General features: G+C 36.4%; 12 protein-coding genes and 1 long non-coding RNA gene across 16 annotated transcripts; 7 read left to right on the plus strand and 6 right to left on the minus strand.

The window, feature by feature from the left end:
- Positions 1-3,548: 3,548 nt before the first annotated feature.
- LOC106452816 (protein WVD2-like 1) lies at positions 3,549-5,512 on the plus strand. Of its 2 annotated transcripts, none has more exons than XM_013894992.3 (5): positions 3,549-3,766; positions 4,180-4,382; positions 4,493-4,666; positions 4,745-4,927; positions 5,002-5,512. In XM_013894992.3, exons 2-5 carry the CDS (start codon positions 4,197-4,199, stop codon positions 5,245-5,247), a joined length of 789 nt encoding a protein of 262 aa, XP_013750446.1. In that variant the 5' UTR covers positions 3,549-3,766; positions 4,180-4,196; the 3' UTR covers positions 5,248-5,512. The 2 variants fall into 2 exon arrangements, with proteins under 2 accessions (XP_013750446.1, XP_048606051.1); XM_048750094.1 differs by lacking the exon at positions 3,549-3,766 and adding an exon at positions 3,784-3,814.
- Positions 5,513-6,362: 850 nt separating this feature from the next.
- LOC106452814 (renalase) lies at positions 6,363-9,010 on the plus strand. Its single transcript, XM_013894990.3, has 8 exons — positions 6,363-6,843; positions 7,159-7,431; positions 7,516-7,642; positions 7,714-7,775; positions 7,853-8,059; positions 8,133-8,254; positions 8,327-8,465; positions 8,538-9,010. Exons 1-8 carry the CDS (start codon positions 6,469-6,471, stop codon positions 8,694-8,696), a joined length of 1,464 nt encoding a protein of 487 aa, XP_013750444.1. The 5' UTR covers positions 6,363-6,468; the 3' UTR covers positions 8,697-9,010.
- Positions 8,949-10,559, minus strand: LOC106452815 (probable WRKY transcription factor 39). Its single transcript, XM_013894991.3, has 3 exons — positions 9,582-10,559; positions 9,388-9,513; positions 8,949-9,314 (listed from the first exon to the last, which is right to left on the minus strand). Exons 1-3 carry the CDS (start codon positions 10,262-10,264, stop codon positions 9,167-9,169), a joined length of 957 nt encoding a protein of 318 aa, XP_013750445.1. The 5' UTR covers positions 10,265-10,559; the 3' UTR covers positions 8,949-9,166.
- Positions 10,560-14,358: 3,799 nt separating this feature from the next.
- LOC106452813 (protein CLP1 homolog) lies at positions 14,359-17,042 on the minus strand. Its single transcript, XM_013894989.3, has 7 exons — positions 16,669-17,042; positions 15,969-16,037; positions 15,792-15,887; positions 15,483-15,724; positions 15,255-15,393; positions 14,751-15,181; positions 14,359-14,655 (listed from the first exon to the last, which is right to left on the minus strand). The coding sequence occupies exons 1-7, from the start codon at positions 16,894-16,896 to the stop codon at positions 14,520-14,522; spliced, it is 1,341 nt and encodes a 446-aa protein (XP_013750443.1). The 5' UTR covers positions 16,897-17,042; the 3' UTR covers positions 14,359-14,519.
- A 1,282-nt stretch (positions 17,043-18,324) lies between these two features.
- LOC111206474 lies at positions 18,325-19,977 on the plus strand. Its single transcript, XM_022703432.2, has 2 exons — positions 18,325-19,124; positions 19,640-19,977. The coding sequence occupies exons 1-2, from the start codon at positions 18,626-18,628 to the stop codon at positions 19,717-19,719; spliced, it is 579 nt and encodes a 192-aa protein (XP_022559153.1). The 5' UTR covers positions 18,325-18,625; the 3' UTR covers positions 19,720-19,977.
- Positions 19,978-20,117: 140 nt separating this feature from the next.
- On the plus strand, positions 20,118-23,088 carry LOC106452812 (ankyrin repeat, PH and SEC7 domain containing protein secG-like). The gene is made up of 11 exons (XM_022703431.2): positions 20,118-20,290; positions 20,543-20,605; positions 20,672-20,842; positions 20,929-21,060; positions 21,404-21,543; positions 21,632-21,718; positions 21,812-21,937; positions 22,013-22,312; positions 22,406-22,576; positions 22,661-22,740; positions 22,821-23,088. Exons 1-11 carry the CDS (start codon positions 20,260-20,262, stop codon positions 22,879-22,881), a joined length of 1,362 nt encoding a protein of 453 aa, XP_022559152.1. The 5' UTR covers positions 20,118-20,259; the 3' UTR covers positions 22,882-23,088.
- Positions 23,089-23,363: 275 nt separating this feature from the next.
- LOC106345598 (pathogenesis-related protein PR-4) lies at positions 23,364-24,425 on the minus strand. The gene is made up of 2 exons (XM_013784774.3): positions 24,057-24,425; positions 23,364-23,720 (listed from the first exon to the last, which is right to left on the minus strand). The coding sequence occupies exons 1-2, from the start codon at positions 24,315-24,317 to the stop codon at positions 23,556-23,558; spliced, it is 426 nt and encodes a 141-aa protein (XP_013640228.1). The 5' UTR covers positions 24,318-24,425; the 3' UTR covers positions 23,364-23,555.
- A 1,077-nt stretch (positions 24,426-25,502) lies between these two features.
- LOC106452811 (pathogenesis-related protein PR-4B) lies at positions 25,503-26,577 on the minus strand. Its single transcript, XM_013894987.3, has 2 exons — positions 26,267-26,577; positions 25,503-25,813 (listed from the first exon to the last, which is right to left on the minus strand). The coding sequence occupies exons 1-2, from the start codon at positions 26,525-26,527 to the stop codon at positions 25,649-25,651; spliced, it is 426 nt and encodes a 141-aa protein (XP_013750441.1). The 5' UTR covers positions 26,528-26,577; the 3' UTR covers positions 25,503-25,648.
- Positions 26,578-28,605: 2,028 nt separating this feature from the next.
- Positions 28,606-39,305, minus strand: LOC106452809 (hevein-like preproprotein). Of its 2 annotated transcripts, none has more exons than XM_048750098.1 (3): positions 39,284-39,305; positions 29,628-30,054; positions 28,606-28,964 (listed from the first exon to the last, which is right to left on the minus strand). In XM_048750098.1, exons 2-3 carry the CDS (start codon positions 30,039-30,041, stop codon positions 28,734-28,736), a joined length of 645 nt encoding a protein of 214 aa, XP_048606055.1. In that variant the 5' UTR covers positions 30,042-30,054; positions 39,284-39,305; the 3' UTR covers positions 28,606-28,733. The 2 variants fall into 2 exon arrangements, with proteins under 2 accessions (XP_048606055.1, XP_013750438.1); XM_013894984.3 differs by having other exon boundaries at positions 29,628-30,058; positions 39,283-39,304.
- On the plus strand, positions 29,931-41,472 carry LOC106438998 (serine/threonine-protein kinase Nek2). 2 transcript variants are annotated; one of them, XM_013880331.3, is made up of 15 exons: positions 37,537-37,788; positions 38,210-38,347; positions 38,431-38,497; positions 38,714-38,779; positions 38,866-38,912; positions 39,012-39,057; positions 39,143-39,223; positions 39,297-39,339; positions 39,419-39,468; positions 39,549-39,630; positions 39,704-39,753; positions 39,840-39,913; positions 39,990-40,041; positions 40,119-40,505; positions 40,597-41,472. In XM_013880331.3, exons 2-15 carry the CDS (start codon positions 38,262-38,264, stop codon positions 41,272-41,274), a joined length of 1,809 nt encoding a protein of 602 aa, XP_013735785.2. In that variant the 5' UTR covers positions 37,537-37,788; positions 38,210-38,261; the 3' UTR covers positions 41,275-41,472. The 2 variants fall into 2 exon arrangements, with proteins under 2 accessions (XP_048606054.1, XP_013735785.2); XM_048750097.1 differs by lacking the exons at positions 37,537-37,788; positions 38,210-38,347; positions 38,431-38,497; ... (2 more) ...; positions 39,012-39,057; positions 39,143-39,223 and adding an exon at positions 29,931-30,058 and having other exon boundaries at positions 39,283-39,339.
- On the plus strand, positions 32,984-34,760 carry LOC125583352. The gene is made up of 2 exons (XR_007320372.1): positions 32,984-33,587; positions 34,443-34,760. It is a non-coding gene; the product is annotated as an uncharacterized LOC125583352 (long non-coding RNA).
- Positions 41,455-45,706, minus strand: LOC106438997 (pseudouridylate synthase 7 homolog). The gene is made up of 20 exons (XM_048750095.1): positions 45,487-45,706; positions 45,229-45,310; positions 44,932-45,132; positions 44,645-44,853; positions 44,486-44,558; positions 44,333-44,389; positions 44,169-44,248; positions 44,026-44,088; positions 43,823-43,910; positions 43,632-43,734; positions 43,416-43,519; positions 43,255-43,328; positions 43,080-43,144; positions 42,806-42,981; positions 42,560-42,627; positions 42,403-42,463; positions 42,278-42,315; positions 42,118-42,186; positions 41,788-42,040; positions 41,455-41,662 (listed from the first exon to the last, which is right to left on the minus strand). Exons 1-20 carry the CDS (start codon positions 45,687-45,689, stop codon positions 41,636-41,638), a joined length of 2,094 nt encoding a protein of 697 aa, XP_048606052.1. The 5' UTR covers positions 45,690-45,706; the 3' UTR covers positions 41,455-41,635.
- Positions 45,707-46,535: 829 nt separating this feature from the next.
- LOC106452805 (ER membrane protein complex subunit 2) lies at positions 46,536-49,526 on the plus strand. The gene is made up of 9 exons (XM_013894980.3): positions 46,536-46,794; positions 47,225-47,289; positions 47,651-47,699; positions 48,055-48,149; positions 48,226-48,311; positions 48,415-48,474; positions 48,582-48,663; positions 48,978-49,091; positions 49,175-49,526. Exons 1-9 carry the CDS (start codon positions 46,608-46,610, stop codon positions 49,343-49,345), a joined length of 909 nt encoding a protein of 302 aa, XP_013750434.1. The 5' UTR covers positions 46,536-46,607; the 3' UTR covers positions 49,346-49,526.
- Positions 49,527-57,323: the final 7,797 nt, after the last annotated feature.

The raw sequence follows: 57,323 nt of genomic DNA on the forward strand, positions 1-57,323 counted from the left end.
ATTTGAAACGCCTTGTAAAGAACATTACTTTACACCTGAGTAGCTTATGCACCTCTCAAAAAGACTTGTATGCTTCGAGCCTTGAAAATTCTTCCTGAAACTTGTTGATTGCTGAAACTCAACCTTTGAAGCCAAATACAACTTTGTTTGAACTGAACGAACTTAATGCTTCTTGCTTATGGTCCCTTGTGTACTGAGTCATGGATATACACACTCGATTTGTCACATCCTTTATGCCAATCTTTTTTGACAAACTCTAGTGGTCCACCATTCCTAAAACCCTTCCCTCCTTTTGAGCTTTCATTATTTGATGAGTGAGGTCTTTTTCGGAAAGCTTTACATGTGCATAATGTTGAGAGTATCGGGAACGACAATGCTTGGTCTTCATTCTTGCTAGATCAGGCACTCTATTGTCTAGCTATAGGTGGGGGTGAGTGTGGTGACTATGGTTTGGAAGCATGAAAAGTTCGAAGGAAAAGAATAGACTCTTTATGTTTAAATAGATAATCTTATTGGAATTAATAGATAAACGTCTAGCTCGAGTCTATGAAAATTCTTGGCCCCAAAAAAAAAATATATATATAAAAAAAAAAACAAATGAGAAAAAGAAAGAAAAGGGGGCTAGCAAAGTTGTTCAGAGCTAAGATTTGTTTAGAAGTTGAGAAAATCCTTTATAGATTTCAAGGAAAAAGAGTTTTATGTGCAAAGTATTCTTGAGATCTTTTGGTGAGAGATGAGAGTTGGGTTTGACATTAGGAAGTGATTGTGTAACCTGTATGTTTGGGAAAAGGGTAGATTAATGGAGATTGAACATTGTATGCATGAGTTGGTCCCTTTCTTAGATATATTATGTGCAATGTCAAGGCTACTTGTTTTGAGAGTAAACCACTTTAAAAGATCATGGATTTTGAACCTCTTGACCCACTTGAATAAAAGCCTTCCCTTACTCAACCAAATGATTTGGACCAATTGACCATTTGCAAGAATTCACTTGATACTATGCTTAATGAACTTGAAAGTTGGCTGATTTGCATGTGTGAATGCATGATGATGAGTGTAGGGATGAAAAGAGTTGAGATAGGCCTAGAGAAGCTAGAGTATAATAAGAGAGGGTGTACTAATGCTGAATTTAGATGTTGATTTCAGTGCTTTGTGTGTTTCTTTTGGATTTGAGCTCCCACCTTCAAACCTCTCTCCCTATGAGTTCTAGAAAGTTCACTTGAGGACAAGTAAAAGAATAAGTTTGGGGGAGTTGATATCTTGCATATTTACATTGTTTTATCCATTTATTCATGTGCATTTTCATCATATAGATTAGGATTTAGCCATGTCTAGGTTGCATTTTGCATACATATGTCTCTATTAGGTATTGGAGTACCAGATGGAGTTCCTGGAGACATTTGGGGTGCATTTAGAGCTCAAAGGAGGTGATTAGAGTGATTTTTGGACGAGCACTGCCTGGAGCGACCAGCCCAGAGCGACTATCTCAAGTCGCTCCAGCCAGAGCGACCTACCGGAGCGACGCCATGAACTCGCTCGCCCTATACGCTTTGGAGCGACCTCCTAGAGCGACAAGGCGAAGTCGCTCCAGCTCCTAGAGCGACCTCACCACAGCGACGTCTTCAGAGCGACACAGCCAGGTCGCTCACGAGGAACGACCCGGGAGCGACGTCTTCGGAGAGACACAGCCAGGTCGCTCGCGAGGAGACGACCCGGGAGTGACGTCTTCAGAGCGACACGGCCAGGTCGCTCGCGAAGAAACGACCCGGGAACGACCTCTCGCAGCGACGTGCTGAGGTCGCTCCACGTCTATTTGTTTGGCCGAATTCATGTTTTCTCAAGGGCCTTTTGGTCATTTCATTATGCACGTTTTTACTTTTCAAAACCTATGTTTTAAGTACTCTTGGCCGCCACCAAGAGAAGAATCTCTCTTTTTTAGAGAAGAACTAGTGAAAACTTCTTTTGATTCAGATTTGATTGCTCTCGTCTTGTGTTCTTGTTGATTTCTTATCTATTTCTCTACATGATTAATCTGAAATCCACCATGGGTTTAAGAGGAATCATGGAGATTAGTGAGTAATCACCTTTTGAATTCATGGGTTAGGGAGATCAAGGGTGATTAGGTTAGTTCTAGGATGTTTTAGTGTAGATCATTCTTGTTCCTTGCTAGTAGAGTATTCATAATGCATCTTTTGAGTTGGCCACTCAAAAGTTGATCTTTAGGCATTTTCCACCCACAAGGTGTTTGATGAAATGCCTGAGACAACTCTCCTAAGCTTTTAACATACTTTACCAAAGACATTTGTTGTTAAAGGTGTTAAGATAGCCAATAGACTTGTTAGTAATGATTGCTTTCATATTATTCAACCAAAGACATTTGATGTTTGAGATATGTTAGCAAATGAGCATTCATCTAGATATAGAGCTTGTTTAATATTGTGTCTAGGCTTAAGGTTGATAGTTTGATTGATCGTTTGCCATCCTTAGTTCGAAACTTGATCACCCAAGGTCTAATCCCTATGCCCATGAGTTCTCTTTTCCCTTAGTCAAGAAAGTATCATTCTGTAATTGCTTTCTAGTATTATTAGTAGTTAAAACCCCTTTAAATCATCGGTTACACTTAGATTAAGTGAGTACTTGCATTCTCAGTGCTTGAAATCCCTCAGAACTGGTTCGACATTCACTATACTACAACATTTGTCTTAGGAGCTTGAAAACTCCTAACATCACCACTCTACCCTTGGATCCTTTGGATCTTATGTAACAATAGAAACAAACTTGTGTTTGAGAACAAATTCTTTTCGGAAGAAATGTGAGTTCTTAAAGCCACCCAAGATGCTCGAGCTTGGAAGACAGCTCAGGATTGCATTGAAAGCTCCATTACCACATCATGTGGCCCCGATCATTCAGGTTTCTCCTCCTAACATTTACACTTGGTCTGTTTTTTTGGATGCAGCATGGAATTCAACATCTGGAGATTGCGGACTTGGATGGTATCTCCGGGATGCTACTGGAAATGTCGCTGAAAAATCATCATCTCACCGTCGCTTTGTTCCCTCGGCTCTGGTAGCAGAGACATTGGCGGTCAAGGCTGTTGTGAAGGCAGCCATCTCTTCTCATGTCAGCAACTTAAATGTCTTCTCTGACTCAAATGCTCTCATTTTGCTCTTGAAATCTCAGGCCCAAGATATTGTTTTGAAAGGTGTTCTTCATGATATCAGTATCTTGGCTACATCTTTGAATCTATCTCGTTTAATTTCCTACCGCGTTTAGCAAATGTTGTAGCTGATTCCTTAGCGAAATTAGCATTGTACTCTCTTCAATCCCATGCATCTGCAACTGCATGAACACATATGTTCCTTTGGTAATTTAAGTTTGTGTTTGATAAAAAAAAAGTGATAAACTAATTTTAACCCTTCTACGTTAACCAGGAAACAATGCAGTAGATTTTCAATATTTAGAAGATAGAATTTTTTTTTAAAGTTATGCAAAGCGCCAAGAAATTCCAAATTGCATTTTTTTTTAATTAAAAATAATTAAATTTTGAAAACTCCCAATGAATAACCAAACAGCTTAACAAATCAGACCCAGCTCTCCAAAATAGTCACCAATTATTTTTCTTTAGAGAGAGAGAAAGTGGGGGACAAGTTTGGTCTGTATAAAGACATTCATTTCAAATTTGTCTGCAAAATCCTCACGGGCAATTGGAGAGAGGAGACAGAGGTGGTGCACAAGAATCCTTCCCTCGTCCCCCTACACAAGTCTTGTAAGAACAATCTCTCTCCCATTATCAATTTATCATCCTTTGTTTTAGGTATATGTTCTTCATCGAAAGTCTGTTTCTTCTTCTATATAATTATTCAAAAAATCTCAAGAATCTCCTCTGTTTTTCCATATAGATTTCAAAAGTTTACATTTTTATTGTAAAAATTGACTCTTTCTCGATCTGGGGCGGTTAATGCGTGTTGGGTTTCACTTTTTGAATTGTTCTTTTGTGACTCAAGAATGTTCTAACTTGTTCCTTACATACTAATTTTGAAAAAACTGTAAATTCAATCAAAGATGAGATTTTTCTTTTGTCGGAGATTTTGGTGTATATAATCTGAGATTTTACAAAATTTGAATCTGTGTAATAAAAAAGACTATTTTGTGTTTTTGTTTTCCTGGATGATACAAAAGGCTATAAAGCAGTGAGAATGGGAAGAGAAGTTGTTGATGTGCCTATGAACCGAAACGCCACCGTTTCAAGCGGTAGAGTACACGTTGCTCCTAAGATAGCTGCAGCAGCTGGATCCGAGACCGAGGAAGAGTTCGAAGTCAAGGAATGCACTGAAGACGATTCTCATTCCGAGAATGCACCTAAAACCCCTAACGTTTCTAGGGTAAAACTTAACTTTTCAGACAAACTTTTTTTTTTTTTTTTTTTTTTTTTTTTCAGACAAACTTTAATGATTTGTAAGCAGTTTGAGAGGTCTAAATGATTGTTCTGCAGCGTGATGTTCCTCTTGTGGCGGTGAGGAAGCCATTGCAACCTGATAACAAGAAGCATATGGATGATGAGGACGATAGTTTCTCCATCGCTTCCTTGAGGAGGGCTAAGTCAGGAGTGACTCATGGAAGCGCTCCAACGTTCAAGAGCGCTCAACGTGCTGAGAAGCGCAAAGAGGTAGTAAAGACACTCTCTCTCATATTTATAAAGTCTACTTTCTTCTTCTGTTTTATTAATTGATCTTTTTTTTTTTAGTATTACCAAAAGCTTGAGGAGAAGAACCAAGCGCTTGAAGCCGAGAGGAACGAGCTTGAACAAAGGCAAAAGGAAGAGCAAGAAGCGGCCTTGAAACAGCTCAGAAAGAATCTCAAGTTTAAGGCTAAACCTGTTCCTAACTTCTACTACGAGGCGCCTCCTGCTAAACCTGAGCTCAAGAAGGTAATACTTAGAACCGAAACTCTCTTTTTGTTCTTGTGATAAAGTTAGCTTATGATGTTATTGTATCTTTCTAGCTTCCTTTGACCCGTCCCAAGTCGCCAAAACTCATCCTTTCTCGGAGAAAAAGCTTCAGCGACGCGGTCACCTCGTCGTCCCGTGAAGAGGTTCTGAAGACAGCTTCTAACAGGAACCGACACAGCACCGGAACAGTGAACAAGAACGCCAATGCTGTTCATGACAGCCCTCGTTCCAGATCTGGTAAGGGTAAAGGTTGTCTGAAACCGGTTAACGAGTCCTTGGAAGAAGCTTGTGAGGCTTGAAAACGGTGATGAAAACGGTGTGTTTACTACTCTCAGAGTCTAACTTTGATCTTGTTGGAGAAAATTTAAAATGTTTTCGGTTATTTCCGGTATATGGTTGGTTCACAATGTAACCGTCTCTCACGGTTTTACTTTGTAAGGTGAAACTTTTTTACGTTATTGTTGAAGAAAACTCCTAATGTTTAAATTTGTATATTTTGAGTGTTTTTGGATCTTCCACCTATATGTTATTGACTACTACATGTATATATTATTTGTGTTAATATTGTCAGAGGAAGATTCATATAGAATGAATCTTACTATAAATTTTATAGCAATCATAATTGATTTTGTTTCTTCATAATAATAAAATAAATATGTATATACATGATCAATTGTATTATATAATTTACATATAACAATATTACTATATTTCAATTAATCAGTTTTAAATTTGATTGATTTATATATCAAACCATAATTATATAATGCAGTTTCTAAATCAACATTCATATTATTAAATTTAAAATTATGTTTTTCTATTTCGATTTTAATTGGTTTTAGTTTTACCGGATTAATCACTTCTACTTTTTGTTTGTATAATAAGCTTCATCAATAAAGATTTGTAGATGAGAAAAAAAAATTCTCATTGTCATATTGTAATTTAAAATTTGAATTTATTTTTTTTTGCGCAAAAATTTTGAAATATTTTAAATGTGGTAAAAAAGATATACGAAAAGAAAAACAGAACAAGGGTGAAATGGTCATTTTAAGTGCTTAAAATTTTGAGATAGAAGGACTCATATGGGCGATGACATGTTTGCGAGATCTACCTTGCACTTTGATTCATATAGAGACGGACTGTTCCGACTTGGTAGACATAATTGCAAATCCTACCGACTGGCCAGCGTTTGCCTCCGAGCTAGTCTCCTTTAAACGACTACAGGTAGAATTCTCAGTTTTTTAGCATTAACCACATACACAGACCTACTAACTTGCGTGCAGATTCTCTTGCGAAAGAGGCGAGAAATAGTGGTGTACTCTTTTACCATATAGATCAGACTCAGCCGGACAGAGCGTCTCTTCAGAACGAGTCATGCCTGACTACCACTTGATCTAATTGATCTAAGAAGATGAGCGTCGTCGAAACAAAAAAAAAAGTGCTTAAAATTTTGAAGATAACAGATAGACCTGAAACTCAACATTTATGTTAGCCTCCCTCCAAAAATATTAAAGCAAACCATGGCCACTTCTTTAATCCCACTGTCTTCTTCATTCCTCCAACCTCTCAAATTCAAAACCCTAGCTAAACCCAGAACCCCTAATCTGACCACCACCAGAAAAATCACAACAACCTGCGATTCCCAGAATAAGAACACAGGGGCGTCGTCGAACCCCAGCAGCAGAAACCCTAATTTCCAGAAACGTCGCAAATCCTCAAAGTATGGAACTTCCAGGAGATCAATCCTCAAGAAGTCCTTCTTGCAAGAGCAGGTCACGTTCACCGCGCGTGTCTCCGAGGATCCACAGGTGGCGATTATCGGCGGCGGAATGGCGGGTCTCGTCTGCGCGCTGAACCTTGAAGCTCGCGGCGTAAAGTCCACGGTTTTCGATACGGTTCGTCTCTTGGGAACTCCCCTTGATTGTTTTTCAATTCTCAATTCTCAATTCTCAATTAGGGTTTTGGGTATCGAGAAAGTTTCGGTCTTTATGTGTTTTTGATGTTGTAAATTCACTTCAAATCCGTGCATTTTTTGGTTAATTAAGTCACCTTTTTCGATAAGATTCGTCTCTTCAAATACTGGGGAAACTCTCTGTGACTGTCCTTTATTATCAGTTAGGATTTGGGTATAGAGAAAGTTTCGGTTTTGAAGTGTTTTTTGCTGAAACAAATTAAGTAAGACTCTCTTTTGTTGTTTGTGTTGATGTTAGGGGATACATGGGTTAGGAGGAAGACTTGGGACAAGGTTTGTTGAACCACAAGGACTGGTTTTCGACCACGCTGCTCAGTTCTTCACTGCGGATGATTCTCGGTTTATCCAGTACGTCGATGGGTGGTTAGAGAAAGGACTTGTTCGAGAGTGGAAAGGTGCTGTGGGAGATCTTGAAGTTGGGGGCAGTTTCTCGCAGTTTCCTCCTTCATCACCTCCAAGATACATTGCTGTTAATGGCATGAGATCTCTCGCTGATTCATTGCTACTAGAGGTTGTTGTTGCAACAAAAAAAAAGAGTTTTTTTTTTGTTACTTTTTGTGAGGTGAAGTAAATAATATATTTTGATTCTTTGCAGAGTCGATTGGCGAATGTGGTGAGACCTTGTTGGATTAGTAAGCTGGAGCCACTTAATGGAATGTGGCATTTGAGTGAGAACGGAACACCTCGTGGTCAGTTTGATGTCATTGTCATTGCTCACAATGGTATGAAACCGTATTGATTCCTCTCCCTGTCTCGCTCTGTAGCTCAAAATGGTTCACCTTGTTGTGTTCAGGTAAATGCGCGAATCGTTTGCTTTCTTCATCAGGCTTACCACTCGTTGCTAAACAGATGAAGGTAGACAATATCTTCTAGTGCAACAATCAAACACACCTGTGACTTCTTCTGATGCAATACTATCTTTTGTGTTTTAGAAACTTGATCTTAGTTCCATATGGGCGCTATTAGCAGCGTTCGATGATCCTCTTCCTACAGTGAACTTCGAAGGAGCGTTTGTGAAAGGAGTTGAATCATTGTCTTGGATGGGAAACAACTCCGCAAAGCTTGGTAACGGTGGAACTCCACACTGCTGGACTTTCTTTAGTACTGCAACATATGGGAAACAGAACAAAGTTCCTCAGGTTAGTTTCTTAAAAGCTTTACTACATAAATGTTAAAGAAACTGTAGAAACCAAATATTTTTATCCCTCACAGGAGAACATTCCAACGGTGACATCAGAGAAAGTTAGAGCTGGGATGCTTCAAGGTGTGGAAATTGCATTGGGCTTGCCTGAAGGCTCGCTTCCTAAACCGGTTTATACACGTCTCCAGCTATGGTAAAGTATTGTATTAACGGTAGCCAAAATGTTTTGAAGTCTTGATGGAGTGATTCAGTTTTGCTTGTACAGGGGAGCAGCTCTTCCAAAGAACACTCCTGCAGTTCCATGTATATTTGATCCACAAGGCCGTGCTGGTATATGCGGTGACTGGCTTCTCGGTTCTAACTTAGAATCCGCAGCCTTAAGCGGTGAAGCTCTAGGAAACCATGTAAGAAGCTTCCTATGATTACTCTTCTTAACAAGGCTGTGTCCTAATTGATCCTCTTGTTTTCCTCTGCAGATTGCGGATTACCTGCAGAATAGTGAAGCTAATCCGGAAGAGTTTGCAATCGGTTTACATGATAGGCCAAGTCCTCTTGCTGGCCATGATATTGGGCAGTTCCCCGGTTTAACATCGGTGGGAGAGAAGCAAGAAGCTGAGGCATATCAACTTCTGTGAGTACGTCAAGCTACTATGATCAAAAGATTCAAGAAGCAAGAACACATCGATGCATTTTAGGTTTGTAAAGCTTACGCTGCCCACTTACAGGACCTTATAGTTTCAGCCTTCTTCGTCATGGTTAGCGGCTTAGCCATTACTAGTTTCATATTCTGAATCTGTCTCTGGCTATGCATGAAAGTTTTGTTTAGGCTCAAAAGTTCATTGTACAACAGCCAGCAGTGTTTTGGGGGTAACATTAAAAACAAATTCTGATCCAAAATGTAAAAGATTAGCTTTAGAAGCCAAATTGTTGATGCTTGTTGGTACTGCCACAGAATCTGAGTTCACAAAATGCTCTTATAACTCATGTTAAGTAGAATATACAATTGCAAACACAGCTACAAAGACCAGTTTCTTGAATCTAATTCATTGTTCTTCAAATCCAAGCGTAGACGCAAAAAGCACAGACAGTGACTGACTCTATTTCATCAGGTGTGAGCTGATTGTGAAGACAACAGTCTTGAATGGTTATGCTCGCCTTCGTAAGTCACAATCAACATGGAAGTTTCATCTACACATCGCTCGACATGCTTCCTTGCTGGACAACCTCTCACACTGCTGCACTTGTAGTATCCCCTGCAAATAAAGGAAACTTATATCAAATGAACACAACCTTCCACCAAAACAACATGAATATGAATATATATACCGTGGATGTGGTGAGCCTTTGATAGGTTTCTGCCCATACTTCCTCCATGAATACTCATCTGGAGGTATATCTGCAATCTTGTTGCTTATTGCAGGCACCTTGATTGATCGTTTCACCCTAAGTTTCCTGCAAATAAACTCAAAACCTTTACAAAGCATTCAACAGATCACATTGGCACAAAGAAAGTTACAAACCTCTTCTTGGAGCAATGACATTTGCTTCTACTTCCACACTTCAAACCACCAGAACACATCTTCTTGGACATCTGGTCAGATCCACGTGACAATCCACTTAAATGAAACGAGCTCCTATCGTAATCCACTGCACTAGTATCCATACTAAGAGATGATACAAACGATCTTGACCCGTTGGACACACTCGGAGTATAGCAGCTACTACCAGCTCCATCAAACGTCAGGTTCACACCGCTACTGCTCCTAGAGTAAGCTATCTGCTGGTGGTTGTGGATTAACTGATAAGGACCTCGAAAAGGCGGCGGCGGCTTTAGCTCCAGGAACGACTTCTCAACACACATTCTGTGGCTAAGTATCGATGGAGCTGGAACCATCTGAAGAGGCTCTGGTGCAAGAACTTGATTGTAATCACTAGTGCCATCGTTACCACAGGAGATAGGACTTTCCAAGAAGATATGCTGAGGAAAAGATGGGATAAACTTCTTGTTGAGTCTTCTGAACTTTGCATGACCTGGTGGTCCTCTGGTGAAAAGAGAGGATACTCTCTTGAACTTGGAAACTGCTTCACTTGTTTCAACCATGAGAGATTTAAAATCACAACTTGTTTGTTGTTGTGACAAGAGATTCAAGACTCCATGACAGCTTTCTATAGCTAATTTGCTAGCAATTTCAACTTCCTCCATTTTTTTTTCTTCCTTCCACACAAGCTTAAGATGATAGAAGAAACTAAACTAACACCAAAATATAACTAGAGAGCCAAGAGAATCATATATCAAGTCTTAGTGAATCTAAACTGATAAGACATGAAAAAGAGTGCACCTTTCAAGCTAATCAGATCAAATCCAAGACATCTACACACCATGTAATAAAACCAAACACCATTAAGTTCTTTCCTCAAATTACTGAATCTTTCCAAATCACTTCACAGGAAGAGAGCTGAGTAAAAATAGAATCTTTCCCAAGTCAAGAGCAAAAAGATGAGATCTTTTGTCTATACCAAGAAAGATAAAGTTAGCTCATAAGAAGGGAAACAAACCAAAAAGCTCCATGAAAACTGAGAGCTAAAAGAAAATGAGATCCTCAGAGCAGGAAGAAATATTCTAAGGGGAGATTAGGATAAAAATAAAAGAGAAAGAGTGTTCCTGTCTATTTGTTTGTTTGTGTAAGAGAGAGAGAGAGATGTTGAGAAGAGTGTCAAAGGTTATGACTTTTGCTTTGTGGGTGGGGAAGAGTTGGACTTGCTTTTTACTAAAAATTCCCCCACTACCATTTCATATTTTAAAATGCAAAAAAAGTGTTCCTAATCTTCTTCGTTTATCCAAAACAAACAAAAGCTAAAGTTGAAAAAGACAATATTATTATAATTACAGTACTAAAAAGACATTAGAGTAGAAAGGTGGTCGTCGCAGTCTCAGAGGAGAGAAGAAAAAAACAGAGTTCTCTGTTCGAGATTTTCCTAAGTGGGTCCTACTAGTGGACCTACTTTTTACCTACTAATTTTTTTTTGGTAATTATATTGTAAACATGGAAAAAAAAAAATAATGAGAGAAAGAGAATAGAGTTCCATACCTGCTTTTTTCAGATTTGATGATGATACTATAGTCCAAAAACATTAGACCATTGTTTTACTCAAAAACATATATTACTACAAAGAAATTAAACTACATGTTTTGGTACATTCAGAACTAATTGTTTTATCAAGATTCCTACTAACTTTAGTATTCAAAAATGGTAATCTAATTTGTAGTTACTAGTTAGGAATCAAATACTCAATGGACTAAACTTTTACAAAGCTTTATTGGTTCTTCCCGTCTTTAAAGGTGTGTTCATAGGAGTATCACAAAACAGGTTAATAATCCGTCTCTTTATGGACAAAAAAGGGTTGACGTAGATTGGCCCCCTGAACTACTCAAACCAACAATTTTCCACCCCGATTTTCGGCCTCTTCAATTATCCCCACAGAATAACAATTGCATCAATTTTCCACAATTTTGGTCAATTGACCAAATAATGTTTTCACTAATAAAACGCGTTTAAGAAATCTGATTACCCATTTGCAGACCCGATTAACACTTAACCCGACCCAAATCCTCTAACCCGAATTCTCAACTAACTTAAAATTGTCGCGTTCTCTTCTCTTGTTCATCATAGGATTTGGGGGAAAAGAGAATTGGGGCTAGGGTTCATCGAAAAAAATCCCAAATTGAGGAGAGTGAGAGAAATCTAGAGTTTGTGAACGATTCATGGAGGACGACGAAGGAAATGGAGATGGTCAGGTACATGTTCATTCCTCTGCGACAATGGAGAAAGACGACGCAGATGGAGCAAATTTGGTCGATGTTCCTGTAACGACAACAACGATTAATCAAGACGAAGCAACTCAAGAGTGGAGCATTCCGGTTACTCATCTCAGTGAAGAAGAGGCAGAAAGATTGGTTGCGGTTCTTGTCCAGAGTGAAGATGAAGAGGAGGAGTACTGGGAGTATGAACTGGGAGAAAAGCCGAGCAGAGCCAACAAAAAAGAGAAAGAATATGAGAATGATGCAATTGGTAATGGCAAAGAAGATGAAGAAGAGCTTGAGGATAGGTACGAGCATGAAATCGAACAATCAGTGGCTGAGTTTGAGGATGAGGAGGTCATTAGGAGGTTTGGGTTTGAGTTCAAAGAAGCTGTCTTGGATTATGCTCTTACGAAAGGTCGAAACATTGAACAGAGCAGGTGGGATAAGACGAAGCTTAGCTTCAAGTGTGGGATTAGAGGTAAATGCAAATGGAGGGTTTACTGTGCCTTTGATGTGCCTACTCAGAAGTGGTTAGTGAAAACAAGGTACAAATATCATAGTTGTACACCCAATGGGAAATGTAAACTCTTGTGAAGCCCGGTTATAGCTAGGTTGTTTCTGGATAAACTGAGAGAAGACAGTGGATTAATGCCTGAGAAGATTCAAGAACAGATAAAGGAGACCTGAAAACTCATATCATCACGGAATCAATGTCAACGAGGAAGAACATTAGCGCTAAAATGGCTGGAGAAAGAGTATGCAGACCAGTTTGCTCACCTACGAGGTTATGTGAGAGAGATTGAGAAGACCAATCCGGGTTCGAGCGTGGTACTTGATACTATAAGTAATGCAACCAAAGAAGATGTATTTGATCGGTTCTATGTATGCTTTGAGAAGCTTAGAAGCTCGTGGAGAGGGACATGTAGGCCAATAATAGGGTTCGATGGAACTTTTTTGAAGGTTGCAGTCAAGGGAATACTGCTCATTGCTGTAGGACACGATGCTAACAACCAGATATTTCCTTTTGCTTGGGTTGTGGTACAAGCTGAGTCTACGGATACATGGCTTTGGTTTATCAAGAGACTGAAGCATGATTTGTCTCTTGGAGATGGCAGCAAATATGTTCTTATATCTGATAGTTCAAAGGTATCATTTAAAAATAATGATTTGTCTGTTTGAGTCATTAACCATGTTAGTTATATTGATGTATTATTTCAGGGACTTATAAGCGCAATCAAATCAGAGTTACCAAACGCAAATACATATTGATATATTGTCTAAAGGATGAAACAAATGACATAAAAGGTCTCTAAAACAACACACAAATCGCTTACACTTGACACTTAAGGTGTTCACTATACCAAAAACAACACAGTGACAAACAACACATTGACAAACAATACAACAAAGACAATTACCAAAGCTTACAACAAAGCCATGTAATGACAGCTAGACAACCATTCTTCTGCAAAGCCACATCCTCTTCACTTTTCTCAGTCTTCCTCATATATTCTAAATCTTCTTCAATTGTTCTTTGTCTTGCTTCAACTAAAGAAATCTCTTCAGCTAAAGCTTCATCAACCCATTTGAAGATATGGTCTTCCCCTTTTCTCTGCAATAAAAGATTAAATTCACTTGTACATTGTAGATAACTCAAGCCAACAACATATGATGAAGGAAGACGGGTTACACGTACCTGCATCGCCATTTCACAACGATAGAATTTCCGAAAAGGATTCTTATTTGTCTTTGAAACAAATGTTGCAATCCCTTCTCCGCACCAGCAGCGTGTTGGAACACCATGAACTCCTCTGTTTCGCCTTGAACAAGCGCCTCTGATATGCCCAGAAACACATTGACCAACCAGTAAGAAACAAATAGAAGAAAAGAAATTGAGAGAAGATTTGATAAAATACCCAGATTTCGCTATGTATGATGCACTCCTACTTTTCTCCATCGTCGCAATTCTCTTTTCCCTTAAATCGTAGGATGAACCCTAATTTTTAAGAGAGAAGAAGAGAACGCGACAATTTTAAGTTAGTTGGGAATTCGGGTTAGAGGATTTGGGTCGGGTTAAGTGTTAATCGGGTCTACAAATGGGCAATTAGATTTTTTAAACGCGCTTTATTAGTTAAAACGTGATTTGGTTTAATTGACCAAAATTGTGGAAAATTGATACAATTGTTAGTCTGTGGAGATAATTGAAGAGGCCAAAAGTCGGGGTGGAAAAATTGTTGGTTTGAGTAGTTCAGGAGGCCAATCGACGTCAACCCAAAAGAAAACACAAATAAAATAAAAAGATTTAAGAGTATGCAGCTGCTTTGAGTAGACAAACAATCCTAATATTCTTTGGATCAGATTCTTACTTTTAAATTATTCCACTAGTTTCAATTGAAATTTTATCACTAACTTGAATGAATTACTAACATTTTTCATCAGAGAAAGTTCACCACTTAATATCATGAAATTACAAAAAAAAAAAAAAAAACTCCATCTAATCCACAACAACAATTTTTTCAAACTTAGAACATTGAGCATTGTTATATAGAAAATGACCCATCTGTAGTTAAAGTTACATAGAGAATTTGAGCTGTAGCATCACTCTCTTAACAGACAAGATGGCTCACTCTTCTCTAATCTAATCATCATCTTGCTTCTAATGACTCTCAAGCCATGTCAAAGATCCAGCGACCAAGATCTTGCTAGGCAATGCCCCTGGCGATGGTGCTAAATACGTTATCTTCTTCCTCAGCACATCAACCTCAGTCACATACACAAACCCTGAAACATTGCTGCACACAAAGCACCACAGAGAGAAAGAAACAAACATCAAACAACGCAATGACAAAAGAAAAAACGGAAGTCATCAAGAACATATTGAGATTACCTAGAGACAATCTGGTCCGGTTCTTCTGCATATGAGACAGCGAGGATAGAATGCAGCAGATCCCTCTCTTCAATATTTACAGGCGTCACCCTCAACGGATTAGAAACAGGATCAGACCCTATTGGAAGAGCCGACCTTGGAGCTTGCGGTCCACCACCAATGCGGAACACTTGCACATCACTGAAGCTAGATGTATTGGCATAAGGAGAGAGTTCTTTCGTTAGTCCGTAGAAATACTCCTGAATCCTAGAGCTTCTCGCTACTTTACGGTAGTCACGGTTCCTAGCCACAACTCCACCTGACTTGTGAAGCTTCACCACGTCAACATTACTCTTACTCTTCAGCACGTCTTTAAGCATGCTGAAGAGCTTTTCTTGACCCAAGACAAGTACCACCGAGGCGTTGAATGTTTCTATTGCGTGGAGAAGCAGCTGCAAAACAAACACACAGAGACAGTTATTTTTTAAACAAAAGCTTTCAGAAGTAAACAGAACCAACGTTTACCTCATAACCGATACCATCGATCCATCCCATTGTGTTGATCACCATTCCAGCAGCTCGAGACTCAGGGTTCCCTAGAAACTGTCTCTCCAGCACTTGTGCAAGCTCCTTCACCATAGTTTTGTACAGTTCAACGTTGTTACTGAGAGAATAACGATAGAAAAAGTTCTTTTAAAGATACTCGTGGAGAAGAAAACAATAACAATTATGATGGGGGGAAGAGACGCTTACGCTGGTGTAGTGTGACCGTAGTAGTAGACGAGAGCCATATCTAGAGGAAACCCTTCAACAGGATCAAGCGGCATCTCTATAGGTGTAGCAGCAATAGAACCAGGTATTGTAATGGAGCCTTGGCCAACATCAAGGTCTACAAACGTAGGCTTCCATCCCTGTTTGGCTGCCCAACTAATAAGCATCTTAGTCAATGTGCTCTTCCCTGAATCCGTAGGCCCTACTACAATGACCCTAGGTCCCTGCACAAAGCCGATTCTATAAGAATCAAATGATACACAAGAACAAGATCAACAAAGAGAGGAGTACCTGAGGAGGTTCTGAGTCAGTAGATGTGAAAGCTTTAGCAAAACGTCTCCTTGCATCGAGTATGGCGTGTACATTAACGTAGCTGACCATTGGTGTCTACAAAAAAAGCTGAGAGCTTCTTAGTAATCAATCTTTTGCTCTGAAAGGAAGAGTGGAAGATGAAACAAGAACCCTTACCTCATCTGCTGTATAGTCTGTTTCTGTGACACCATCCATCTCAATGGTGGCTCCATACCAAGTGAAAACCTGACAAGAATCAAAAAAACGATCTTCAACTTCTGAAGAAATAGTTACCGAAACCACATCTCCTCATAATCTCTATAAGAACTAACTTAACCGTTCTTAACTGATTCGTCATGATACAACCTAAAGCTTAAGCCCTTTCATCCCAAAAAAAAAACACAAAGACCATAAAGTCTTCAACTTTACCCAACCCATGAAGGCTAGAGGAGTGAATTTGATAGAAACTCAAATTAGTAACCAGAAGGAAACAACACACAAGAGAGAAACTTGGCAGAACCACAAATCTACTCATAGATCACCAGACGAACTAACTTAACGGTTCTAAAAACTGATTCATCATGTTTACTAGCTAAAGCTTAAGTCTTTCATCTCAAACAAAACACAAACACCATAAAGTCTTAAACTTTACCAAACCCATGAAGGCAAGAGGATGAACTTGATAGCAACTCAAAGAACATACTTGGAGATTAAATAACCATAACTAATATTATTACTACCTAAGCCTAAGCCTTTCATCCCATAAAGAAGACAGAGAGACCATAAAGTCTTAAACTTTACCCAACCCATGAATGCCAAAGAGTGAACTTGATAGCAATTCAAGAACACACTTGGAGATAGAGGAACCATAACGTACCGCAAATTTGAGGCGAGGAGGGAAGGTGCGCCAGATCTCAGGAGGAAGCTCAGCGCCGAATATCTCAGCCGTCCCGTTAACGACACGGAGTCTGAGAGGCTCGTCGGAGACTTCGATTCTTAGCTCGCTTTCTCTGTCCAGCTTCACCTGCTTCAGATTACTAGAAGAACCTCCAGGAATGGCACCACTCATAGCCGGTGGGTTCATCGACGGGCCACCGTAAGCCATGACAGAACAATCAATATCTAAGAGAAGAGAACGAGAAGGGTCAATGGCGAGAAGATAAACGACGGCGAAGGATGAACGGAGATGCAATGGCGAAGAGAACTGATGTCATTACTTGGGGCGGATCTTTAGCTTTTATTGTGGTCTGTTTCCTTTTTTTCTATAAGGGTAAAATTGGAATATTAAATTATTCCCGGTTCGAATCGCGCCAAAGCATAAACCAAACAGCTTTTTGGGCTCACACTGTGTGAAGGTAAATGTGGCTGCTTCTTTTGTGTTGTGTAGAGATAGATGCTCACGGAGTGTGCTTTGCTCCTTTGTGAAGGTAATGTAATCCTCTTGCCTTTGTTTCCAAGTTAACGGTGGATTCTTTGTGTGTTTATAGATGCTCTCACAGAGTTTTTCAAACGCCATGATGTAATAGTAATGAGACTTATGTTGTATTACAGTATAAGTCCATACATCCTTTTAGGACGAATATAACTCTTCTTTTGGAGAGCAGACCCCTCCCAAAGTTAAGTTTTTGATCACAACTTTGGTTTTGTAGTCTATAACTTTTTTTTTTTGGTGTAAATGTTAAAAAGTGTCGTATAACTCGAGTGATGTTGGAATCGTCAAACTTTTGAGTTCCATGTTTGATTTCGTGCAAGGAGAATCTCCTGGCATAGACCTGCTTGTATGATTGGATAAGTGACTTCCTTTTTTTTTGTCAGCTGGCCATTTAAGATAGATCAAGTGTTGGTCAGACGAGCCGATTTTTCATGGAACACCTCCGTCTGTACGCGTCTGATCTATATGGAAGAAAATATAGCATTTGGATCTTGTTTCTTTCGCTAACGCGTCTGACCGACCATAGTTTCTCTTCCATTATATATTGATCTAGTTCCTGATGAGGTAGAGTTTCCATATAGCTGACCTGACCATGAAATTCAGAACACGTGACTTGCCTTAGATCAACAAGAAACAAAGACCATGCTAGACATATATCGTGTGGTCCAACACTCTTCTTCGTTTTCTATTTTCTCACTTTGTCTTCTATGCATTGAGGTTACTAGTGTAGTAGTGTGTTGGTGTGTTTCTCATTCTCAGTTTTTCTGTCTGAAAGAGAAGCGTACATAGTTAGAGAATACTTGGATGAGAGGATTACTAAAACCATGTTGAACATATTGTTAGTGAAGTTAAAAAGACCTGTTTTCTTTTCTTTTGGCACAAGCTATTACAACAAGAATTCGTTTTATCTAAATATAGAAACTCATAAACCATATTGTTTCGAAACTTGCCTTGATCGAAATAGACTAGGACTCTTTTCTTGGAATGGTCAAATAAATCTAAACAAAGAAGTTCCTAAAGATATGGTTGAGTCAATCATCAAATTTAAACAATAGAGAAAAATAGCTTACATAGAATTCAATGGTGGAAACTAACTTGCTATCCTCCATTAAAGCACCTCGAGTCTCCTCAAAGTTTATTTGGTCGGGTTGGGCAAAACCTAACAAGAAAAGGGCATAAAAAAACAAAGACATATCTGATCAACCCGACCCACTTTAACCTCTTTGTTGGCCGCGCTACATGTTCGCACGCGGCCATCTCACAAAGAACATATATTAAAAACACACAACATCATTCATAAGCTTATTAAAGCTTTGATAGTAATAAAACCAAGAAAGAAGAACCCTAAGTTGCATTCACAAGCCACATCTTCATAAAACATCAAGTGGTATAAATATAAAAAATGGTGAGAAGAAGAGACAACCTCACGTTATCAGTCTTAACACCGCCCCTCGGCGAGGCCAAAACGGCAGCAACAACTCCGGTGGCCTCACAGAAACCGAAAAAACGTTTATCGAAACAACTATCTATGTTGGAGACACCAAGAGACATTGCTTGGGAAAGAAGAAGACGTCAGATGATAATGATTCAAGAGAAGAAGATGCTTCACAAAGGAGTTTCAGACAATCTTAGTGAACAGACTAAACTGACTGATGAGGATTTAAACGAGCTTAAAGGATCCATTGAGCTAGGTTTTGGTTTCAATGAGGAAGCTGGACAAAAGCTTTGCAATACATTGCCAGCTCTTGATCTTTACTTTGCAGTGAACCGTCAGCTCTCTCCTCTCCCTTCACCTAACAGCAGCAGCCGTACCAGCAGCGCATCGTCATCAGCTTTCTCGATGAGTATACCTGGTAGTCCCAAGAAAACTGATTCAGATTCATTGAAGATAGTATGTCCAGGTAAAAAAAAGAGCTTATCATTTTGTTGCTTAGTTTTGAGTCATGAGTTTGAGTAGGCATGCAGGTTCGCTTACTTGGGGTTTTTAGGAATTTGGTTGGTTTGGTACTGCCAAAATCTCACCAAATTGAACCGATTTTTTTTCCTAGTTCGGTTCAACTTTTGGTTTGTTTGGTTTCAAAAAAATTTTACCAAAGTTTTTGAATTCGATTTAATTTAGGTTTAAATTGGTTAATAATTCAAAAAAAAAATTGGTCATGTTTATTTATTTTGGTTCAGATTTTGGTTAGTTCGGTGGAGGATTGTGGCTAAGATCAGTATAGTTACTAATTATTTTTTAGAAATCTGAATTAACCAATTACCAAACCAAATCAAAAACCAATTTGTTAATTACCGAATTGACCCAAACCTTCTACCGAATTGAACCGAAAACGAACTTTTCAGTTTTGTTCGGTTCAGTTAATAACTGGAGTCTGGAGGCCTAAATTTGAGTGCTCTTTTGTGGATATATTTGCAGGGGACAATCCTCAACAAGTGAAGCAGAGACTGAGACATTGGGCACAAGCAGTTGCATGCTCTGTGATGCAGACTTATTGATAAAGGCTTCAATCATTCAGATTTTCTGTTGAGAGATAGGAAGTTCAAGAATCCTTTAATCAAGATTCTGAAGAAACAAGAAAAGCATAAAAAAGATAGAGAAAGAAGATTTATGGTTGTGTATATATACTTTGTGCAAAGGGAACAAAAGATGAGAAAAAAACAAAGTCTTTCTTGTTCATAAACTGTATACCAAAAAAAAAAAGATTTCGATATTGGTCTTGGATTGGATAATTATAAAATGAGAAAAAATTCTTCTAATCTTTTGAGCCAATTTGCACGTTATTTTACTCACTAGTCAGAGTGTATTCTGTCACAAAATAAATTATTGGGTGTATTTTGTAATAATTAAAATATGTGAGGGTGTAAAATAAAAAAAACTTATCTCGAGTTTTTATAAAACCTAGAAGACAAAACCTTCTTCAGGTTGCTGGCATTCAGACAGAAACTTCGGTGTCGGCGAACGGAACTAACTCCTACACGACAAACCCACTTCAAAGTTCCATCAACTCATCGGAGAAGTAAGCTTAGTTATCTGCCATGGCTCCTGATGCTTCTACTGCTCTTGCAGGTCTGCTCTGCTCTCTTCCTTCCTCTATATGAATCTCTTGTCATTACAACGAGATTCCTTGATGGGTTCTGACACTTACCTCTAGTTGAACTGATCTGATGAAGAAAGATCGGTTCTTTTATTTATTATTGTGAAAATTTTCAATGTTATGGCCACAACTGGAACCAAAGAAGCTCAAATACTAATTGAGTCTCAGTGTTATGAATTGGTTATCGAAAGTTTGACACTTTGAATCTTAATTCTTATTTCTAGCGAGGGAGAAAGTTCAGCAGTTCCTGAATGCAGCTTGTACCGGAAACCTCGAGTTCCTCAAGAGTAAGTTCGTTAGATTCCTCAAGACACTGCATCTCTTTGTCTCTGATATATATCTTCACCAAGCAGATGTTGCTAAGCAGCTTGACGAAGGCAAAGGCTTGAAGACAACCGTGGAGAGTGTCAAAGACGCGAACAAACGCGGCGCGCTTCATTTCGCTGCGAGGGAAGGACAAACTGAGATATGCTGGTATCTATTGGAGGAGCTGAAGCTTGACGCTGACACAAAAGATGAAGCTGGTTCGTTTGTTTCCTTGTCTACTTTATAGCTCTATTATCATTTACTTTGAAACTTGTTATGTGAGATTGTAATGATGTTGTTTCAGGGGATACTCCGCTTGTTCATGCTGCTAGGCAAGGACAGGTTGGGACGGCGAAGTATCTTTTGGATCAGGGAGCTGATCCTAATATTGCTAGTGAACTAGGAGCTACTGCATTGCATCATGCGGCTGGGACAGGTTGGTTTCTAATTAGTATGTTGTAGTTTACTTCGTTTCAGGTCACCAAGTGTTGTGTTTTGCTCAGTGTTCTAAAAATCGGTTTAGGCAGCGCCTAAACAAAACGATTTTTCTTTTAAAATAGGATCGGTCTAGGCATCCGCCTAATTCATAATGCCTAAGTACCGCCTAACGATTTCTTTGAACATTTGGTTTTGATTATGCCCTGCCTAAACCGATTTTTGTAAAGCTGTTTTTCTTTTAAAATCGGATCAGTCTAGGCATCCGCCTAATTAATTATCCCATATAAATCGCTTAACTACCGTCTACCAATTTCTTGAACATTTGGTTTTGCTTATGACAGGGGAAATTGAGTTGCTAAAGGAGTTGCTATCTAGAGGTGTTCCTGTTGACTCTCAAAGCGAGTCTGGCACGCCATTGATTTGGGCTGCTGGCCACGACCAGAAAGATGCTGTGCAAGTCTTGTTAGAACACAAAGCTAATGTAACCTCTTGTTGTGTATATCTATATTCCACCTAAACCGTAGTTTTTCAATGAAACTAAAAGTTTGTTTTTATTAATGTTCTTGCAGCCTAACGCTGAGACCGAAGACAATGTCACACCATTGTTATCTGCAGTGGCAGCTGGTTCTGTGGCATGCACAAAGCTGTTGGCCATGGTTTGAGATGCTAGCTCCTAATCTGTAGTCTTGTCTTGTTTTTGGTTGCTATACACATCTTTAGATCAAAGCTTGGTTCTTATTTTGTTACAGGCACGTGCCAAAGCTAATGTTTTCGCTGGTGGTGCAACTCCGTTGCACATTGCTGCTGATATTGGAGATTTTGAGTTGATCATCATTTTACTTAAAGCTGGAGCTGATCCTGATCAGAAAGACGAGGTAAACATCTATTTGAGTTGATCATCTCTTTTGTTCACTTGATCCGTATGAAACACAGATTCTGTGGTTTTTCAGGAAGGCAATAGGGCATTAGAAGTTGCAGCTTTGAGAGAGAACAGAACGATCGTTGAGACTCTCATCCGCTTGACAACAAAACCTGAATCTGTTTCAGACTGGACTGTTGATGGAGTTATTGCTCACATGAAATCAAACAAAGAACAAGAGGACAACTCAAAATCTGGAGTGACTGTGATCAAGAAAGACCTTCCACAGGTCTCACCAGAAGCAAAGGCGAAAGCTGCAGAAGCAAAAGCAAGAGGACAAGACGCTTTCTACAGAAAGGATTACCAGATAGCCATTGACGCTTACACACAAGTATTCAACACTAAAATATACTTTTAAAACTCATAAGAAGATTCTTAGTTTATGTTCATTTTTGTGATTTTGTGGCGTTTTCTTTGAACATAGGCCATTGATTTTGACCCTACGGATCATACCTTCTTCTCAAACCGAAGCCTCTGCTGGTTGCTGTTAGGACAAGGTGAGCACGCCTTGTCGGATGCTAAAGCCTGCAGAGAACTAAAGCCTGATTGGCCTAAAGCTTGCTTCAGAGAAGGCGCTGCTCTTCGTTTGCTACAGGTAAAAAAAAAAAAACCATCTCACTTTCGTTGATTTTTGAACATGGAAACGGTATAAATCACTGAGTTATCGATGAATCTCCAGCGGTTTGATGAGGCAGCTAATGCTTTTTACGAGGGAGTGTTGCTTAGCCCTGAAAGCAAAGAGCTCATTGATGCGTTCAGGTTTGTTTGAAACACTCATGATGTTTGGTTTTTGTCGTTTTTTTTTACAAGATAGTTGATGTCTTTTGTTTATTCTACAGAGAAGCTGTAGATGCTGGAAGGAAGTTTCATGGCAAGGACAAGATTAAGGACAAATCATAAGATCTTCTGAGAGATGGCTCTGTTTAGTTTGTGTATGAAGTTTTGATCTTGGTTCTTACCTTTGTCTCTCCCCCTTATGCAGTTGTTGCCCATCTTAAGTGTACTAAAAACATTAGGAACAATGTTTTGTTTGTGCTTGAATTTTGTCATTTGTTAGGATTAACAGCTTTGATTTTTTTTTTAAATGGTAAAACTATAATTTTATTAGGAAATGGCAGAAAAAATATTATGACAATGATAGAAAATACAAAAAAAAAATATTATGACAATGATAAAAATTATCACCACTCTTAAATACTAAACCCAAAAAAAGTAAATAAAAATCTTTTTAACTTTTAATTCGTATTATTTGAGAATGTTCTTAGGTGACTATCTTTTAAAAATATATTATATTAATGCTATTTTCTATAAAAAAAATTGAGAACTAATTCTATAATATTTGTCTAATTTTATTGTGTTTTAGTTAACACTTTATTTGTTGATAGAAGACTAATAACATAGCTTGTCCGCCTTTGTATCACTTTATATCTTAGTAAGTTACACACAGACATACAATTATGATTTATCTTATTATATATGAAAGATTAAGCTCGTGGTATTTATTTTATTTTACAATATATGGTGATGATAATAAGATGCAAGACGGTGAATGTTGGGTGAAACTTGAAGGTCTTTCAGCAATTGACAAAGGCGTAGTTGACAATCATGTTCCCACGAGCGTATCCCTGACCGTTGGTGTCGAGCTGTTTGAAAACGCCATCGTCTAAGTCCAAACCACCGTTACTGCATTGATCCACGATTCTCACAGTAGCTTGTGCTCCGGTCGCAGTATTCGTTACCTGCATAACGTGAGGAAAAATCAGTCTTAATGTGTAAAAGGCGTTTCCAAACCGCGGTTTTGCTATGGATTAACTTAGTTATATTCAATGCGGTATTCAATTTTTTCCTCCAAAATATTATAATTCTATAAATAGAATAGAGTTTTATTTCAATTCTACTTTGTTTTTGAGTTAAAAAAATAGAATATTGAATAAAACAATATTATTATATAATTTTTGGAACAATCTCATTTTTAATGTATTAAAAATAAAAATGGAGTCGGACGATTAGAAAGTATTTTACTCTAAGCTTTGTTTAAAAATAAAAAGTAGAGTCTGGTTTGGAGATGTTGTTACTCTTAAGCATCTTCCGCAAGAATCACGACCACGCGGTCCAACCGGACCGCAAAAAGCTGTCCAGCCATACTTCCTACGCCATTCTAGCGGTTGGTTTCCTTTCCATGTCGAGCAATACGCACTTACTTTGTAAAGGTCCCAACCGTTTTGCTCGGGATAGTAGTAATGGTAAGTAGTTCTTACGTTAGAAGCTGTTTGAGCGGCTGCTGTAGCCGCAAACGCGCATAGCAAAATGAACACACATATGCTAAGTCTTGCCATTGGCTTATCTTTATATGTTTTGTTGTTTTACAATATATTGTGATAGAATTCAAAGATGGACGTATAAATTTATAGGGGAATTGCTATATTAAAAAGTTTGGACCGTTGTGAATAATTCACTTAGGATTTGAATTTTCAATGGATTAGTAGTCTTGGGAGATGGGCTATGGCGGCTCTTTCAAGCTTTGTGGTGCAAATGATCGGAATTTTGAGGTAATAAGATTGAGCATTTATTAGAGTGGACACATTTTATGTTACGTCTCTTTAGGCGTACGTGGTCCAAAGATTAAAAGTTTCCTGAATTTTTGGATCCGTTCATCAGCTACTTGCTGGCTGTTGCCTGTAGGTGTTATGTAATGAGTTTTACCTAAATACCTGAGTGCTGAGTATATATACTCTTTTTGTAGTAACTGTCTGAGTATATATATACTTCTGGAAGGTTTTATTATCCTATCTAAGATGTATGAGTATATTTATTTTGGGGACAACATGTATTTTTTTTTTGTGTCACCGGTTGGACCAACAAGATTCAATCGATATACTTTTGTGTGATGAGAAAAACCACAGATATAAATATTTAACCACTTACTAAATGCAATTTCTATTCGACAGCAGATAGGTGTATATTCAGATTAAATAATCAAATATATTCAATTTAAAACATTTTAGTATTTGATTTATGTAACTTAAAAATATTTTTATATTAAATGTAAATATCTATGACTAACAAGTTTTTTTTTGCTAAAAAAATATGACTAACTAGTTCGATCAATCCATCAATAAAAGTTAGAATTTTCATATATTTTTAGTTTTGTGAGACATATATGAATGATAAATTCTACTTTCCTTTCTAAATCAGCCAAAAGCCAACTTATCTTTAACATTTTGATCATGCATGTAGTACGTACGATTAACACTATTAACCTGGCATTTGAATTTTCAATGAATTACTAGTCTTGGGAATGTCTATGGCGGCTTGGTCGAGCTTTGCGGTGGAAATTATCGAAAGTTTTTGAGGTAAGAGAGCATTTATTAGAATGGTCACATGTTCTGTTGATCTGTTAGCCAAGCAGGCTTTAAATGCTTATGTACCGAACTTGGTTTGAGATTTGATTAAGAAAGTTGGTGCACAAAAAAAAAGAAGTCTATTTAGTCTTTGCGTGTTGTGTATCGTACGTACGTACGTAGTATTTAATCACATTATTTTATTCATCTTTATTATTTATTAAGATCAAGACATTTATTTTCTTTGTTTAACATTATTAGTTAAAGATAATAATACGGAGATGATATGATCAAAGATCATTAGATGAACTTGAACTCGATGAACTTCAACAGTTGACAAACTCGTAGTTGACATTTAAGTTGCCACGAGCGTATCCCTGCCCGTCTGTATCAATCTGTTTGAAGACGGCCTCGTCTAAGTCTAAACCCCCGTTACTGCACTGATCCACGATTCTCACCGTCGCTTGCGCTTGAGTCCCAGTATTTGTCACCTGCGCTTGCATATGTTTTTGGTTATGATCAGTGGCAGATGGATGAATGTAAATAGGTGGAGGCACATACATATAAAATATTTTTCAGTTGGAGGCATTTCATAGACACCATAAGAATTACTGAAGAAAATTTTAAAATGAGATGGGGGCACGTGTCCCCATAGCCATGGCTGTACGTCCCCCCCCCCCGTGGTTTTGATGTTACTTTCAAGACACTAAATAAAATATATGTATATGCACATCCACCACATTTTGAATAGGGCGTTTTTCAAAACATAACCTTTGAAATTAGTGTCCTAAAAATCGATATAGGTGACAAATCGATCATAAGCGAAATGGTTTTTCGGCCGATAAAAAATGATGTATCCGTTTATTCCCTAATTCTATATAAAGTGCATAACTTCCGCCTAATGCATTTTTTCAACATTGTTTGAAATAGATAAACTGACTTACTCTTAAGCATCTACCGCAAGAATCACGACCACGCGGTCCAGCCGGACCACAGAAAGCTGTCCAACCGTACCTCTGACGCCACTCAAGTGGTTGGTTCCCATCCCATGTCGAGCAATACGCACTTACTCGGTAAAGATCCCACCCGTTTTGTGCAGGGTTGTAGAAATGGTAAGTTGCTCTTACGTTATTAGCGGATTGAGCGGCTGTTTTGGCAGCAAAGGCACATAGCAACACCAACAAACATATGCTAAGTCTTGACATTTTTTATCTGCGTTGTTTTTTTGAGTTTAAAGATGCGGTGGATAGAATAAAGAATTTGATTAAACTCTATTTATAGGAAAGTAAAATACTATAAAATGACTAGTTTAGCCTAAAAGATGTGGACCGTTGTGTATACTTCTCTTTGGCGTTCATTTGAATATTCAATGTACTTCCTATTGTTGGAAGACTTTTCTAGTCGTTTGTTACACATTTTGTGGCTGTTGAACTTTCTTCAATTATAACTAATCAAAAAAAGGAAAGGAATTTTTTTTATCATATGTATAACTATAGATTATAACCGTAACTACAGACGGAATTTTACATTTATGCAAATATGGTTATATTATAGGATTTATTTAACACAACATTGTATCAGTCCTATTAAATTTAGATTTAATAATTAACTAGGGTAAGACAGGCGCATGGTAAATTTATATGAAAATTATTTAAGAAATATTGTATGGAAAAAAATTATATTATTGATCGAATTAATATATTCGGCCCTTAAAAAAAATTTTAAAAACTTTTTTGTTAATTACATAATTTGTTTACTAATGAACTGATCTTATTTTTAAAAATATTTTATATCAAAAAATTATTTTTCGCATAAAAACCTAACGTTTAGGCCGAAGAATCTCATGCCTACTATTTGGTTACAATGAAACTATGCCAGCTCGGTTTTATATCATGATAAGTTAATTATGGTTATGAGAAGTTTACGTTCACGTGCCAATCCTATCTATCTTCGATATTTTTCTCTTTTTTGTGTCATTTTGGTTATTGCTCGATATAAATATTGATTTTTGAGTTTATTCTCATTTCTTTCTTTTATTTTGGTCTGAGATCTAGAAAATGTTTAAGATTCAAAATTATTAGAGAGATACATACTTAGGTTAAGATCTGCGTCTTGTGCAAAATAAATACTCATTTTATATTTTTCTGCATATTATGAAATAATAAAATAATAATTATATATTAAATAACTAAGAAATCAATTACTATTATGTAATAAATTGGCTTGCACATAAAATCAAATGACCGTTCTTGTTTACTCGCAATCATTTTAGAATCAATAAATCAAAACAATCAATTTTATCAATCGTATATGATATATAATTAAATTTAAACGATATGAAGTATATATATATATTAACATAAACATTTATTAAATAAAATTATTTATTTATATGATTTTATTATCATTGTACCTTATTATAGAAAATAATTTAAACATTGATCACAAAAGTTTATGTGAGACTTTTAACAGTTTTAGTAATTTATACTCGTTTTGAAAAATTCAAAATACAACATATACAAAAAAATCCAAAATTTTAATATATGATTAATGTAATTGTATAATTATTTTAATAGTAAAGAATTAAACAAAAAATGATAGAAAGCATACAAATTATTAACAAATCTTCATTATTTAAAATAATATATAATAAATAGTCACCTTGCTTTAATTAATATCATATGATATCATATAGTTGATATTAAATATTTTAGTGAGATATAAAAATTGAACTAGACCAACATGTTTTTCAACTTCAAAGTGAAACTGACACATATAACTAGTTAACTAACTAATTCATTGACACATAAGCAATAAGTCTTTTTTTAATTATTACAAAATTGAGTTACTCAGGCTATAGGGGATACCATGTTCTTGTTCCGTGTGAGAAGTACCTAAATCAGATATCTTTCTAGTATACACTATAGACGAAGACTTAGTGAATAAAGTGTAAAAGAAAATTTGTTTTTCTTCTCATTAATAATTACGTAACAAGACCATAGACACAAGGGAAGAGAGTACTTACCATGTGAACATTATTCTTTTTTTTTTCATTATTCAATATAAGTAAAAACGTGCACGTCTTTGCTAAGACCACCGTTTGTATAGTATAACCGTCGAAGTTATGCGACATCTTCCATGACCATACTTTCAAGAAAAAAAATCATAACCAATGACTTTCTATAAACATCTAGCCATGCGATATCTTCCATTGGCTTCCGTAGTTATGCATAGTTGTTGGATATGCACTAGTGGTATTAGTATCTATAGTAATATTCAAAAATTCAAGAACATCTCTTTATTGATAATTTTAAAAACTGCCAAGAACAACACAAACATATCACTCGAGATAGAGATCTTTTATTATATTATGCGTTGATAGATCTTGACCTCGAAAACCATTACATAATATCAAACGCGATCAGTGGCGGAAACGAGGATGTTTTTGAAATCAGCAGGCTGATCAATGAGTTCATTGCCACAGTCAACAAACTGGTAGTCAACAATGAGATGACCTTTTCGATAGCCATCACCATCGGTATCTATTTGATTGAACATTGCAACGTCCAAATCCAATCCTCCATTGCTGCATTGGTCCACAATTCTCACCGTTACAGCTGCATTAGTCCTTGTGTTCCTCACCTGCACCCATTAAGAATCAGCAGTTAATCACACCGCAGTTTTCAGAAACCAGCTTAGGATTTGTTACAAAAGAAACTTATGCATATACAGTATATGATTCCTTCAAATTCACAAACACACCACAATTGACATCATTAAAAGTCAATATAACGTGTTATATATAGCCTATAGGGAAAATAACTTAGATATCACAAAATGATGACAAAAATAGCACAAAAAAAAGAAAAATCTTTAAAATAACCCTAATTAAAAATTAAAATGATTAAATTACTATGGCCCTACACTTTTACCCCAACCTCGCCACTTAAATACTAAATCTTAAATCGTAGTCACAAAATTTAAACTTAAACTTACAAAAAAAAACTTACATATAAAATAAAAAAATTATTTTTAATTTTTGAATTAATGTTATTTTGAGAATTTCTCTCCTTATGTATTATTTGTGGAACAAAAATGTTTTTTTAGTGCTATTCTAGAGTATTTATCTTATATAAAAAGACTAATCAAAATGTCATTTAAAGTGAAAATAAAAGTTCTCTTAAGAAGCAAAAACTATTTGGAGTGTGTAAAACTAAAAAAAAAAATTTGGTATTGGTTCTGAACAAAAGCAAACAGAATTAAAACAAGGCATGTATAACTTGTAAAAGAATCATAAGTACTTACCCTTAAGCACTTGCCGCAAGAAGCTTGACCACGAGGACCAGCCGGTCCACAGAAGGCGGTCCAGCCATACTTGCTCCGCCACGAGTATGGTTTATCAGCATCCCATGTGGAGCAATAGGCACTCACGGCTCTCAAATCCCAGTTGTTCTGCGCCGGGTTGTAGTAATGGTAGGTGGCGCGTACGCCCGTCGCGCTCTCTCCGGAACCGCTTGGCGGCCCACTTCCCCAACAATTGCTTTGACAGTTGTTGTCCGGTGAACAGTAGTCAGCCGTGGTGCCGCAGTAGCCGTACTGGCTGCAGCAGATGTTGCCGGCGCAAGTTTGACCACCAGCTTGGCGGCCGCATTGTTGTCCGGCCACCATAGCCGCCGTGTATGATAACAATACGAGGGTTATGCTAAGTCTGATCTTCATGATTGATCAGTTTTTGTCTTCTAGGTGGTCTAATGCATGTATCTATATATATTATGCATATAAGAACTGTATCAATAGTAAACTATTTACATTATTATAATGTTGACAAAAACAATTTGATTAAGTATATACTAATGTTTGGCTTGTGATTTTATCAAATTGAATTGTAGACGTTAGAGATAACGTGTTCAAACCATGGTGAAATACATTTTGTCAAATGTGTACACGTGCATCGATATATCATTTATCCTCCATACAATCGTGTTCAAAACTGGTTGGATTGTATAGAAAATGAAAATATGAAATATATATTTTTCAAATGGTTGTTACTCTTGCTTTAATTGATTAGAGGAGCTCTGTAACTTATGGTGGTTAGATTTATATCATCGGTATACATTTATCCTCCATACAATCGTGTTAATATATATTTATCATCGAATCGAATGTACTTTATAACGTTTAAAAGATATTCTTTACAAAGTTTGCTTTAGTCTCTGATTAGAGGAGCTCTGTAACTTATGGTGTAAAGATATTCTTTACAAAGTTTACAGAGAGAAGAGAGAGAAGTTAGATCTATTTTGGGGACCGGAGTTCGGTCGGCGCGTGAATGTTCGTGCCGGCGCCAGAGTCCTTTCTTGTCTGTCGTAGTGGTTCCCTTTCGTTCTTTCTTTGCCGTCCTGTCAACGACCGCCTTATCCGAGCTCTGGTACCGCTACCATCCCTAACGGTCGGTTTTGGAGTAACGACGCGTTCGTATGGAGGTCCCCGATGGAGAGGGAGCGGCTTGCATGTTTAGATGTTGTGTTTTCCGGGAGGTGGAGTCTTGCTCAGATCCACCGTCGCCGGCTCTAGCTTCCGGGAAGGGAGTCTCTTTCAGATTCGCCTTCGCCGACTTTTGGTTACGGAGAGCGGAGGCTAGCAAAGCTCCGCGCTGCCGCTTAGGAACCCGGTGTTCGTTTGGGTTAAGGTTACTAGGTTCGATTTGTGTCAAGTTCGGCGTGGTTGTCGTCAAGGTGAGGTTGGGTCACTGCGGATGAGATTTCGGTAGACGATGAAGCTCTCCGGCGAGGTGACGACTTTCAAGGAAAGAAAGCGATGGTTCTCGGTTCGAGTGTCTAGGGTTTGAAGTGTTTTAAAGTCGGAGTAGATCTCGAGGTTCGTTGGAACTCTCCGGCGTGATGACAGTGCGGTGAAGAACGGCTATGGGTTCGTTGGAGGCTTGTCGGTTACTGAGCTCCGACGAACGAGGATTTCGATGGTGTTGTTCCAGCGGCGTAGAGGCGGAGGCGGTCAAATTGAGGCGGTTACGACGCGTGACGCGTTAATGGAGCAGATTTCTCCACGTGTCGAGCCAGCCTCCTCGACACGCTATCTGTCTGGGTCGTGCGGCTTCTGAGTTTGGGCCGAGGGCCCGTTTAGATTTTTCATTTAGCCCGTAATCTTTTGGGCTTGTAGCCGTCTTTTGCTGTGATCGGGCTTCGGCCGTTTACTGGGTCTGGCCCATTTATCTAATTTTAAAAAACTTTAACGGAAAAAAAAATTCTATAAATTCTACATATATAGGCATTATGCAGTTTTCTAGTAAATTAAATTGATTTTCATATAGATAAACAAAATACGATCGAGAAGTGATATAATTTGGAATTAAACTGATGTGATGGGGGGTGAGACTTCGGTGGGAACTGTCTGCATGTGAACCGTCGATGACCTTTAGGCGGGAGCTTACTGGTCGAAGCCATCTAATCAGACGGTTTAAAACTATGTATCTTCGGAAACCGCGATACAGGGGATGATGAGAGGCGGCTAATTGTAATTGATTGTTTTTAGAAATAGCAGCCTGGTAGATAAGAGTCGCTCTCAATTGGAGTACATCATTTGACTAGTCAAATGTAGGTGTGCCTTCCGTTGGTAAATGAATATATGTTGTATTTTTAATTTGAGAATTTACATTTTCAATTAAAATAAATATTAGAAGTGTTCATCACAATTTTTATTTTGTTATGTTGGATGAACAAGGTACGGCCGGAAATATTTTAGGCCTGAAGTTCAAGAGTGCAAAAATAACATAGTGCAACTTGAGAGAATCAATCCGTTGACCACTCAGATTACTTGTTAACCATAAATCAACAGAGCTACAAGAGACTTTGTTCAATAAACGGCCGAATTTACTTACCGTCAAGAAGACCGAACGCACATGTTTTTATGACTTCCCCTCAGGGGCAGTACTGCGGATGAATCAAAGTTAAATTTATGAAATTTAAAATTTAGTGTTTGGACTTGTTGTTCAACAAAGATTGCAAAGCATTATATTCGCTACGAACTGTTTGCTTTGTAATGGTAGGAAACTAACGTAAACACAACAACATACTCTTAACAGCTTTATTCATTACATGTTTTTTTCAGGTAATCATCCAGTGTTTACATTATTCTCTAGCAAATAATTCCAAAAATTATTTAACAGAGATTCTCGTCCACATCTTTGGGACTCCTCGCATCCTCTACTATATGGATTTGCTGGTATGTGTACATGAACACGATGGTAATCTCCATCACCTGTGCTTATCGCTCCATAGTCAATACATCTCCCAGTGCTGTTACCAAATATACATACTAATATCAATATTGTCACAAACGTGAACTCTTTTACCTTTATCATGATTTTGTGTCTGAAATTTATTTTTTCGTGTAGGAAGATTAAAAACTCAGTTTATATATATGCCATAAAGATACATTATAAATTCACTATTTTATAACGATGATGTCCAATTTAATTTCTAATTGATAAGTATCAGTTTTAAAGTTTTTTATACTAATTATCAAGAGAAAATTGGTGGTTACATTACATTCAAGATAAATTGGAGATTACGTTTTTTTTTTATAAACAAAATCAGTTTTGTTTGGTGAAATTATAATTCAGTTAAGATTATATATATACAGTAAAATTTATAATTCTAATAGACCATATATAAATATATAATTTTTTAAATAATTATTGCTTACTATTTAATCGATTTATGTGATCATATTTTGAACCGGCCCAATTTGGAACTGAAAGTTTTTATTAATTTTATCGAGTATTAATTTATAAATTTTCTACTGTATATACTTTGGAAAATAATTAGCTTAATATTTTTTTTTCAACAATTAGTTTAATATTTCAACTTTGGAAAATTACCACGGTTAATGTAAAAAAATCCCAGTGACTCACTGCTTACGTGGATAGAACAGGGACCCACATAAAACAGATTTTCTCACTCTCTCTCTCCCCTGTCCGAATCAAAATCCGGTGATCCGAAGCGGAGGGAATAAAATATCATTGGTGGACTTATAGTCGAGTTCTCCCCAAGTTTTCTGAATCGGGCGGGTGGCGATTTGACCGTCCGCGATGGCGGAGTTAGGGATGAATCGTTCATTTCACTCAAGGAGCTCGTGGAAAAGGCTAAGTCCACGGAGCTTTCTGATACTGATAAGAAGTTTAGCATCTTGAAGTATATCGTCAAGACTCAGTAGCGGATGCTTCGGCTCAATGCGCTTGCGTGTAAACAGGTTTGTCTTTCTTTTTTTAATACCTTTTTTTGTTTTTAACGTTTTGGGGTTTGTGGGTCTATTTAAAGTTCGAAGCTTTGTTGAATTGGAAGTGAAACTGGAAATGGAATCTAATTTTGTGAGTTTTATTGTTTTGGTTGCACTTACATGTGAAACTGGAAGATGCTTTTGTTGTTTGGTTAGATTATCTTTTTCATACTTAGAATTTTTTTAGTTCGGCTAATGTGGATTAAACCGTTACTTTCGTTTATAACTGCTTACATAGTAGAAAAATATGAGCACTTTGCCTTAGGTTGAGTTCAGTGTCTCTGTAATCACCATTAATGTGCACTGTTAAGGATACGGATTGGTACGTAGAAGCATGTCATTTGTTAGCATTGGTGCAAAATCTTAGACTATCTTTACTCTTTGTAGTCTCTATTTTTTAGTAGATTTGTGCTAGTTACTAGTTAGTCACTATTTTTTATTTTTTTTGTGTGTGCTTGGATTTGAATGTGTTGATTTTCTAACTAAATGTGCCAATGCTAACAAATGACCTGCTTCTATGTACCAATCTGTATCCTTAACAGTCCATTGATGGTGATTACAGAGAAACTGAACTAAACCGAATTGGTTATCTTTACTCTTTGTAGTCTCTACCTTTTAGTAGATTTGTGCTAGTTACTAGTTAATTAGTCACTAATTTAGTTTTTGTGTGCTTGGATTTCAATGTTTTGATTTGCTTTTTTTTTTCAATTTTGTTTTGGTGTTTTGTTGTTCTTGATTTAAATTTCTAAGTTTATTAATGCATTTTGAAAATTTATCGAAGCATTTTTATTATAATGCTTGCTTATGTGGAGTGTGCAAACATGGTAGAGAATCTTTACCTGCGAACGTTCTGAAACTTAACATATTTAAGGAGCACCGGTTTTCCCTGTAAATGGATTGCAACAGAGACGTCTCAAGACAAATGGCCAAAACATGTCATTAAATGAATAAAAGTTAAGAGTTTTCAGTTCTCGCATTAAGGGGTTTTTGTTTGTTGTATTTGAATAGATTTGAAAATCCGAACTAAATCTAGTGTTATTGGTTCTGTGATTTTAAAATCTGTATTAAAATCATGTGTTATTGGTTTAATGATTCATAAATTCTATATTAAATTAAGTGTTATTTAATCATACGGATTTACTAATATATTTGATTTTATAATGGATTTGAATGGATTTTGTTTGAATTTTTTAGTTAAAAATACAAAGACTCGGATCCGAGAAAAAATCTCTAAGGTTCTCTTCAGTTAGTTCAGCTGTGTCAATCGGAGGAAAATTCATTAACCCAATAAGAATTTGAAAGAATTTCAATATGTATTAGGCTTATAAAATTAAAAAAATTAGAAGCCCAATATAATATATGGCCTGCCCGGTTCTTATTGGACTCGAATTTTTGATAAAAAACAAAAACAAAATGACTATTAAACTCAAAGCAATTTTTTTTTTTTTTTTTTTCTTTTTTAACAGGAGGTTCAAAGACGACCCGTAATCCGCACGTGGTTTCCGTTTGCCCAAAGGGCCTGTAATCCGCACGTGGTTTCCGATTGCCAACCATCTAATCCCTTGGCTCGGAACCAGCCGGCACTAATACCCATTACCCAAGGACCCGACACCAACGCCGCGTTAACTTTAAACTTGGGGAGGGCGTAAAGCGTTCCGTGGTCACATGGGATATCGAACTCGGGTCCGTATCGGTTGTGGTAACTACCTCAAGACCACTAATCCACCATCCCGTGGTTAAAGCAAAATTTATCAGAACTCTTTTTTAGTGAAAATCATAGTATATTACTATTTTATGATTCTAAATTCTTAACTAAATTAAGTGATACTAAATTCAAGTGATTTGCACATTACATGAGGAGTATGCAAACACATATTATTAGGGATATAGATATACGTTAATGTAATCCCAAAAGCTAAAACTAGCTATACTGCATGATTATTAATGATTTGGTGAAATTTAAGTTATTTCTACTAGAATACAAATTTTATTTATTCTCTTGAATTTCATTTTGTATTTTTGAATCCATATATTCAATAGCTATAAAATACAGCACGGTGAAAAGGATGAGAAGAGAAAATAGCTACAATTTGGTCACTGGATTGAACACTGAACATCCTGTAATTTTTATCGAACAATTCTGCAGTAAATCACAAAAATAAATAATGAGAGTTACATAGCTGTAAGTAGGTGATCTTTTAAAAAGAAAAATAGATTTCTAGCTGGTCTGGTTATTAAAATTTAATACGCTCACGCGGTTTTGCCCTTGCCCTAATCTACTAAAGGTCTAATAAATGGTTTCATGCAGAAGAAAAGTTATAAGTGGGTGTGAAGTAAGACGATCAAAAGCTTGCAAAAACTTATAACATCCTTTTAAAAATGAATATAAACAACTAGAATTTTTTTTTTGCATTTAGATTTTATATTGGGGATGATTATACATAGACATATTTTATTCGCACTGGATTTTTATAAATCATTTTTCTATCAACAAATAAGTTTGAGGGGGAAAAAATCTTCAAGTGTTGTTGTTGGGTGCCACTATGTTAATGTATTGACCGTTTATTACTTTGCACCATTGATGTCATGTTTATACACTGTATAGTACATTATATTTCGGTATTTATACATGTTTAGTTAAACATATTGGGCAGCACTATTAATTAAATACTATACATATTTAGATGATTCCTGCCTATAATTATATGCACCTGATTTCAAGAAACGACAAGAAACACGAGTGGATTAGATGGATAAGTACTGTTCTTTAATTTCTCATTATAATGATTTAAGCTAGACTTAACCGTGAGCTTGACAGTGCCAAAACATAATCTGTCCATGAGAATGACAGTTTAGATTTTAGAAAATTCATAACAGTCCCTAAGAATTTATATTTTAATTACAATGCTTACAGTGTTTGACGTGGATGAGCGGAACAAAGCATCAACTATAAAATCAATCTTTTACTGCCTATACAAATATACAATCATTCAAAAAGATGTTCAAATTAAAAGACAAAAATAAAAAAACAAACTAAGAGAAAATCAAACAATTTGTAAAGAATTAGTGATATTTGATCAGATAACGAATATTTTATCAGTTTAAAAGAAGACTTTAGGTCATTAACAAGAAAACAAGACCGCGCCAAAAAAACAAGAAAACTAGACGATGAAGATACTCTTTCTTCTAAACACAATATAATGACATGCGTTTTTGTTTCCATTTAAAGGCTATATCATCAACTTATCTTTAATTTTACTTTGTTTCATTCTCATTTGTTTAAAATTTGAAACTGCTGAGAAATTTGGTGTTGAAACTGTATTATTAGTATTAAATAATATCTTAGATATCGTATTTATGTAGTTTACTGATATAGTGTTTTCTACAAAACGTTACTAATATAACAATGGAAAATTCAAAGAAAAAAAATCTATTAATATTGTCTTTTTTTTTTTTAACATATTAATTTTATTAACAATATAGACATGAACAAATATAATGTGGCAGCAACTAAATTGAAGAAAATTCTAACAGATAGGTCACACGTAGTATCAGACATTTAATACTTAATATTTATTATTGAATGTAACAGAAATTTTAAGACAATAAATACTTTTGTGATACTCAAAAGCTATTGTACATATATAGCAAATTATTCACAAACTTTTCATATATACAAATATTTGTAACGCGACCTAATCAAATTAATGACCAAATATATTAACAAATCGTTAATGCACGAACTACAAAAAATAATATATCTTATCTCAAGACGAACTTGTCATTTTATGCTTTTCCTTCTATGTTAAAAAATCAAAAAGAAAATAAATAAAGTAAAGTCACATCATATTGGACAAAAGGGTGAATCAGATATTATACTGTAAAAAAATCAAATTAATATTAAAGTATATTGTTGTCTGAAATTTTATATAAGTCTTATTCACTTCCCATCAGGCAAAATCTGTCGTTGTCCTTGTCAAGAGAGAGAGAGAGCAAGGTCTCATGGCGAACCGAACCAGTTTCTCCTTCGTTTTCCTCTATAATGCCTCTTCTTAACTACAGTTTCTCCTTCTCCCGAAACGGCGCCGTTTAGTAGCTTCCCTCCGTGGAATGCAATAACTTCTTTCTTTGTTCTAAATCTGCGGATTGAATCTCACAACGATGCCGTTTTAAGGTCTGTCCTCTCTCTCTCTCTTTCTTGAACGAAAGTAACCGTTTTTATTTCTTTTAGCAAAATGCTCTGTTCTTCGTTGTGTGACTGTGAATGCGAGGGCCGAGGATTGAAATCTGTAATTTCTAATTATCTCTGGAAAAGTTTTCGTTTTTTTCACATCACCGGAGACGATAAAACGTTAGAAGTTTCTTGATTACTGCATGTTATATACGACGAAAGATTCGATTTTTATTATATGATTGAAGATTCTGTTTAGTGTTCGTCGTGCCAAGTTTGCTTCTTGAGTGCTTTTGCTACGTTTTATTTTCAAGTTGTAGTTATAATGTTTAGAAAAGGTACGGTCTTGTGTTGCTTAACAAGAAGCATGATTGAAGGATAAACTGATCATACAATGTGTCTTTTATCTTTTATCTTGTGGCAGATTCTATAGACGAAAATCAAAGACAAAGGAGGTGAGTTTCAGAGTTTTGTAAATGGAGCATTACGAGGTACTTGAGCAAATTGGGAAAGGTTCCTTTGGGTCAGCTCATCTTGTGAGACATAAGCATGAGAAGAAACTGTAAGTACTTCACCTGAACACGAGATTGCGCGAGTATAATGATTGAATTCTCTGTAATGGTCTGATCCTTCTGCTGTCTAAAGGTATGTTCTGAAGAAAATCCGGCTTGCTCGGCAGACTGGTAGGACAAGAAGATCTGCTCATCAAGAGGTTGGTTTTAAATCTCTTCTGTGTTCTGAAACATTTCACATATATATTTAGAACAAATGGAGCTCCTTTTGTCACTTCTTAGACATGAGTTCTGGAGTTTAGAACTCTTGGTGTTGCTTTGTTGTTTAATGTCTGTTATGGATCATACATCATTCTTGAGCTATAGATGTTGACTTTTGTTCTGTAGACTAATAATCTTCTGTGATCTCCTTGTAGATGGAGTTGATTAGAAAAATTAACAATCCGTTCATTGTGGAGTATAAAGATTCTTGGGTTGAAAAGGTATCATCTACACATATCTTTTCGTTTCTTAATTGTAAAATTTGAAAATGTAACCAGCTCTATGGTCTATGGATGTGTTCTTTCAGGGGTGCTATGTGTGCATTATCATAGGCTACTGCAAAGGAGGAGACATGTAAGCTTATTCCTTCTCATCAGCACTTTCCTGCTACTGACTAGAGAAGAGGCTATTTGACATAGTTACTGACTTTTTTCTGCTTCTTTTGCCTTGCAGGGCGGAAGCTATAAAGAAAACGAATGGTGTACACTTCTCTGAAGAGGTTTGTGCTAAGAAAAAATAGATTGATTCTCGCCATTGATACAAATTTCTGAAATCTCTCAATTTGTTTTTGGTTTGGTTATCAGAAACTCTGCAAATGGCTTGTTCAGCTCTTGATGGCTCTTGAATACTTGCATGCCAATCACATTCTCCATCGCGATGTCAAGGTTGATGTTATGTCCCAAGATTAACACTTTTTTTAGATATACGTCCAAGGACTAACTGATTTTGTGTATCCAGTGTTCAAACATATTCTTGACTAAGGATCAAGATATACGTCTAGGTGATATATTTAACATATTTGTCACATTATATCAACCAACCAACCATAGTGTAACAAATCGGTTGAATGATATTGGCAGGCGATTTTGGACTTGCCAAGGTCTTAACATCAGATGACCTCGCATCTTCAGTAAGTATAGTATCCTTAAAATTTTCACATATTGATTTGTTCTGGACTCAGGTTTGATAGTTAGCCTTCTTTAAAACCAGGTGGTTGGAACGCCAAGCTACATGTGCCCCGAGCTACTAGCTGATATACCATACGGGTCCAAGTCTGATATTTGGTCTCTTGGCAAGTTTCTCATCCATGGCTAAGATTGTTAAAGATAGAATAGTCATCTGAATCTTTGTCTTCTTTTCTTCAGGGTGTTGTATGTATGAGATGACAGCTATGAAGCCAGCATTCAAAGCTTTTGTAAGCTCTGAAACCTACATTTATGTTTCTTTGGGTTATGTTCATCAGAAGTTTCTGACTGTTGCCGGCGTTTGAAATTATTGCAGGACATGCAAGGGCTAATAAACAGGATTAACAGATCAATCGTTCCTCCACTTCCAGCGCAATATTCTGCTGCATTGTAAGTGTGTGCGATCTTGTTTGTCTCAATGTGAGTTCTATTAGAGTTTACTGATCTATGCTATTGCTTTCTTCAGCCGGTGTCTAGTTAAAAGCATGCTTCGGAAAAACCCAGAACTCAGACCAAGCGTAAGTATATTATTATGTCCTTTTGTATATGGTCATAACGTGAAAGTGAACAAACTCATCTCTCTTCTTTTGTATAGGCTGCTGAGCTTCTCAGACAACCGTTGCTTCAGCCATATATCCAGAAGATTCATCTGAAAGTGAACGATCCAGGAAACAACGTGTTACCTGCGGAATGGCCAGAATCTGAATCTGCTAGGAGAAGCAGCTTTCCTGAGCAGAGAAAGCGCCCTGCACGCAAGAGCAAGAGCTTTGGTCCAAGCAGGTTCAGGGGTAACCAGGAAGATTCTGTTTCTTCGATTAAAAAACCTGTGCCTGCTGCGTATTTGACTCGTGAAAGACAAGTGGATTTGTCTACAGATGAAAGTGGTGATGGAACGGTTATTCGTAGAACCTCAGAGGCTTCTAAAAGTTCTAAGTACGTTCCAGTGAGAGCTTTGGCCTCACCTGTGCGTGGCCGTGGACAAGTAAGTGATCTATATCCTTAATGCTTTTCGTTACTGGTTTTACAGATTGTATTGTCAGAGTAAAGAAACGTTTGTTTCCATAATGTTGCAGGTTCCTGTTTCCTCACAGCAAACCAAACCAAAATCAGCGGCTTTGATTCGTAGAGCCTCCATGCCTATCTCAAGAAAGCCTGCTAAAGAAATCAAAGACTCTCTATACAACTCGAAAACCAGTATTCTCCACCAGATAAAATCTCCTGACGTGTCAATGAACGCACCAAGAATCGACAAGATTGAGTTTCCGTTAGCATCATACGAGGAAGAGCCATTTGTACCAGTTGTGCGTGGAAAGAAGAAGAAGAAGAAGGCATCGTCCAGAGGCTCATACAGCCCACCTCCAGAGCCACCACTAGACTGCTCAGTCACAAAAGACAAATTCACCCTTGAACCAGGCCAAAACTTTGAAGGAGCGATCATGAAGGCGGTGTATCAGTATGAGGAAGCATACCCTGAAAACAAAAGCGAGTCATCTGATCAGAATGCAACTGCTGGAGCATCAAGCAGGGGTTCGTCTGGTATAAGAAGACAGAGATTTGATCCTAGCTCTTATCAGCAACGAGCCGAGGCGCTGGAGGGATTGCTTGAGTTCAGTGCGAGGTTGCTTCAAGATGAGAGGTACGATGAGCTGAATGTCTTGCTGAGACCATTTGGTCCAGGGAAAGTCTCACCTAGGGAGACGGCTATTTGGTTGTCCAAGAGCTTCAAGGAAACTACTAAGCTGGAAGATTGAGAAAGGAATCAGTCTAATTCTAACATGTTGCAACGTGATAAAAACTTCCACTTTTGACAGTTGTTTGATCAGAAGATGTCCAGAAAATTGTTTCAAAGTTAACTACTTAGGCTTGTGTTCTAGAATGAGTAGCTAACCTCTCTGTATCTGCTACATTTGTTCAAGAAATTAGAACTCTCATTGTCAGTTTGATGCTTATTTCAGAAAAATTCCAGTATACAACGTTGAATTAGAGAAGATACAATCCTTGATAAATGAAAAAGAAGAAGATAGGATTCTGAATAGACTCTGAAGCAACCAAAACATCATACACAACCAGCAAAGATGACGAGCAGATGGCTTCTTCCCAGTGTGTTAATCACTAGTTTAGTGTCTTGTGATATGCAACCTGTAATTAGTTCACCCAAACAGGCAGTATTCAGATTCTGAGATATATGTTTCGACTTTAGTTTTTAAAGTTTAAGTAGGCACAATGTAAGATAATCTCCATGAAAAGGAGTTTTGAGTACTTACAGAAGTTGACGTCTTCAAGAGCTCTCTGATTGCCATTGTTGCATAACAAGAAGATGGAAGAGTGAGAGCCATTTTGAGAGCCAACTGTGTCTGCTCGGAATCTTTCAAATCGGTTTCACATGATTCTGGTTGGTTGCTATCGGATTCAGTTTCTTCAGCAGATCCTACTTTATCCACAGGCTTTTCCATGGTTATCCTGTCCAGGTCTGTCTCTGCCAATGGTTTATTGCTGTCAGTGTAAGTCAGTAACTCCCTGCAGTAATTACACATAAAATTAGTCTCTGGTTCCATAGAAACTTTGATCTCAAAGCTCGAGGAGGTTTCAAGTACCATTCAAAGTCGATTGGCTTCTGGAAAACACGTCTATAACCACCAGTCATGCTAGTTATTGAGAATTCCCTGAAACAATGTTTGTTATTAATAGCATGAAGTAGATGCAGAGAGACACAAGCATAAGGATCTACAAGAGAAAGAGGATATGAGAATTTACTTTACACCGTGAATGCTTTCTGTTAAGCTGATACCGTCCTGAGTAAAGTAAGCAGCAAATTTTAGATTCCATCAGCAGATATGAAAGAACTTCGGAATGTATACACCAAGAACTAGTGAGTTAACCTTCTTTGCCAAATCATGAAAAATTTCAGCAATGTCATTGGATGGATAAATAACTCTGGAACTGTTGAAGAAAAGAAAAAGGTATTTTAGTTTCAAACTTTCAAGAAGTACAAAACGTTCAATCTACTTCTATTGGAAAGTCCTGCAAGCAACTTACCCAGGTAGAGGGAGGACGATGTCACTGGTCGGGTAAGTTCCAGCTTCCACGTCTTCTATACCTACAACCTGAGGAACACAAAAGAAAGCAGCACAACATGAATAACGCTAAATACCACTGATAAAAGACAATACATAAACAACCTCTTTAATTAGACTTCAAACCCAAAGATTCGAACAAGATGAATGCAACGAAAGTTTTCAACTATTGGTGGCTTAAGTAAGAAGTTCCCAAAAAGAAAATAACCTTAACGAGGTCACTCCTTTCTCCTGGAAGATCAACAACAGCAGTATCATCTAACTGGTCACAATCCAATGCCTCCTCGCTGTTTTCCTTCTGTTCAGAGTTCAAACTGCCAACGATTCTCTTGGCATCATCTACCTTTGTACTCACCAAGTCCCCCAACACAACTTGGTTGGTCCCTGCCACACCACAAAAACAAGTGTGTGAAAGTTAAAAACCCTCCATTGAAAAGCATACAGAACGGCCAAGAGCTGATTAAGAAAGAAAACAGGCGTACCGTATTTTTGCACGCGCAGACTTGCTGCATTGTTCCATAAGTAGCTCTGATAACTATGTACATACCTGCACAACATGGATCACATGTACATTAACCTAAGAAACTTCATTTGTGCCCTTAGCTTGGCAAGAGGCGACTGTTCCAGAAGAAGTTATTAAAATAGACAGATTATTACATCATTCTCAAAGTTCTGGGTATGCCTTTCAGAGCCTGCAGGTAGTTCCCAGGACATTTCTTCAGACACTGCAGCTGTTTAAAAACAGCCCAAAATTAAAACTGATTAATATAGAAACCCAATAATGGCAGACCCCAACACATGAACAGCTGAATACTTACAATGGCTCTTTCAGCAACGAGGTATCGCGGTAGCTGCCTTAGAGTCCCGTCAATGTCACCAGTTTCTTTGTAATATTCACGGGCCTCGTTTACTACATTCCTTTGTGGAGAAAATCTCAAAGTCAAGAAAAATCATGCATTGCTTAGAGCCACTAATATGGTTTTCACAGGTATTAGCAATTATAGCTGAGAGACTAAGTCATTTTAAAAGGATATCACTTTCTCTTGGATCAAGAATCATGTCTACAGCTTCTTTCCACTCTCCTTTCAGTAGTGCGGCTCCAACATGGTGGGTTGGTACTGAACCACTTCCAAAACGCTGTCATATACAAGTAAAATATTTAATAAAATTTAACTGAAATTTTTAGAGAAGCCATATTAGCTACTAAAACGAGTAAATATAATACCTGCAAGCCAAAGTAGTTGATGAAGCCATCTTTGCCCAAGGACTCTGCAGACTTTTTGATAGTCTCTTCAGAATCCGCAACCACTCCTCTGAAAAAATATGGAAATTTATACATATAAGGTCAATAATTGCTTTCTTGGAGAAGAGATTTTGGAAGTTACATCATAAAGTTAATTTTTTTACAGTGTTCAGTTACATTCTCACCTTAATGTGATTGTAAATCTGTTTCCCATCAGCTGCCCAAGGAGAAGGCCCTCTTTGACAAGGCTGGAAAGCACAAACAATCATCATTACCACTAAGATCACAAAAAGACAAATTATACACGTTCAAGAATATGTTGGCTTACCAGAAGTCACCAACTTTGATCCCAAACAATCTCTTGTTAAGCGCAGCCAATTTGCTAGATTGCTGTTTGAACACAGTTACCTAGAAGCCCAAAACAATCTCATATTATGCATTGTAACAATGATACTACTCATCTTACCAAGGAAACAGGTACAGATTACTTACACGTTGAGTTGAAACTGATCTCTTATCTTTTGTTCCAGAGAATCCAAAGGACTTTGGCTGAAAATTTGAAGGACCAATTCAAAACGCAGCTTATCAATGAAAGTACAATGGCTTAAGAAAGCTCATTTAACAAAGAAAGAAGATGGGAAGCACCTGAACGCCAAGCATCTTTCCGATCAATCCCAAGGCCTCTTGTGTATCTTTGTTCTCCTTGTAGAGATGGAACCTATATCAAGTGAGTTAGTGATACATATGATGCAGCAGATCAAAATGTAATGTCACATCTAAGTTGGTTTTTATAATTATTATTACTTGAGAAACTTGCCAACATCCGCTGGCCAATGCTCTGAACCTCTGCTATCAAACGGCTTATCACCTCTCTCCTTGCGCTTTTTCGATCTTTTACCTCCAGCGTTTCCTGAATTCACTCGCACACGGATGCATTTCGAACTAGGATCTGGACCATCTACAGTGTCGGTCACTAGAAACTTGAATTTCTCTTTAACAAAGTTGTGGATAGCCTGAATAGTAGTAGTAGTATAAGTAAACCCTCATAAAATGCCTAAAGATAATGTAATTTATGCAATCAAATCGCATACCGTTCTCTTGGACTTGTCGGAACTTGGATCAAGAACAACCGGCGAGATCTCATCTTCAGCTCCTGAAGTGACTTGGTTAACCAAAGTTTCCATACGCTCTGCATCAGAGGCACTGCAAAGAGATCTGAAGGATTCAATTGCAGAAGCATAGCTTTGTGGTACATCATCTGAACTTCTCCTTTTATCTTCCTCCTTCACATCCTGAAACAGATGAAACAACAAACAATGTTAGACATAAACAAAATAAAAAAAGTAGCCTCATTGATCAGGTGAGTGTGAATCAAAGTAGAGACAAACCATCTCAGGAGAGACATCCAGTGATGTCAAACGAACAACATTGCCATCCATATCCACTTCGTTTACAATAAAGTCTGCGTATCTACCAAACACCAATATAATTCAATTATATCCAAATAATTTAAATATTTCATAAAGGTTGAATCTTTGAATCCACTTGTTAACGAAAAAAGTAAATTTAAGAACTAAACACATAAAAAATCGTTCTTTCACAAAAAATAAATAAAACTCTATCGGAGAGTTTCTGATCTAAACAACCTTTGTTTGAGAATCCCGCGGAAGCCAGGGAGCTGGGAGATGAAACAGGAGATGCCCACGTCGGATTCATCTACGGTCTTCATACCCTCGGAGGTTTTAGCTGACGCCGCCATTGTCGAAGTCCAGTGAAAGCTCGAGGAGTAGGGTTTTAGCAGACGCAACAAACAAGACGAAACAGTTTTGTTTAGTTTCATTGCCTTCATCGCCGGGGAAAAGCAAAGACACTAGTTAAAACGCACCGTTTCGGTTTAGCGGGTAAAATGTTGCAAACCAGATCCGTACCAGTAAGTCAAATTCTCCATCGTCGTTGACTTCAGCCGGTTTGTTGAGCCTAGCCGGTTTGTTGAGCCTTTAAATTATACCGAACTGACTACACACTAAACCAGCCTAGGTGGGACAGATCGGGTATCTGAAAACTTTTAAGACCGAAACTTTTCCAACGGATACATGTTTTTATTATTTTTGTTCGGATTGAGGTTTCCGGATATTTAGATGACGGATATTTTTCTAAAAATTGTAATACCCGACGGATGTTCGAATCTGGATTTAGATCTTTAAAATAAATAAAATTAAATATTAAAATATTAACAATAGTTTAAAAATAAAAAATGTATATAATATTTTTAATTATTACTATATGTACTATTAGAAAATTTATATAAAATTTATATAAATTATTATAAAATGAAAATATAATAAATGAAATTAATTTTTATATATTATTATTTTAAAATAATTATCAATACGGATCTGGATCTAATTTTAACGGATCCAATATTTTACTATCTAGATCCGGTTCCTTCGGATTTTCGGAGCGGATCTGAGATCTAATCCGCATCTTGAATAATGATTCCAGCTCTAATTATTAAATTGTTTTGGGTTGTTTGAGCTTTTAATATCTTCAAACCGATAAAATGTCCTAAATAAACCAGATCGGTACAAATCAAATATTCCATCATCATTGACTTGAGCCGAACCGAAGATCTTAACCAGATCGGTACGAAAAATAAACCGAACCGGATCAATTTAATTGTCTTCATTTGTAGAAAGGCGACTTTAGTGATCGACCTTCCCACTAACAATACAGATCCACAACCGAATCGGCGAGCCTAGAGAGAGAGATGGTGACGAAGGCGGAGGAGACGGAGCTAAACCAACTCGAGAATCAAGTTGAGAATGGAGGAGGAGGTGTTTGGGAGTATCTTTGCCTCGTCCGTAAGCTCAAGGTTCGCAGATCAGAGCTTGTGCTCAAGCACGGTCTCTCGATCTTGAACGATCCGGGAAAGCGATCCTCTCTTGGTCCAGATGGTATGTTGGTTCTCAATTCCTTGTCGATGTGCTTCTCAAATCTGTATTGATGTAATTATCTGGGTTTTTTATTACATTGATTTGTTCACATTTAGTAGCTGACAACATAAAGGAGTGACCTTTGTTTCAGAAGAACCTGTCTTGATGGACTTTGTTTTGTTTCTTGTACATGTAATATATGCTTTGTTCTCTCTATGATACTATTTTGATATCTTTGGATTTGTTCTCTCTATGGAGTTTGTTTTGTTTTCTACTTGTCATATGATCTTTTCCCGACCTGCTTCGGTTTATTTTTGTTGTCTTAGATAATTAGAGGTTGACTTTACACTAACTCATTGTGGGATTATGCCATGAAAGAGATGATGTTTGTTTTATAAACCTAAGGAGCTAAGTGTTTTCCTCTTCTTCTTTTTTGTGTGTGTGTGAGCAGAATGGACCCTTTATGAGCAGGTAGCGATTGCAGCTATGGACTGTCAGTCTCTTGGTGCTGCACAGGTGAGTTTCCCTTTACGCTTTCAACTGTTACCTTGAGAATATTTCTATTTTTAAGAAACTGGTTTGTTGATTGCTTACATGATTTATTCAGGGTTGTATGTGTATGTACATATTTGAATGATTAGTTGTATCTGGAGAGTTACTTAATGCACTTTGGGTTACTTTGTAGTCTGATTATACTATTTTCTTGCATTATGGATTTATCTAGTAATTTCTTCAAAAAATATAGGATTGACAAATGTAATTTGAATTTGGGTATCACCTTTGCCTTCCAAATCATTCTTCTCAATTCCACACTTAGTTAAGCATGCTGTAGACAATTTGGATATCTCACAAAAAGGCGTGCTTGTGTTTTTTGCAGAATTGCATCAAGGTTCTGCAGAAGAAGTTTCCGGAGAGCAAACGTGTGGGTAAGTACATAACATCAACCTTTCAGAAACTGAGCACTTTCTTCACTCTTGCTGGATTGCACAATCCCACTCTCTACGCTAGCTACTAGGTTAAACCATTAACCATCTAGGAATACATAATCTTTTTAAGTATACTAGCTAAGTCAAGCTAAATTCATATGGTCTACATGTGCAATCTTTGTTTATTCACCAGTCTTTACTCAACAGTTTTGTTTGAATATTTTGACTTTTTGGAGTCTTCTGGGTGTGCATATCTGTGCGCTGATGTTTTCTATTAAAGTTGGGCTCTGCAGGCATCTAGTTTCTCAGTTTAACTTGATCTCAATCTGAACTGCATCTTGGTAATATATTTCAGGAAAGCTGGAGGCGTTGCTTCTAGAAGCAAAGGGAATGTGGGAAGAGGCTGAAAAAGCCTATTCGATTCTTTTGGAGGATAATCCACTCGATCAAGTAAGTTTCCACATCTTTGCTTTCATTAAACTACCCACTAGCTGCGTCCAGATGTTAAGTAAAACTCGATGTCTAGGTAATACACAAAAGAAAGGTAGCTATGGCCAAGGCGCAGGGCAAACCTTCCTCAGCCATTGAGCATCTTAACAAATATCTTGAAGTGTGAGTACTCACTAACCAACCCTAAACTGGATTAATAATTATATATATCAGATGAAACATACCACTGCTGATCACCTTTGTTTGTTTTTCTGTCTTTATGTAGATTCATGGCTGATCATGATGCCTGGAGAGAACTTGCAGAAATTTATGTTTCCTTGCAAATGTGAGCCTCTTTTTGGCATACAATTCACTAAGAAAACATTTAACAATATTTTTCATTCTGGGATCTCTATCTCTTTTCAATCCGATCTAATTGATAATCTGTAACAGGTACAAACAAGCAGCTTTCTGCTACGAAGAGCTCATATTATCTCAGCCTACTCTTCCATTGTACCACTTAGCATATGCCGAGGTAAGTCTATGTAATATTCCATTTTCGAAACATAAGTCATGCTGTTCCTTGTTAATATATTTATGGCCATCACCAGAAAGTCTGTTTAAGACATAGTATCGAGCATGCATCCTAGACTTGAGTTTAATGGTCATTCATATGTCATGAAGTAGCAATAGAAGAGCTAACTATCACATGGAGCTTTGAGCATTGTTCACACAGCTAATATCAATTCAAAACTCGGAATTCAAAATTTTAAAAGTTCTATTTGTTCGAACTATATCACCAGGTGTTGTGTTATTAATGCAAATTTTTTGTAATTTTTCCAAAATCAGGTTCTCTATACGATTGGTGGACAAGAAAACCTCATAGCAGCAAGAAAGTACTATGCATCAACCATAGACTTAACAGGTGGTAAAAGCACAAGAGCCCTCTTTGGAATATGCTTGGTAAGATCTCTTTTCTTTCTCACACAGGTTTAATCCATATCCAAGTGACACAAATTTGAAGTGATTCATCTATGTGAAATCAGTGTGGATCAGCAATAGCACAGCTCTCAAAAGGCAGGAACAAAGAGGACAAGGACATGGCTGCACCAGAGCTGCAGTCTCTAGCTGCAACTGCTCTGGAGAAAGAGTACAAGCAAAAAGCTCCTGCCAAACTCAACCTACTTTCTTCTGCATTAAGAAGCTTGAAACTCTAAGTTCATCAGAGACCACCAGAGGAAAACACTGGCTCATATTTTTTTTGGTTTAAGCTTTTTTTTTTGTTCTTAGAATTGTTCACTCGTTGTTTTTGCTTATTTTATTTTCGCTCTTGGTTTATTATACATTAACTCACATACTAGATTTTTCACCCGCCCTCGGAAAGCACGGGTTTTTTTTTTCAAAATTAAAAAAAAATCTCTTTTTAAATGAATCTCTATATATAGTGTATAAGTTTGGCCACATATATCCAAAACCCAGAATTAAACTGTACCAAACTAAAAAAATCGAATAGAACTATATTTCATAGATAACGAGCAAATAGTATATTTCTAGAACCAACAAAATTGAAAGTAAAAAACCTAAATCAAATGAGTACCTGAATTTTTAAAATATAAATTATATACTTACAAATATTAATTATATTTAATTTCTAAATAACTAAATATCCTTAAATATTATTTATAAACCGAATTAACCAAAAAACTCAATTACTGAATATTTTATTCAAACTATTAAAATTATCTGAATTATTTGTAATTTGATATTTAAACTGAAAACTCCAAATTATCTGATATTTTTATCTATAAATCTGTAATTGTCTGGAAAATAAAAATTGAGCCAAAACAGAATTGGACCCAAATGTTTTTGTATATTAGCCAGTTCCAACTTTACTACTGAACTAAACTAAAAACCGAAATAACCAAGATAAAAAAATAATTTTATAAATACCTGAACGGTTCCTACGTTTATAAAACCAAAAACACCAAAACAAAAATATCCGAACCGAAACCAAATGTTGGGGAATAATAGTCCATCTACATTTTATTGGTACAAAGAAGGAATTATATTTTTACAAATTATTTAACTCTTATATATGGGATACATATGCGATTTATAGATAAATTAAGATATAAACAGTGTTTTTATATTCGATTAGGACATGCGGTCGAACCGGTAAACCCGGTGACCGGTTATAATTCGGATTGGCTTATGTTCTTCATAGAACCCAATTTATATGTTTCTACAAAATTCAGATTTAAAGAAAACCTATTAATTAAAAATTCGATATAAGTAAAAACATGCCATTAACCCGTGAACCAACACCGTTTAACTGAAAAAAATCCAGAAAAATCTTATTTAAAAAAAAATGATAAATAGAGCAACGAAAGGTATAATCATTGCTAAAAGTTATATCCTTTAAAATTATAATTGCCTATTTGTAATATTTCACGTAGAATCCAAAGCTAGGTTTAAACTGTAATTGAGAAGATCATAAATTATTAATTAAAATATATGTTGTTTTGATACTATATAGTTAAAATTTAGTTTGCTTGATTATTGGGTTTGGGTATATTTAAAAGGAATATCTTATGTGCTGATGTGCATATATGTTTTGAAGTATTAGTCTGTTAGTTTGTTGATAAGATATTTTAATGTAGAATATTTGGTTATGTCGATCAGTCAAGAGAGATTCATAATACAAAGATATTTTGCATCTCAATGGTTGGATTCACGGAATTAGAAGCATCATTTAAAAGAAATGATTTAATAGAATGGTGAAATATATCTTGATAGTTCTGTAATTAGTATAGTAGTATACGTGTTCGTATGCAGTGACATTTAAAAAAATAGGAGGAATGCATATGCAATAGAGGTAGTATTTGAATCTTACCATCTCATTTGATCTGAGCCTCCTGGTTCGAAAACTGAGTAAGCACTTGAAAACCTCTGTAAAACTGAATCATTCATTAGAACCCTGTCCAGTTTCTTACAATTAACTCCTCCCTCTCTCTTATTACACCTGGTGAACAGAGGACCTTGATATATGTGTAGACCTGCAGTGAAGCACCGTTCTCTGAAACTCTCTCATACCACTCAAAATTCTTCCTAAATTTGAGAATCCAGAACTTTCCTCCGCTTCTAAGATCTCGTTGAAGTCCCTCATAATCATCCATGCTTTGTTTCAAAACAAAGCGGAGTTTTGATGGTGACACATATCCTCCCACAACTCATTTCTTCCTTCAACCAAATTACTTGCATAAACAAAAGTACAAAAGAACTCCTCCTGATCTTTCAGACCAATTGAGCATGTTATCAGCTGATTTGTTTTGTAGACCGGTGTCACTCGAATCGAATCTCTCCAAAGTAACCAAATTCTTCCCCCTTGACTATAGTCATGAATGACCAGTCCCTCAATATTGTATTTAAAATTCTTTCAGCCTTACTTTCTTTAACCCTTGTCTCCAAAATACAACCAAATTCCATATTATTGTTTCTTATCCACTCTTTAACAACGGAATGCTTCAAATGTTTGCTGAATCCGCACACATTTCAGAAAAAACTCGTCATGAATTAGTGTTTTTGTTAAGAAGACCTTATGCTCTTCATTGGATTAGTAGCCTGAGCTTTAGTCTTCTGACCCTTTTTCGTCCCTTTCTGCAACCATGCCTTCTCCCTCTCTTTTACTTGTTGGTCCAGTATATTGTCTTCCAGTAGATCACTCTCTAACACCTCTGCCTCTTAATTTTTTTCACTTTCTTCGTTTATCATAACTTCCATATTTTGCTGCTCCTCTTCTAATATTTCATCTTCATCCTCCTCATCCATAAGAACAGAGTATTTAGATGCTGATATCTGAATATCTGCAGAATTCTTTTGTGAAGAATTCTCCCTACTTTTGCTGGAGAAACCAGCGACCAATGGCTTGTGACATTGATCTCATGTCCACCAGTATTCGTATGCTCTTTCTTATTTGATTCCTTTTTAGTACCTTCCTCATCTGTTTCAGCCTTCTGCCAAATATTCATCATTGTCTTTATACTACTTTCTCTCTCATTTCCAAGTTCTGCTTTATCAACTTCCTGCACTTTAACTACACTCATTGGACTAACAATTTTTACTCCATTTCCTTCTTTATACTTCTGCCATTTCCCTTTCAATGCACACACCGCCTCTCCATGTCCCCATTTATCACATAGTTTGCATCTTACTGGTAACCATGGATAGTAGAACTTCACTGTAAACTGCTTGCCCTCCTTTGTGAAATTGATATCTTTTGGTAAAACTTTTAAGGTATCAGCCTTAACAAACACTTTAGCCACCTCAAAGGTAGTACAAGCAATGGTTTCCGGATGAAGTTTCATCGGAAATCCAACTGTACTAGTAATTAAACTGAACCCCTCCTACGAGTACATATGAAGTGGAACTTTCTCCAAGTGAACCCACATAGGTATTGCTTCATCTTCTTGTTTCTCTTCGTTTATTTTTGATGTCCAGCTTGATACAACCATTGCCACACCAGCTATGTTATATCCTTGTAAGGCTAACTTTGTGTGGGGGTGCAAAGGAGTGACTTAGAATTTTCAGGTTGGAGATTAGGAGGTAGAATTTAGATTGTCGACCGGTGTTTATTTGTTCAGGATTATTGTTGTATTTGGGCTTCTTATCCTGGGACTTCTCCCTTATGGGTCCTTGTTTTATTAAATTTATTCATGATTTTAATTATTAATTAAAAAAAAAATTCATTAGCATATTTGCGAGGGGTTTGCAAGATAAGGTATCATCGCAAATTTCTGAGGAAATTGTGTTCCTCGCAAACTTACGTGGTAACCATTCCCTTGAAATTTCCTCACAAATTTGCAAGAAAATTAAATTAGTCATAAATTTGCTAAGAAATTGCGAGATATTTTAATTTGCGACTAAAAACTTGCAGGAAATGATTCTTGAAATCCCGTTGCAAATCATGTTGTATCTTGTAAGGGATTTCAATCGCGATCTGCAAGAGAATTACGAGGTTTAATTTCCTTGCAAATCGTGTTGTTTCTTGTAGTGTTCATCTTGTGTTGATTGGCCTCGTGCATTCAGCTTATGAGCTTTGATGTGTTGCATTCTCTGCTCGTCTCCGACTCAACCGTTGGGTTGTTTGTGTGTATTGTTTCGTTGTACGGGTTTTATTTAGCTTCTATGGTTTGGAGCTGCGTCTCCATTATTTGGGCTTATGGCTCTGGAGTTCTTTTGAACTATCGGCTTTGGTTCCACCTTGTATCACTCTATGTGTTGGTATCAATAAAAATTAGGCTTATGACTCTGGAGTATTTTTTTTTTGTATCTTAGTACTTTAGTTTTATTGTGAAGCCAAGCCAGCATTTTCATCACATCCATGTGTTACCAGACTATTCGCCATTTGCAAACAAATCTAAAGTTGGAAGAAAAGAAAAACGAATCTAGAGTTACTTTTATTAAACTAAATTAGGACAAACGTACTTGATAAGCTTGATTCAAGAGTATATTCTCCATATAAAAAGATGGAGAACATGTATTGTATATTTGTATACGAGTGAACTGTTACGATGTACGTAAGTTCTCATTCCCCATATAATTGAAACTATACATGAATTATTATTGTTACTAGATTCCGATATAGATAAAATGAAAGCTCATTCAGTTTCAACATTCTTTTAGTAATCGCACAGTAGTATTGTTATAACTGATCAGATACTATTCAAGATAGGAGAGATGAAATGGAAAATAAATTTGGGAGAACGTATATGATTCACTAAAAATAAACAGTTGTAATTGTAATATTTGAGATTCAAGCTAAAAACAATTATGAGGTTTGATTTCAATGATGACGTAGGAAACAAGTAACAAGAGGTTGTATCTATATTATTAAAAGAGAAGTACCCATTTGAAAATGTTCTTACATCATTAATTAAACTCTTTTTTTTTCTTGTCTTTTTCAGTTGCATTTATGAAATATCCTAAAACGAATAAAACTGCCTAATTTATTACTTGTCTTTTGAGTTATATTAATGAAATATGCTTAAATGAATTTAAACTTCTTATTTTATTGTTTGTCTTTTTCAGTTACCTTAATGAAATATCCTTAAATAAATTTGGACATAATGTCATTTAATCAACCAAAAAAACGCATGAGTTATCCTTACGTGCATAATTTTAATAATGGAGATTTTTAAAAATGTGCATCATTAAAATGTTACCTAAAACATGCAGCACTAATATATAAAATGCATCAATAAAACTAGAATTTGATTCACACAATTGTACGGATATTATTTTCAGTTGATTAAATTTAAAAATAATTATTTATTCAAAAAATATTTAAGAATGACTATGTTTTTAAAAATTATATGGTATTATTTGCTCATAACTCATTTGTCATTTTGATAAATTGTTAGAAATAAAATTTTAGCATAATATAACTCAGTTGTCATTTGCTAAATTTATGGTTTTTATTTATATTTTTTATTATTTAATTATAATATTTTCATTTTATATTTGAAAGATAAATGAATTTTCTTTCAAAAAATATTTTGTAAATGTATTTTTTTAAAAATAATCAATTAAAATTGTTATTATCATTGAATATCATTATTCTTGACATAATTTGAGTTTTCGTTTACATCAAAACTTATCATATTTTAGGATAATTTTAATTTAAAATGTAATTTTCATATTTTTCAAACAAATTCTAAAAATATTTTTTAAATATTTTGTTATAATTGTTAAAAAATATTGTGTTGTATTTCAAATAAAAAGGTAAAGATATTAAAAATATTCTAATTAAAATATGTAAAATTTAATATAGTTTTAAGGAAATGGTCAAAATAAAAAAATTACACATAAAATAATCATGATTTTTTTTAACTGGGTGGATCATTATTTATATGATATCGCACACGAAAGAAAAATTTTTGTTTTTAAAATTATCTAATTAACTCTTTACTCATTTTTTATATTTTTATATAATATCACACATTCGTAAAAAAAATAGATAGTTTAAGATGCAAAAAAAAATATTTACTTAATGAATATAATATGAATGAATATTACAAATACATCATTTAATAAAATAAATAATTAAAAACTGAAAATTTATATCCGCGCTGGCGCGCGGATCAGGGTCTAGTTTGATTTAAACAAGAAGCTAGCCTAGGATAATTCATTGGGTGCTGATACTGAGCCAAACAATTATTCAAGCGCGATAGGATACAATCTAGAACTCGGATCACTCGTCTGGGACAGCCCACTATCGTGGTGTTGTTCCCTTTGCAAATCGATCTTGCTACCTAAGCTTTCGCTTGGAACAAGATGCGATGGCAAGCTTTAGAGATCAAGTCCGATAAGTTCACTTAACACCCTAATATCTACTTTCGCATGACTAGGGTTGCTAAGCTCATTCATACGATGTCAAGTTATCTTCTACACGGTTAGTGAGTTGATTAAACTTAAGTTCGAACATTAAGTGATCAAGTTAATGCAAGCAATAAGGGTTATATGAATGAAGACACAAGGAAATCGCTTATCTATGTTTAGCTCGTGCAATCAACACCCTAATACCCTAGGCGAGCTTGCCGACTAATCAATCATAATGCAAGACTTCAAAAATATGATTTCTGAATAATATTGCATAAAAAATAGAATAATAAACAAAGGGTTCATGATGATCTTCTCTAGATGAGAGATGAGACTTTCTCCCTTACAAGTTGCAAATCGCCAAAATACAAGTCTAGGTTTTTTTGCAAAAACTAGCTTAAACTATAAAATAGATAAGGTAGGCTTCTTATATGGAGGCGCCGATAGGTTAGAGGGAAAAATAGGGTAGCTAGGGCAAAACCCCGAGATATCTTGGAGGTTTCCTTATTTGTCGAGAGCAGTTACTCGGTTGTTCCGATGTGGGAACAATCTTCGGGCCGCTCCGTCTGGTTGTTCCGCGTGAAAACACTCTAAAATGACATATTTTTCATGCATCCCCTTTTTCACTCTTCTCCCTACTCCAGACCTGAAATGATTATAAAAGGATTAGACAGACTCGATAGAAGACTGAAAAACCTTAAGAAATACATACACTATGATATCAAAAACATCATATATCAGTATATCAGAACACGAATTTGGAACCGGATTGGACATGCCAGTTAAATCGGTGGAATCATGACTCTTTTTTCTTTCTGGTTCCGAATTGTTTTAAAAACCAGATTTTAATTAAATCGCCAAAAACTGGTAAAACTCATAAAAACGATGAATCCGTTCAATATCAAAATCTGGTTTTCACAATAGTTTATAATAATTACCTAATTATATTCTTTTTATAGTTATAATAATGATAAAAGTATATAAATGTATTTTATTTAGCAGAAAAAAATTTAACAAAAAGATTTACATTTGAGACTCAATCACTATAATAAAACAATTTTGAAATATTTTGTTTTCTAATCAAAAGTTATAAATTCATTTAATTTTTTTTAATATGGCCAACAAAAAAATATCCACGCTTTTAGCGGATCAAATCTAGTAATGATTTTTTTCTAGTAATGATTAATGCCTAACACTCTTTGGTAATGTAGTGACTAGTGGGTATACGAGTGTATGCTAAGCGGAAAAGATACTCGGAGAAGGTGCGGTTAGGAGCTAGACTTCAAGCAGGAGAAGCCAAGAGATGATGAGCACAATCGACATCGAGATTACGAAGTCGCATAGTAGCCCACGTGATATTGCCGCAGAACATGGCCCTCTCTCACATATCGTAACTTTATTCGCTTGTCATCTACTCTCTCCCCGTGGATCCTTTACATATAAACATAATGTTTATTTGTAATATATTATACAAATACACACACACATGTCCCCCACTGATATACATGCATTTACACATGTGTCCACTTCCACTTCCACGGAGCGTAGATAAAGTTAATTGTACGAAAAAAATTTGTCTTAACGACGACTGTATATAGTGAGCCATGATAGGCCCGGCTCATAAATTTAATGGACCCTGTGCATAATATATATAGTTTTCCAAAAAAAGACCTTAATTAGATTTGACCAAAAAATAAAAAGGGCCTTAATTATATTAGATTATCCAAAACAGGGCCCTAATCATAAAGAAAAATTTTGAAAAAAAACTGGACCCGGTGCTTTTGCACCTCCCGCACACGTCAAGAGCCGGCTCTGAGT

This window comes from Brassica napus, chromosome C3 (genome assembly GCF_020379485.1).
Source record: "Brassica napus cultivar Da-Ae chromosome C3, Da-Ae, whole genome shotgun sequence".
NCBI classification, from domain to species: Eukaryota; Viridiplantae; Streptophyta; class Magnoliopsida; order Brassicales; family Brassicaceae; genus Brassica; species Brassica napus.

Coding starts and splice junctions, on each gene's coding strand:
- LOC106452816 (XM_013894992.3), top strand. CDS start 4,197: ATGGGAAGAGAAGTTGTTGATGTGCCTATGAACCGAAACGCCACCGTT. Junction 4,383..4,492: donor AAACCCCTAACGTTTCTAGG/GTAAAACTTAAC, acceptor ATTGTTCTGCAG/CGTGATGTTCCTCTTGTGGC. Junction 4,928..5,001: donor CTAAACCTGAGCTCAAGAAG/GTAATACTTAGA, acceptor GTATCTTTCTAG/CTTCCTTTGACCCGTCCCAA.
- LOC106452814 (XM_013894990.3), top strand. CDS start 6,469: ATGGCCACTTCTTTAATCCCACTGTCTTCTTCATTCCTCCAACCTCTC. Junction 8,255..8,326: donor TATACACGTCTCCAGCTATG/GTAAAGTATTGT, acceptor TTGCTTGTACAG/GGGAGCAGCTCTTCCAAAGA. Junction 8,466..8,537: donor GTGAAGCTCTAGGAAACCAT/GTAAGAAGCTTC, acceptor TTTCCTCTGCAG/ATTGCGGATTACCTGCAGAA.
- LOC106452815 (XM_013894991.3), bottom strand. CDS start 10,264: ATGGAGGAAGTTGAAATTGCTAGCAAATTAGCTATAGAAAGCTGTCAT. Junction 9,514..9,581: donor TGTCATTGCTCCAAGAAGAG/GTTTGTAACTTT, acceptor GTTTATTTGCAG/GAAACTTAGGGTGAAACGAT. Junction 9,315..9,387: donor AAAGGCTCACCACATCCACG/GTATATATATTC, acceptor CTTTATTTGCAG/GGGATACTACAAGTGCAGCA.
- LOC106452813 (XM_013894989.3), bottom strand. CDS start 16,896: ATGGCTTACGGTGGCCCGTCGATGAACCCACCGGCTATGAGTGGTGCC. Junction 15,888..15,968: donor CAGACTATACAGCAGATGAG/GTAAGGGTTCTT, acceptor CTTTTTTTGTAG/ACACCAATGGTCAGCTACGT. Junction 15,725..15,791: donor CTGACTCAGAACCTCCTCAG/GTACTCCTCTCT, acceptor GGCTTTGTGCAG/GGACCTAGGGTCATTGTAGT.
- LOC111206474 (XM_022703432.2), top strand. CDS start 18,626: ATGGTGAGAAGAAGAGACAACCTCACGTTATCAGTCTTAACACCGCCC. Junction 19,125..19,639: donor ATTGAAGATAGTATGTCCAG/GTAAAAAAAAGA, acceptor ATATATTTGCAG/GGGACAATCCTCAACAAGTG.
- LOC106452812 (XM_022703431.2), top strand. CDS start 20,260: ATGGCTCCTGATGCTTCTACTGCTCTTGCAG. Junction 21,061..21,403: donor GCATCATGCGGCTGGGACAG/GTTGGTTTCTAA, acceptor TGCTTATGACAG/GGGAAATTGAGTTGCTAAAG. Junction 22,577..22,660: donor CTGCTCTTCGTTTGCTACAG/GTAAAAAAAAAA, acceptor ATGAATCTCCAG/CGGTTTGATGAGGCAGCTAA.
- LOC106345598 (XM_013784774.3), bottom strand. CDS start 24,317: ATGGCAAGACTTAGCATATGTGTGTTCATTTTGCTATGCGCGTTTGCG. Junction 23,721..24,056: donor CTTGCGGAAGATGCTTAAGA/GTAACAACATCT, acceptor CACGTTATGCAG/GTAACGAATACTGCGACCGG.
- LOC106452811 (XM_013894987.3), bottom strand. CDS start 26,527: ATGTCAAGACTTAGCATATGTTTGTTGGTGTTGCTATGTGCCTTTGCT. Junction 25,814..26,266: donor CTTGCGGTAGATGCTTAAGA/GTAAGTCAGTTT, acceptor ATGCAAGCGCAG/GTGACAAATACTGGGACTCA.
- LOC106452809 (XM_048750098.1), bottom strand. CDS start 30,041: ATGAAGATCAGACTTAGCATAACCCTCGTATTGTTATCATACACGGCG. Junction 28,965..29,627: donor CTTGCGGCAAGTGCTTAAGG/GTAAGTACTTAT, acceptor TAATGGGTGCAG/GTGAGGAACACAAGGACTAA.
- LOC106438998 (XM_013880331.3), top strand. CDS start 38,262: ATGGAGCATTACGAGGTACTTGAGCAAATTGGGAAAGGTTCCTTTGGG. Junction 38,348..38,430: donor CATAAGCATGAGAAGAAACT/GTAAGTACTTCA, acceptor TGCTGTCTAAAG/GTATGTTCTGAAGAAAATCC. Junction 39,058..39,142: donor GTGTACACTTCTCTGAAGAG/GTTTGTGCTAAG, acceptor TTTGGTTATCAG/AAACTCTGCAAATGGCTTGT.
- LOC106438997 (XM_048750095.1), bottom strand. CDS start 45,689: ATGAAGGCAATGAAACTAAACAAAACTGTTTCGTCTTGTTTGTTGCGT. Junction 43,911..44,025: donor AGATTTACAATCACATTAAG/GTGAGAATGTAA, acceptor ATATTTTTTCAG/AGGAGTGGTTGCGGATTCTG. Junction 42,982..43,079: donor TCTGCGCGTGCAAAAATACG/GTACGCCTGTTT, acceptor GTGGTGTGGCAG/GGACCAACCAAGTTGTGTTG.
- LOC106452805 (XM_013894980.3), top strand. CDS start 46,608: ATGGTGACGAAGGCGGAGGAGACGGAGCTAAACCAACTCGAGAATCAA. Junction 46,795..47,224: donor ATCCTCTCTTGGTCCAGATG/GTATGTTGGTTC, acceptor GTGTGTGAGCAG/AATGGACCCTTTATGAGCAG. Junction 49,092..49,174: donor CCCTCTTTGGAATATGCTTG/GTAAGATCTCTT, acceptor ATGTGAAATCAG/TGTGGATCAGCAATAGCACA.